The 71,656-nt window shown below is 48.0% G+C and overlaps 1 protein-coding gene across 7 annotated transcripts; it reads right to left on the minus strand.

Annotated features, from left to right (window-relative positions):
* Positions 1 to 570: 570 nt before the first annotated feature.
* FOXN2 (forkhead box N2) lies at positions 571 to 34,854 on the minus strand. 7 transcript variants are annotated; one of them, XR_008824938.1, is made up of 8 exons: positions 34,728 to 34,830; positions 32,595 to 32,742; positions 20,699 to 21,249; positions 14,282 to 14,406; positions 9,997 to 10,061; positions 5,752 to 5,820; positions 4,140 to 5,309; positions 571 to 2,868 (listed from the first exon to the last, which is right to left on the minus strand). XR_008824938.1 is itself a non-coding variant. In XM_056357286.1 (7 exons), exons 3-7 carry the CDS (start codon positions 21,233 to 21,235, stop codon positions 4,792 to 4,794), a joined length of 1,311 nt encoding a protein of 436 aa, XP_056213261.1. In that variant the 5' UTR covers positions 21,236 to 21,249; positions 32,595 to 32,742; positions 34,728 to 34,831; the 3' UTR covers positions 571 to 4,791. The 7 variants fall into 7 exon arrangements, 5 of the variants coding, with proteins under 5 accessions (XP_056213261.1, XP_056213257.1, XP_056213259.1 ...); XR_008824937.1 differs by having other exon boundaries at positions 571 to 3,617; XM_056357286.1 differs by having other exon boundaries at positions 571 to 5,309; positions 9,997 to 10,058; positions 34,728 to 34,831.
* Positions 34,855 to 71,656: the final 36,802 nt, after the last annotated feature.

The raw sequence follows: 71,656 nt of genomic DNA on the forward strand, positions 1-71,656 counted from the left end.
GTCCCGTATCACGCCGTTGATCTTCGAGTATCATACAAGCAACTTGGCCGCCACAATATGGATACAGAACTGTAAATAATTACAGTTAATGAAATAATTTCATCAGAAAAAGATTAATTTCTGTTTAAACAAATGCTTTTGCACAGGAGGGCAAAAGGTACACAGTAGTACTTCAGCAATTTCCAAGATGTCAAAACATTCCCTGAGTTCCAGGTTAAAGGGTGAAATCTTGCCTTTGTTAGATGCTCTTCCAACATTATGGGCCAGCTATGGGTGAACCTGACTGCAAGCAAATCCTGCTGTGGGTTGGCAGGGTATTTTACACGACCTCCACATGCATGCAGCCACCTTACCCAGCCTACGGTGAATTACACATTTGGCTTTTTACCCTAGTCCAGTCTCATGGGAGAGCTTTAAATGGGAAGGTGGAGCACTCAGAGCATCACCTGAGACCAGAACCAGGGTCTGTAGATAAAGAGAGAACACAGCGCTTTCTGTTTGCAATGCTGTTTATTTTAGAAAAGCCCCTTTGATCATCTGAATGAAAAATGTGGGCAGAAAAGTCACAAATGTTATAAAACAAAGTTTATTCTGCAATATTTTGTCATAATGAATTGCATCTCTTTGGTAAAAATAAAATTTATAAACATTTTAATTAACAGAGATTAGCATACAAAAAACTAAACTTCTGTAAATAGTCTTTAAAACAGGTAAAGGACTAAACCGGAGGAAAACGGGTTAGAATTGGTCACCTACTGGCAAAATTATTCTAAACAAACCCAAGGACATTGCTTATGCTACATTAGAAACAAGCTAATGGGAACGGTTTTAAAACAACTCTGGTTCATTTGATCAGAAAGCATTCTTACAATTCATTTTTAAATAAATAATAGTTACAATGAATTGGCAATTATAAAATGTTTTATATCACTATATGGCAGTAACATAATACTTTTAATTATGCACTTTTTAGTTTGAAGAAATGTACACTTATAAAACAGACTTGATAATGGCACTGGCAGTTAGGTGTGAAGAATGTGCTTTAAGATATAATGGCAGGTGCAACATTTAAAATAGTCTACCTTTTCTTTTCAATAAATATTTTGACTACACCATTATTAACATGTACGAGTGTACTTTGCTTTAACCAAAGCTTGTACTTACTTTTCAGGCTGATGAAAATTTGCAAACCGTATAACTTCCACTTTACAGTCGGATTTTAAAACGTTTGATGTGACTTTCACAAAAGCAGTAATTTAGTATTGGAATCTGAAAGGCCAATACAGGTTTGTAGAGTGTTCACACCAGATTTATCCTGAACAGAGCAGCCTCCCTTATACACGACTCTCATACACTTCTTCACTGTATTTAAAGACTTGAATGTGGTTCATTAATACTTTTCTTGCCAAAATATATCCGAGTCAATCATTGGCATGAACATTTTACATATGTCACTAAAAAAACAAAACAAAACAAACAAAAAAAAACAACCAAACCAAAAAAACCCCAAACCCAACAATCAAAATAACTTTTAATTATACTCCATTTATACTATATACACCAGGGTCTCTAACTGAGGTGGCAAACCCAAACCCGATGCTAGATATGTAAGCGAAAGGAAGGGCAGCTCTTCTCCCACTACCAAGAGGGGTGCTCTGCAACTGAGATGAAGCCTTTGCCTGCCCAAACGTACGGGCAGAGGCATGGGACGACGTGCTAGAACAGGTCCAGGAGCACTGCTCGTCTGCCTTCTCCTTTGGAAGGAGAGAGAGAAGACGGCAAAGCATGAAGGTGCTCTGCGTCCTGGGGAAAGGCTGCCATTACTTCCCCCCTTCCACAATTCCAGTTCTCCCAGGCTAAAAGCTGTAAGGATGGATGCAGCTTTCACCACTAACTTCAGATTAGTATGGTTTTATTGCTTGTTGCATATGGTAATTAAATGCAGTGTTAGCATCCCAACCCCATCCCTTCCGAAATTCTGAAGTAGTCATCACCAACTTCAGGGTTAACAGCAGCACAGCCACACTCCTAGTAAGTATTAACCTTCTCAAATGTCATCTGAGGCAAAAAAATAATTCAGAACCAAACCAAACCAAACCATGGAGCACTTTCCAGACTACTTGGACCTCGATCCAGCTTTCACTGGAAGCTACAGAGAAGCTGCAGCCACCTTCAGCGGGAGCCCAATAGCACCCCTCTTCAACAGCATGCAAATGAAATCATGGCACCGAGCAAAATCCCAGGCTGCTAACACTATTTCTGTGTAGCCGAATCCTCGTTTTCACATTGACACAAACTCCACTCTTGGCAGTTTTCCATCAAGGTACAAAAGCAAACCCGTGAGCAAAAAGCAGTTCCACCAAGCATTCGTACCTCCACACTCCAAAATCCTAAGAACCACTGCGCTGGTACTTCATTTTCTTTGAAATCGCGAGTTTTACCCCTGCTATCCATCAGTAACACATCCGATAACAGTTTTAATTGGCTAATGCACCACTTGTGACATCCAGAAGACATACACGTCTGCACACGTGCTGCCCTGTTACGGGTGTAGGCTAATGGGTGCTCACACAAAGCAGGGATGCAGCAGAGTATTCTTCTTCCCTTTCAAGAAATAAATAATTTTTTAAACTGAAGTAACTGGGGGAAAAAAAAAACAACCAAGCAAAAAACCCCAACACAACACTTTTTCTCCTAGTGTTTGTGCTTTAAAAAAAACCCATAAGGTTGGCTTTAAATTCCCAAACACAAACCACCTCAAAATATTTCAGGCTTGATCCAACAGCCATCGAGCCAGCGGGAGCACCACCGTTGTCTTCAAGAGGCACTGGAAGAGGCCCTCAGAGCAACAGACCTTCGGCAGCACGGCTGTGTTGGTATTTGAAACAGACAGTTTATGGAAGTATTCATGAAGAGACTGACAAAGAAGAAAAAAAAACCAAGGAAAAAAAAAACACAAGAAAAAAAAAACCCAACTCAAACCCCCACACTGATCTAAGAAAGGCCTCCACATAGCCAGAGAAATACCCTGTTAGGGAAAGGTGAACTTTTGGCTGGATCCAGCACTGTTTTCAATAACCAAAACAGTGGACATTGGTTTCCTAGGTGGCTCTGCTCCTAATTTTCGACCAGCTTGCCCGACGCCTGCTGGAAGCAATAGCTTCACGTGGTAGTGAGAACATTTATGGCACATCATGCTGCCTTTCAGAAACAGGAAAGATGACCTTTGATAGTTGTATCAATTCTGCAACATACTTAAGGCATCCTTATAACGAACAGTACTGTTAAAACCCACTCCAACAGAACTGCTTACCCATTTTTGAACAGAAACTAAAAAAAGTGGCATCATCTACAGGAACATGTAAGCAATAACCACTGATTTTAAAAGGAAAAAAAAAATTGGAGGAAAAAAGTTTCACCATACCACTAAAACATTTTTGGCTGAAGGATGTCTGGGAACTATAAAGAGGTTCTTTTATTGCAAAAATGAATTGTGAAGGAGTTTCTTCCCCGAACAGAGAGGTCCTCCCGAGCTACGCTGTACACTCAAAGGCTACGCGAGGTACCCCGCAGGCGGCAGGAGGCTGGCAGGGGTCACACGCACAAGGCACAGTCATCTGGGAAACAAAAGGTGTGGACAGCCCATGTGACAAAACCAGTGAGCACTGGGGGGAAGGGGCAAAAACCCCCAAAGCAATTCAGGGTTCACCGATCCAAAAGGAAGCTATTCTATTTGGGGATTCGGGGTAAGATGTGCCCTTTTCAGCAGCTTTTCACCACCTGAAGCCTCCACCTCCTCCAGGTGGTCACCACCATCAACTGTTGGGTTCTTTTTCCCCCTCCCCGCATCGGGATAGGGGGGCAGAAGGGTGGATGTGGCAGGATTACGCATTTAACAGTGGTGGTAACGTGAGGACAACATCAAACTTGGTGAGTGGCAGCTTTCACTGCCAGCTACACCCAAGGCATGCGTATGCATGCGGGCACCTGCACGGGAAGGACACACACATGCGCTCCCCCAAGAAAAAAGCCCCCAGAAAAGGATAAAAAAAACCCCACCTGTTTTCCTTCAGGAATCTGACCACACAACAGATTTGGGGGAAGGAGCGAAAAAAAAGAAACCTGCAGATGGTACCCACCTGAGCCACCCTTTGTCCCCACTCTTCCAGGGGGCACTGAGCATCTGGCTGGAAGCAGCTCCTGAGGCGCTACAGGTTTTCAGCTGCTGTGTCACACGGGCTGAAAACTGCAGCCACCTGGAGTTGCTTCACAAGCGTTTCCACTGGGACCTGTCTCAGAAGAGCCAACAGAGGACAAGCAGGAGAAGCCAACTGAGGCCAGGGCCTTTTTTTCCCCCTTTCTTTCTTTTTTCTCCTCCTTTTCAGTCTTTTACATGGAAGTCAGAGCCCTTAGACAGGGCAAGGTTCACCTCTACAGATGGAGCCAGCAGAGATGTAAATATGATCCACAATGTGCATCTGAACAGACATATCTCTGGGAGGAAAAAATAAAATTGACTATTAAAAAGAAAAAAAAATTAAAAGTGATCATTAAGAAGTATGCTTTCAGGTTTTCACAAGTCATGCATCTCTTCTAATTTGAGAAGATTAAATATTTTTTTTTCTTTTTAGGCAGTGATTTAAAAATAAATGGCTAAATTATAGTTAGCGCCAAAAATAAAAAAGCAATGAGTCCTCTTATGGCTTTGATCTCCCTTGTGAAGGGTAAAAGTAGAAGAGTATTGCCACAATTAAAAAAAATATATGTATATATTCAACACTGACAAACACACTATTTTTTCCTTTGCTTGTGACACTGGGACTTTGCAGTACTTATTAAGGAACTCAAGCATGTTTGGATGCCAGCAAGGTGGAGCAGAGACCCTGCCGCTTCCTTCAGCTCCTCATCGATCTCTTGACATAACTCCTTGAGTGCTTTGTTGTTAGGCTGACTTTCCTCAGAGGTATCTCCGCAAGGTTGCGAGGCATAGCCACTGTCTCCAAGAGGATCATCTTCGTAGTCAACGTCTGTATCCACTTCGCTGTGAAACCCTTCGCTGCCATCGCTGCCGTCATGGCTGCTCTTGGAGATGAAGTCGTACACCTCGTCAAGGGAGGACAAGGAAGACACGCTGGACCGGGACGCACAGCGCTGGGAGCCCATGCTGCTGGCACTGTAGTTGTGATCCTCCTTCGGATCGATATTGGTGGCCGCGGAATCGTTTTCCTGCAGGTTCATGGAACTGGGAGGATTGAACGCACTGCCGTAACTCCTCTTCTTCGGTGTCTTCAGAGGCTGAGGTTTCTCACCTATTAAAAACAAGGATCGTCAGCAAATATTCCGAGAAGGTCCCCTGCAGAACGAGCGCACGGTGGCTGGCTGGCTGCAAATTTGGGAGCTGCAATACCGTGTGCACATTTACTGTCACCCACAGTGACAATGGTCTTCAGCTAATCAAAACTAGAGCTGGAGAAACAGAGAAGCAGCTAGGAAACTCTTCTTCCCATCCAGCACAAAGAGGGCAGGAGAAGAACTTTGCAGAAAAAACATAAACTTGGGGGGGCGGGGTGTGGGCGCACAGGGAGAAGGTGGTTCTGTCAAACTCTGTAATGTTTGCAGAAAGAATAATCGAATCAGAATCGCTTCTTGACTGCTCTTCTTGACTAGACCATACCCGTTTCTCGAAACTTTATAGGGAAAACATTTAGCTACTGGGCAGAGAAGAAAAAAAAAAAAAAGGCTCATGCTTACAGTCCAGCATCCCTTGTTGAATGGAAGTATTTAACAGCATCATTGCAGTAGCAGCATCAATATCGCATTCTGTGAAGCAGAAAGAGCAAAATGTTAGATCTCAGGTAAGCCTGAACAAAATGAGGTCCTAAGCACATATGAAGAACATATATCTGCATATACTGGCCTACAATAAAGAACAGGGTGGGGAAAAAAATAGCACGAATTCAGACAGAGTGTGACTCTGACACAGCGCGGTTATAGGGCAGTCTCATGACTTAACTATGACACTCAGATGCTGAATACTCACGCTGCACTTACCAAAGCTGAAGCCAAGAATCAGCGACATTAATTAGACATTCATACAATGATGCTGTTGCTACACTTATCAACAAGTGGCTTTGTTTGTACTGGTTGGGAGAGAAGGATTACGCATACGGCACGGCAAAGCATCTCAGCGGCTTTGTGCCCCGCTTATGCGAATGTGCAAGGCTGAGAGCGACCGTGCCCGTTCACACAGCACTGATTCAGCACACCTCTCTCCTCCAGCAATATTATTCATACTAACAGCAAGTCAAAAGGAAAAAAATCGAGGAGATGAGGGGGGAAAGGGCACTGAACTGCTCGATCTAGAAAGCACAGGGATCTAAATAATAAATAGGCACTTAACAAGATTTAGCTGAACCCAGGCGCTTCCAGCTACGGTGACAAGCGCTGCTATAGAACGGCATCTTCTGCCGCCCGGAGTGGTTTGCTTGCATCTCAGAAAGGGCACCCCGAGGATATCATGGCAGAGAGTGGCATTTGTAACCAGAATGAGGGGAAAAGCAAAAAAATACTAGCACACCCTTCCCACTCATTTCTGGACACGCACATGCATTTTAAAACAAGAGGAAATCCAAGGTCTTCCTTCGCTCACTTCAGAGATGGATGATGAATACTCCGTATACAGGACAGAAATATGTAAGAAAATATGTAAGAAAAATATAACGAGGCAAAAGAGGTGCAAAGAGAAGGTGAGCTCACACAAGAGCTTTGGTGCCTCAGAGCAAAAGCCCACACCCACAGCGTCCATATGTACATATGAGCAGTGAGTGGAGAAGCAGGGCTGGACAACAACGTACTGGTGGGTACCAGCACCGAGCTGAATGGGCCCCCGTCCTGTGGAACTGGTGCCGGCTGGGAACTGCTGATGTGAGACATCAGCAACATCATTTTTGATGGCGTTTGTTTCCTCCCCCCTCCCCCCCCGCCGTTATATGCATTAACTGTATTACTGAATCTGAGAGGAGGGTTAGTTTTGGCAAGGGATCTGCCAAATTGTCAGTTTGGCTTCTTTACCTTACATGACTGTCCCTAACTCCTGGCCAAGGAGGAATTTGAAGAGTGTGACAACTTGGGAATGTTGTACCAACGTGAAAAGGGGACTGAGCTGCTGTTCCCAATGCAGGTCTATCCCATTGCACTCATGGATTATTTTTTTAATTCTGTTTCGTCTTTCTTTGGCAGCAATAGAGCCCCTGAATTTGCAAGTCACATGTATCCAGCTGACAAAAATAAATTAAAAATAAGCATGAAGAGTTCCTTTCCTCCACCACTGTAATCAGAAAGTGAAATATTCCCACTCTTGACTTACTATGACAGACATTTTATTTTAATATCTGATGTTGTATATGAGCACCACCTTGTAACAATGACAAGCAATTGGAGGCATTAATGCAACACAGAATTACTATCTGCAAGGAACATTTCTGTGTCTTAGTACCCCCAAAGCAAAAGGAGAGACGCTTCTGCAGTGACATCAGTACTCTGCATCACCACTGATGTGCTTTGGCTTCGTTTGTGATTGCTCTCCACGCTAGAGCAGCATTTCCCAAATTTGTGCTTCCCCAGCAGAATGGCTGAGGAAGCACATTATTACAAGGAATTCTTGCATCTGCACAACAGCCGCCCTGTGCGACCCCGGGAACATTCATGGCTTGCCTCTGATGCCAGGGAGATGCTGAACAGGTTCACTGAGATGCAGAAATTAAACGGCAGCAGACACATGTCATTATTTCGGCACCTCCGGTGTAGCAAACTGGAATAGCTACCATCGGACTGGCAATCTCCAAACCTGTCATAGGACACACCAGCGAAATCACTAAGAGGAGGGGGATTTCTTGTATTCTCTACCAAGCCCTGAGAATCCCAGATCTATCCAGCCAAGGATGCTTCCTTGCCACCTGGGTACCACCACAAAACCTCCACCTGGATGCGTGGTGATTATCACCTGTGGACCAGGCAGCTGTCTGGTCTCTAAAATACCCTGGCTGCCTAATCGATGTTTCTGGCTTATGGCTGAAAACTAAAAGCAACTTTCCCACCCCAAAGCCTACTGCGCCAGCAAAACCAGAGCACCACGCTGCTCACCTCCTGCTTCGCTGGTGGCCCTTTTGAAAGAGTTTTAACACTCCTCTGCAACAAATCAACACATACTCACTTTTTCATAGAATTAGCCCTTTAAAAGTTGAGCACCATTTTTACCACTTAAAAAAAAAAAATTACTACTATTTTGTGACAAGGACAAGCCTTCAACGTATTAAGCTTTAGCAGTGAGGTGGAAGATGTGCTCAACAGGCTTCTGCAAAGGAAACGCTGTGACACCCAGCATGCTGCTTCACGCCCTCCTGGTGCCAAGGCCCACTAAAATGTTTTAAAATGAAGAAAACTTTTTAAAGAGTACATATGGGCAAATCAAGTAACCATCTTCTGTTCAACAGCTGTTGCTACTTCTATTTGCATTTGGACTGTCAACGAAAACCAGATTTCCATCTTAATTTTTTTTTTTTTTTTTTTTTAATCTGAATCTGGCTGGGTTGTTTTCCTCATGGAAAGCAAAAGTAGAAATCCCTAGGACAGAACTGTGGCTAAGTCCTTGTTACTCTAACACTCATTAAAACCTGTAAGAGTAGGTAGATCCCAGCGGGCTAAGGAAGGGGACACCAGAAAGACAAGCAATGCTGCCCTTCAGCCGGGATTCCCAGAAAATAAAACAGCAAAAAACCAGCCCCCCAACCGAGTTCTCTCTCAGCAGCAGTACCGCCTCGGGTTTGCCTGTGCCACAAAAGCACCGGCGTAGCTATGCTGACGTCCCAGCTCTGTCCGCATGCTGCTGCCGGTGCCCAGCCCCCGCCCCGGGCAGGTGCCCTAACGCTGGTGCCAGCCACCGCAGGGACCACGGGAGGGACAGGCACCTTCTGAAACGTCACCAACGGGCAGCTGTTTCGCTTGCTCGACAGGGAAACGTGTCGTGCCGCTGAGCGCCTGCCATGGCAAGAAGAGTTCGGTCATCCACAGCAATACCCTGCGGCGTGACCCGGTCCCAGCCAACCTTTCTCCACCAAGTGTTGGTGACTATGGTTAAAATAACATTTATACAACATAAAAGCTTTTGGTTGCGGACAGGACTTGTTTTCTCCTGCACCTACTTCATTACTGGTGCAGGAAACACGGACATAAATTCGGTTGAGGAGCAGCACTGCAGCCTACAGCATCAAGACCTGTACTCAGAGTCCATATGTTAAACCCATCCTCTTCCCCTCTCCCAAGAGCTGCAATATTTAAGGTGATGCCTTAAACTAAACAGACATCATGAGGCTATTCTGTTAAGTGGGTTAATAGGCAGGAAAACCTCAGTTCTGGGTAACTACAGCGGCAGTAACACCAGCTTGTGCCCAACTTTTTGGCAAGCGAGTGAAAAGCACCACGCAGCCGCGAGGTACTCACTGAAGGATATTTGTTGTTCCATCTTGCTCCGCTGCAAATCCACCCACCTGTATCAAACAACCATCTTTAAGGGGCTTCTGTGGCCACATCCCTCAGGTTTTACCCATTAGAATTTGCTACCTTTTCTTCTCAGTTCTTGCTAACCAATAAAACTCGCGCAGACATACGTAGCTTCCAGATTTGTTTTCCACTGAACTATTCATTCTTTAAGTAGGTCATATTTGGGAGTGATGTGTCTGCTAAATACTTTGCTGGCAGAACAAGACGGCCCCATTACATATTGAAATTCATCTTAGAGATTTAAACTTAGTACGCAAGTGGCTAATATAATAAGCATGCGTTCTACTACATCAGGTTTTTTCATCATCTAGCAGAGCATTCACAGCAGGTCCATACCCATCATCAGCTGGGCTTCAGTACGTGCTTGCGACTAAAACTAGGGGAGCAGCGCAAAAGAAAATTATTTCATTTAAAAAAATATTAAACTTAAAAGCTTACCTTTGAGAGATCGACCATGGTTCTGCTGAAGGACTGAAGTTAGGTAGTGAGGGGACGCTGACCTACTGAAAAGAAATTCAACAGGTCAAAGCCATGCCCTAATTAGCCAAATGATTTCTACAAAGCATAGTAGGCACAATGCTACGATCACAGAAAGGTGAAAACAAACACAACCCCATCACCACAGTTCAATGCACGAGCAATTTCTATTGTGATCAGTAGAAGGCTTGACCCAATGGTCGACGGTTTGTGTAAGCCATCATCAGCACTTGCAAAACACCTCCAAACACGCACACACTAAGCAAAAGTCTTGCTGGCAAGAGATACCGGCTTCTATAGATTTTATGTACCTGCCTAAAGGCTGGATTTTAAACAGAGATGTGTATTTTCTAGTAAGCCAAACCTACAAGTGAACAAAACATTAGCTTCTACAGGGATGCTTGAAGCCTATGAGCAAGAGAATGGGTAAGGACCAGTTGTGTCCCTCTGCTCTTTGAAATGGTGGTGGGAGATCAATAAAAACAAAAGGCAGTGTCGTGCAAAAAACTGGGGAAGAGCCAAAAACTAAAGCAAACCAAAATATCTGCTGATTTAAAAGTTATCTGAAGCTGGGCTGTCATGGTGATGCCGTCTGTTTATTTGCACCCAGCAAAGTCTTGCTTAATACCTTACAGTATAAAGGGCACGTTGAAGCTTTTATATGATTTTCTGCTACACACCCAGTCCTAATTATTCATTTCATTATAAATATACCAGCAAACAGTTGGGAATAGATAAAACAGAAATAGTACACAACTATTAAAATTGCATGAAACATGGCAATGTGCATCTTTTACAGTATCACTGGAAGAATTCACAGAGTGATGAGCAGAATTTTCAAGCCCAACCTGTAACAGCAACCTCATGGGATTAATGGGGTGATTTCTACGATTAAGGCATGTTTAATATTTATCACATCTAGGCAGCACTATTTTGCAAAATAAGGCACAGCCACAAATCCCTCCAAAATCACAAAGCTGCTAAGTGCTTAACTTTTTTCTTTTTTAATTACTTGTCTAGATCATTAATTAAAACCCAAACAATGACTTTGATTTTTAAAATACCTTCTTTAAACTAACATCTTCATTATGTTCAGTTTTGAAGAAAATGTTTTTCACTGCTCCCTGGCCAGTGCTGTGGCTGCACATATCCCAACAACCCTGAGTTCAGCTACTCTGCGCAGCTGTTAATGAGGGATGCTCGGTTCATACTCTTGCTGCTCCGACTTGCCATCATATTATCCAAACCCAGTTGGCCACTGGTAACAGCTCCAAAGGTTGGTATAGTGCAGGAGGGAAAAAATCAAAGCAAGGTGGCTTGAAATACATCATCGAGCTCTGTAAGGAGCTCTGGCAGCACTGCAGCCTGCCCGGCGCCGGTAGCCAAAGCTACTGAAAAGGGGAGTAATATTTAAGCATCTCCCAATGTGGTAACCAAAGGGAAAAAGATCCAGCGCAGCCGAGCACAAAAAGCTCACTGCCTGGTATGTTTTCTTGTAGGGGTGATGGAGTGCAAAGGGAGCAGATCCAAAAACAGGGGGGAGGGAAATTAAAAAAAAAAAAAAAAAAAGAAAAAAAAATTTTTAAAAAAGTCCCAAGGGAAGCAATGGACCCATCCCAACGTGGCTGGCTCTGCAGATAAACCAGACACAGAGTTGCTGAACAACTTCATCCTTTTGCCTGAGCTCAGATCCTTCAAGAATCACACCCACATAGAGCTTTCCTAGAACCAATCAAGGCTTAGTAGGCTTAGTATTGATTAAGACCAGCTATGCATCTGCATAATACACTTGCAAGATGAGGACCCTGGCCATCCCGAGAGCCCAGGGATCTAATACACGTAGTACCGGAAAGAGAAGGCAGCCGAGGGCCTCGCACTGCCTTGTTGAACAAGCTGTGCAGAAATAAAACGCACCGGTGACGCCAATCATCTGCGATAAAACAAATTTCAGTGTAACTAGACACAGATTACAGTTTGGAAAGCTTCTGCTCAACGTAACACCTTAAATTTCATTTTTAAATCCTGCTGAATGATAGGTATATTCCCCGCAAACAGGCTGTAACCCTCCCACAGACAAATTCAGAGGCTCTCACAGCACAATTCCAGCATCACCCTGGAGATGGATCTGGGCAGCCCTTCCAGCCTCTCTCCAGCTGCACCTCCGGGCACACACGGCAGCCCCTTGGGGGCCCTTCCCCAAAATTCAGCCAGAATTTCAATCTAATCCAAGATTTTTTAAACATGAAAGGGAAAAAAAAAATTAAGTCTGTTTTTCAGCATATGACTGAAAGCCGTACAAATGTTTTTTTATTATTAAAGGAAAATAAACCGGCTTTCATTAGGGAGAATTTCAGCAGTGCTTTTATTTTGTTGTCCTTACAAATACCAGCGCTGCACAACCCTTCACATATTGAAGTCAGTGGGAATTTTGCCATGTGGCTTCATTAAGATCAGGATTTCCTTCTAATTGTGATTGTTGGCAAGTGTGACTAGTTCTTCAGTGAAGGAAAAAAAGAGTTACCAAACCCAACAGCTTCAAATTAAAGCCCTGATCTTGCAAGTACTTCAGCGTTCAGATAAAACCTCTCATTCCCAACACCTAATTTGAGTACGTTGTATTTATACAACCTGGGCAAATCACACCTCAGTGCTTGTATCGTTGGACTAATCTTGAAGACCTTGGAGATATTAAAAGCTTAACTGGTCAAGGCTCTGAAGGACCTGCCCTAGGCTGAGGCTGTCGTGATCCTCTGCCCCTCTGGCTGGGTAGACAACATCTAGAGGTTTCTTCCCATCTGTATTACTCACTAAATTTTGAAGTTTGACAGTCATTAACATAGCTTTCAAGGACCAAACCTTCACTCAAGTTGTACCAGATAACAGAAGTCCATGCCCTTACGTAGAAACATTGAAGCCTGTAAAAGCACCAGCATCTACAGTCCCATGACAGTAGTTTTAATCATCTTTGACCCTGTAAAAGCCACTCATACGTTCCAATTTGACTATTTCTTAATACTTAAATGCTTCAGGGTTATTTCAGTAGTGCTCCCGTTCCAGAAGAGAGCTGGAAAACAGAACACTTCTGCCTAACTCGTTGAAACCTAAGATGACCCTTCACAGCTCAAGACGTCTGGAAGGTCAGAGACCAGTTAGTTACACCTTCTGGGTTACTGGAAGGTCAGAGACCACTGTTGCATCTTGTGGGTTACAAGCCCAACTGGAGAAACTCATGCCACTCAAATCTTCACCACTGCCAGACGGCCGAGGCTTGCACGGGGGTGCCAGCTCCCAGGGTCAACGTCCCGTTGGACCCTTAGAAACATCTGCTCAACGTTATCAGTTCTACATCCTGCTCCGGTCATCCCAGTTCCTCCTGTTTATTAAGGAAACTCCTCGCAGTAAGGTTAAGGCACAGGGCAATGTGCAGACCGTAATTATCTCTTATCTCACCCAGCTTCTTTGCTGAACTAGACAAACCGGACGCTGCCTACCTAAGAACTGAGCTCACCAACAGCAACGCGTTCCTCTCTGCTGTCTGTCCTCCTCCTCCTCCCCGTCCTGCCCCTGCAGGCTGACCCAGCTGCTGTTCCTCTACTGAGAGCACATGACGTTGACTTCAAATTCTCCAAAATCTGTTGCCTAATCTTAAAATGTGTCAGATGAGGAAGCCCTGATTTCAGAAGCCTTGCACGCTCCACCTCAGAGTGTGTTTATGGTAAAGGCTGTTCTTCCCATCGCTGCTGCAAAATGCTTTTTGAGAAAACACCTTTCTCTCAGACCAGCCTCTCTAAGCACTTCAGGTTGTAGAAAACTTGTTTTTGACAACCGCATAGAATATATACATTTTATATCCAGACAAGTGACTTACAGGAGAAGACACACACCTCCTCCCACGCTAGCAGCACTGGGCAACCTAGACCAGTCCCGGTGAACCGTGCTTGAAGCAGAATTTTGCTCCAGCTCCTGGGACCACCTGCCTTCCCCTCCAGAGAAATGGAGCTCACCAGTAAACACCCAGCACAGCCCTGACCACCTTCTTTTAAACACTCCCCCAGTTACAAAGATGACTCGGACATGAAGCCCAGATCTGCTGCCCGAGCCCATCGCATCTCCCCGCCTTGCCTAAGCCCCACTCTGGTTCCTCTCGCGGGTGGCAGCTGGTAACAACACATCAGTATCTGCGTGGACATCTCTGCTAGGTGAGCAATGAACCACACACCCTGCTCGGACGAGAACATTCACCTACCTTGGTGGTGACGCTGGTGGAGTATAAAATGCAAGCGCTGAGGGAAAAGGCTGCTTTTTCAGGGCTTGCACGAGGTTAGGCTTATATTCTGGGTCAACGCACCATAACGAACCCTTTCCATTCACCTGCAAGAAAGAAGGACTACAAATTAGAAAGCCCAGGGGCCAGGCTGTAAAGTCGTTTCTAATTTAATATTCCCAAGACGCAGCACAGTGCAATGATGTAGGCATCCCCCACTGTACAGCTGGTGTACATCAGCCTCGGGCAGCTCCATCACCTGTGGATGCTCCCGACCCGAGCGTACAGTCCCAACACCATGGTTACACGGTATGGAAGCACCCCTCTTGCAGCTTGGGATAGCATCTCCAAAGCTCCTCTTCTAAAACCTCTGTTTCCATTCATGTTTGTCCACTGAAAGCTGTAAAACTTATTTTAACGTGTGGTAAACACGGCTGTGAGTTTAAGGATCCATCCAGGCGACAGGGAACTGACAGGCAGCCTTTTCATTAACAGGTTTCTCAGCAAGAAACCAAAGCACCTTTCCCGTCACGTAGATGTGGCCACACGTGCGTTTAACTCGACATTGTCCTGCAAAAACATCTTGCCAGATGCCCAGCTACAAAATGGAATATTCCCACTTTTTCAAAATCTGAAAACCTAATTAATGTATTTTTGATGCACCTAACAATGCAAGCACCACCTTGCTAGTCATTCTTGATACTAAATTTTATAAGCCGAAAGTGAAGCTCCTCTCAAGGGTTTCTTCACGTATTTACTACATAAAGAAATCACCTGCTTTTTGAGCCTGCTAGCTCTTGCAACATAAGGAGGAAAATTAAATAGGAAAAGTTAAAACAATCCTATAATCACTGACCTAACAGATCAGCTAACAATCCTACAGGCAGTGGCACCAGGGTTTTTTGGGGGAAAACAGGTGTTACAGGAGTGGTCGTGGTCACAGCAGAAGGATGGGGCAGCTCTGCACCTGAACAGGAAGATCTTTCTAGGGGGTTTTAGGGGGAAAAGTCTCAGAGCAGAAACCCAAGCTTTGTGGATGTAGTGGGTTTGTGTGGCAAGGTTTTGGTAGCGGGGGGGGTGCAGGGGTGGCTTCTGTGAGAAGCTGCCAGAAGCTTCCCTGATGCCCGATGGAGCCAATGCCAGCGGGCTCCAAGATGGACCCGCCGCTGGCCAAGGTCGAGCCCATCGGTGATGGTGGCAGCACCTCTGGGATAACGTATTTCAGAAGCGGGGGGGCAGGGAACACTGTGTGACAGTTTGCAGTGGAAGAGAGGAGTGAGACTGTGAGAGCAGCAGCCCTGCAGCCCCCCAGCTGGGGCAGGAGGAGGCTGGGGGGCTCCAGGCACCGGAGCAGAGTCCCCGGCAGCCTGTGGGGAGCCCCCGGCGGGGCAGGCTGTGCCCCCAGCCCACGGGAGAGCAGACCCCCACCTGCAGCCCATGGGGGACCCCACGGCCCAGGGCAGGGGGATGCCCGCAGGGGGCTGTGACCTGTGGGGACCCCACACTGGGGCAGGGGGGTGCCCGCAGGGGGCTGTGACCCATGGACAGCCCTCGCTGGAGCAGGGGCAGAGTGTGAGGAGCCCTGTCCCTGCGGAGGAAGGAGCAGAGACACGTGATGACCTGACTGCAGCCCCCATTCCCTGTCCCCCTGTGCCGCTGGAGGGGAGGAGGGCGAGAAATCGGGAGTGAAGTTCAGCCCGGGAGGAAGGGAGGGTTGGGGGGAAGGTGTTTTTATCTGTATTCAACGATAACAAATTAAACTCATTTGCCCAAGTCAAGTCTGGTTTGCCAGTGATGCTAACTGCTGAGTGATCTCTCCCTGTCCGTGTCTCAACCCACGAGCCTTTCGCTCTATTTCCCCTCCTCCGTCCAGTCTGAGGACAGTGACAGAGTGGCTTTGGTGGGCACCCGGCATCCAGCCAGCGTGAGACCACCGTGCTGGAGCCCCTCCCGCGAGCCCCCAAGGCCAGCCAGCCTCCTCCTGCCAGCACCAAGGGGGTATTAACACCATGTTACGGACGGATACTCCGTGACTGACTTAAGCCTGAATAAGGACCCGCAAAGTGTTGAAGTCTGCGGTCCTGTTTAAGTCCCGGGGCTTTCCCTGAGAAGAGGAAATACTTCGCTCTCAATAGTGAAAAATCCAATCAGGGAGAGCTCCAGCTGAGCAGCAGAGATGCTGCTCTGCAATTTTAGTTGAAGCCACCGCCTTTCATAAAGATCTCCGAGCTGCAGCATCTCTGAGTTTATTTTTTTTAACTTGAATCTTTCTTATACTCTTTCCGTGCTCAAACTGAGCACAGCCTGTAGGACGCCCATCACAAAGCTCACCTTTAATTAAACAGCCGTGGTGGCTGGCAGCTGATTTAGCCAGCTAGGTACTAACACGGAGTATCCTCCCCACTGGCTTTATTCACCATTTCAATGACAGACTAACACCGTGATCCCTTTCCTGCACTTCTCCCAGACCCTTTTCTCCAGCATCCCAAGTCTGGCTCACTTTATCATATCCCCCCCACCCCCCCTTCGGTAGCTTTGAGGCTGTCGCCCTCAGGGAGCAGCAGGAACTCCCCTGACCAGCAACCCACTGCTCTACACTGGTTTATCTGCTACTTTAGGTGACCACTTCCATTTGATACCTAATCCAGTTCAGCTGGGGCCGGCAGCCAGGATGGGCTTAGTTTCCCTCTTTCATCTTCCCAGCCACGCTCTCCCACGGCTTGTGCCCTGACAACACAACACAAGGGTTTGGGTGGATATTGCAACAGCGAGCTGAAACAGGGCGCACCCTGAAGCCATGCAGACACCAATGCAAGAGGCAATAAACAGGGTGACTTCTTCTTTGGGTAGTTAGCTTGGGTTAGATGTGAGACCACGTTTCCACCCACCATTACCTGTACTAAAAGCAGGCATTGAGCCAAAGAGATGATGCCCGCAGGGCTGCTGGTGTGCACCGTTTTCACTCCCGTCTGCTGCTTAGCAAAGACACCCCGTGGAAATCCAGCACAGGTCTGAAGTTAAGCATCATGCTTTAGGGGCAAAGCCATGCACAGCTGGAGCTGGAAATCCCATCGAACACAGACACATCCCGCCTTAAAACAAACCAGCGGTCTAACCACTGGCTTCACATCTTCAGGGGCACCAGGGCCACAGCAGGTACACTGGGAGCCAAGCAGGCGTCCCAGGGACTGGCTCCCGCATCCTCCCCTTGCTGTGCATCAGCTCCAGCTCCCAGCCACCACTACCAGAGAACCACTGGAGATCTCGTCTGGATGCTGCAGACAGGAGCTCAACTGCAACTCTGATAAGAAAGGGCATTCCAGCTCGTAAAACCTATCACCTGGGGTAGACCTTGACAAACCACTTAGATACAGCAGCACCACAGTACGTGCGTGCAGAAAGGCTGATGTATATTTTAGCAGAGATGTGACGTACATACATCCTGTTTCCATGGCATGAGAAGTTCCTTCTCTCAGCTGCAGTGCTGGCTCATACCTCCGGGCAGCTACTTTCCCTTCAGCTCATTAAAAAAACCCAACCCACCCCCAAACGCAAGGCACACTATTTTTCTAGCCATCCAAGCAAAGCCAGCCTCCCCCCAGTCTCCGCTGAACACTGTCCTAGAGCCCCGAACACCCCCAGCCCGCTGCGCCAGGCGGGGGGACGGTGGTGGGGTGGCTGATGTGAATACACACGCAAAGAGAACGACCACCCGTGGCCACGGCTGCGACACGCTGGGGAGCAGGGGGGTGCCAACAGCTCTGCAGAGCGAGGAAGCTGGTGCTGCGGGGTCACCCGCACGTGCCTCGGATGTTTTGCCGGGATCTGCTCCAGCAGGGTCTGGCGGATTAACATCCAGGAGCAACCAGCACGCATGCACCTGCAGCATCTCCTCCAGGTTAGCACCAGCGCCGTGAATCCAGTTCATGTGTCCCCAGACCGCCCTGCAGCGCCAGCTCATGTGGGAAAAATCAGGGGATTCACTTAGGACTGCACTCCCAGTCCAAACCCAAACATCAGCTCTATGGCCAACGTGAGGACGGACTCTTCCTACTTTTTCTGCCAGACCTCCAAGGGATGATTTCATAGCAGCCAGCCGGCAGCAGCAGGCAGGAGGTGTCAGAAAGCAGCCTGCCCCGGGATGGGGGGGCGCAGACCCTCCCCTGCCGGCAGACGGCTGCACCCTCCCCAGACGGCAGCCCAGAATCGTTTGAAAGGCTTTAAAACCCTTTTTACCCCGATGTTACTAAATAAACCGCGCTCCTCTGACGCAATGTTCCACGGCCTCTCCGCTTCCACGGAGGCAGAAGCAAGCTGGCTGCACGCTCCCTCCAGGACACAATTAAATGCCGTTAACAAGGAAAGGGAAGAAAACACAAAATGATCTTGCCCTCACAGCGAAGCACCCAGAGGCATGGCTGGCGCTTGGTCACAGGCAACGTGATCAGTCAAACGAGCTTGTACCGTTGCCTGCTCCAAGCCACGCACCACAGATGTATCTTGCCGGAAGAATTTGGAGCGGTACCCTCATGACATCCTTTTCTAAGCAGGGCAGAGGGTAAAAATTTACCTACCGTTTGTTGGAAATGGGGAAGCTTCAGCAAAGTTTCAGGAGGGGCTTTTGGGGGGTGTTTTTTTAAGGTAAATACTGTTTCTTTTCTTAAGAATTAGACAGCTGCGCAGGCTCTGGAGCCCTGGGAAAATGCTGCCAGAGCACATCAGCATCACCTTACTGGTAGTGGTGGTAGCTATTCTGCATTTTGGTTTTCCGTTGTAGGAAAACATGTAGCAGCAAGCCACCCTTTGAGCCCGCCAGTGCTGGTGGAGGACTGGGCAGTCCCAAGCTCCTGCCACCCAGATGCCAAGACATGAGGTTTGACCGGTAACTCCTAAACCACGCAGCTCTCCAGGCGCAAAACAACCGAGCTTTACAAGGCCGATCCACAGACTCGTACACCAATTCAGATTTCCCCTCCCTGCCCTAATTCTTCTGCAACTCGTGTCTCCCTTCCCGGACAGAGCCCCCCAGTTCTCTAAGGGCACCTTGGCCACCTGCGGCAGCACGCGGTCGCTGCTCACATCCACGTCCTTCCCAAAGGCACAGCTTCCAGCATCTCAGTCTCTCCAGCAGAGCACCTGGAGTCACATTAAAAGCCCGTCCTAACTATGGGGCAGTTACCGGACCTACCACACAGCAGCAAAAAGTCATGGTTGTTGTTTTTTTTTGTTTCAAGGCAAAGCTGCTGCTGGGAAAAACACCGCCCTAACGATTTCCTGTAAAAGCAGGGATACTGAGAAGTGGTGATGATCAGCCATACCGGTACAAGGCAGTCCTCCCCGATGCACACCCAGCTCCAGGACCCCTATCTACAGCGAGAGGCTGTCAAGCACGCCAGGCATTGCATGCATGTCTGATAACAAGCCTGTTACCACTTAGGCTGACCTCCCAGCACACAGGTCCGGGCTTTGTTTGTTGACTTTTGGTATGTGGTTTGTTGGTTTATTTAAGTCAGAGCTGGCTCTTTGAGGAATGGGATGGGAAACGAGAAAGGGAGGAAGGAAGTCACCAGTAAAATCAAACGAGCCAGAAGCAGAAAGAATTTGTACAGAAAAGAGCATCCTTGACTTTAAGAAGCGAAGCTTGTGTCTGTGCCATGCAGAGACACACACTGTTATGTCAGAGGTTACAGCAGTACAGTACAGTAAACGCAAGAATTAAGATGGTTGTTGGGAAGCTGGAGCTGTGCTGAGTGTAAAAGAAGATCGCAAGTCAAAGAGGCGGTTTAATATGCCAGACAGCTTTTAGGCTGCGCAACGCTCAGCCACGGACATACAGCGTGCCTGCAAGCAAGGGTGCCTTGCAGAAGATCAGATCTGCCCCCAAACAGGCAATACCCTGCTCGCCAAGTGGGGAAGCTGCTCGGCATCCCACGGTCTCTTCTGCTTCCCTGTGCAATCCTAGCTGTGGCTGTGCTGGAAGAGCAAGGGAGGAGGAACACATCCCGAAATTTCAGTATTGGAACATAGAGCTACCACCAGTTTAAGAAGCTTCAGCAAAAAAGGCATCCGAAGGCAGATGTCTGTAATTTCAGGCTGGGTATTGCAGACTAACAAAATTATAAGTAAATGGAAACGGGGTCCTTCGCAATAGCACGTTAGCCAGCTTTGGAAAGGACACACCACAGCTAGCTCTGCCCAGGTCAGCACCACCTAACAACCCCGAGGGACTTGCATCCTGCGATTCGTCAGAAGCGGCGTTCCCAAACCATCTCCAGCTGCAAATCAAGTGTTAGAGGACACGGAGGGGGAAAAAACCCCACCCAAAGAGTCTTTGAGAACAGTTTTCTCCATTCCCCCTGGATTTCAAACGTGATCCCCCTCCCTCCCTCCAGGTCTCACCTTGCCATGGCTTCTTTCCACCTTTCGGAAACACTTGTTCAAGGAGAGGTTGTGTCGGACTGAGTTCTTCCAGCCAGTGGGTGCCGTGGCAAAGTAGGGGAAGCGCTCCAGGATCCAGCTGTAGATTTCTTTGACTGGCAAGCTCTTGTTGGGGGAATGCTCGATGGCCATGTAAATGAGCAGGCTGAAAGAGTAAGGGGGTTTGGAAGTGGAGGATTTTTTTTCAGGGTTCTGGTAGCAGGACGGCGAGAAGGATGGCACGCTGTCGCCCTCAATGTCGTACAAGGGGCTAACGATCGGAAGACCTTCACTTCCGAGGCTGAAGTTTGTTAGAAGGTTAGTACTTTCATGCAGCCAGTTCAAATTTGTGAGCTCGTCGTCCGCCGAATCTCTGTCCACCACGGTGGCCTTTGGCTTGCCAGCATCCCCTGCATCGGGCAAGCTTCCCATCCCGTGGCACTGCCGTAGTCCCGCGGCTTTTTCTGCTCCTGGCGTTTCAGCTTTCTTATCCGGAGTCATTCCAGTGACTGGACCCATTTAGCTTTATTGGTCTGCAACAAAGGAGACAGTCAGAAAGCAATGCAAACCTGCAGAGCCACGTTCAGTGGGAGCCCACCAAACCCAAAGGCAGGGCTGTACTGTCCCTGCGCTGCGCAAGAACACTGCGGCCACTGGTGAGAGGCAGGGTCCAGCACCAGCCCCTCCATCATCTCATGTGTTAACTCCCCTCGGTTTATAACCAGAACTCAAGGTAAGCACTTGGAAACTGCCGTACCTATCTTGAAATGCCAGTGTGGACACAGAAATAATAGCTGTTTTGATGCCAACACCTGATATCTGAAAAAGACCTTAACAGGTAGGATCTAATCTGCTCAGCTCTCACATTAACTCCTTAGTTATACTCATTATATTGTAAATTGTATATTGTAAATTTAGAAGCGTTTGCCTTTGGTGCCCAAAGAGTCAAAAATAAGTTGTGAAACTTAAATCAGCGTAAAGTGAATTTGTGGTCTCAGCAGAGATGAAGTCTTTACAACCCCCTGCAAGTCGCAATCATTCCCAAGTACTGCCACCCGTTTCTACCAGGGAAATATCTGGCCAACATATCAGTCCATCAGCTGGGTCCCGTGGAGCTGCCCGGGTCCAAAAGACCTTCTTTTTCCCCTCCTGCAAGGGCTTGCTGCCCTAACCTGGGTTCCGCTTCCTTTCAACAAGAAGGGACCATCCGCTGGGGTGGCAGCTCAGACCACTGTTGCAGAAATAACGTCTGACCACTTGGGGGTTTTTTCCCTAGGTGAGAAAAAAACCAAATCAATCATAAAATGATTATCTATAAAAAACTGCCACCCAGAATGCAGAGTCTCACAGGCTACCCATGCTCTAGAGGCATTACGCTAGCAAAAACCATGCTGCTTGTAGAGCTTTACCTAGGCTCATGTAGCGAACTATCTTATGGCAACAGCTGTTTTTTCCTGCTGATGTGACCACGTTCGAGCCTCGCTGTGCCCGCAGCTTGGGCTAACACAGCTGTGCCAGAAGTACAGACCAACAAAACCACTCTGCAGATGCGGTGTGGGTACATATATATACACACAACCCTATATACCGGGGCTACAACAGCCCGCTATAAATGTTTAAGCATTGCAACCACGGATGCAGTTCACCAACAAAGCTGATGTTCATATATACTACTAAAAAAAAAAAAAAAAAAAAAAAGGGTGGGGGGTAAAAAAGAGAAAAAACCCAACCTAGTTCCCTGTCCCAGTACACGCTACCATTCTGGTTTCACGCTCCAGCTCCTACCGCAAGAGCTGAATTGCAAGACCAGGGCAGTTTCCCTATCCCACCTCACCCGACAGCTCTATGCAGGTACTGCATGTTCTCTTACAACAGTTTTTACTAAACGCACGGCTTTGTGCATGTGCATCTCCTCCTACGAAGCGAGGGCAAGGAGCCGGCACAGCCTGGCTGGCCACCTACAGAAGCACAGCACCAGCTGGCTCCGGCCCCACCGCCTCACCGTGCCCGTGCCGCTGCACTGCCCGACCTGCCGGGTGATGCTTTTGCACAGCCTCCTTATTTTGGAGGAGGGACGCAGCGTGTGCGACGGAGGCATGGCGTGGCAAGGCAGAAAAGCAATGGGATACACCCAGTTTACACTCCCCAACAGGATCCAGAGCCCTGCCAGCCCCTGCCTGGTGCTGTGCAGGCATGGGGTGCAGAATTTGTGCCTCCCTCAGGAAATGCACCAAGTTTCCCATCAGCAATTTCTTCTTTCTTCATCTGCTCAGGGGCTTTTGTACCAGCTATTGCAAAGCCAGTTTGACAGTAACACCTGCACCTATGCTTACCAGTACTGGTGCTGGAAACCATCCCCAAATTTTCTATTTAAGTGCAGGGATGGGTGTGAGTAACTACCAGCTCAGTCATTAAAAAAAAAAAAATAAATTAAAGCAAAGCAGACTGCTCAAATAGCTGGTCAAAAATAGCTTTGCTCTCCCTACAATTTACTTCTCCCCCAAAGCATCAGAGCAGATTTATATTGGCAGTCAGTGATGGCTGGCTTTAAACACAGCAATATATACATATGCTTATGTCACTTTTGCAATCCTTTAAATTCAAAAACAAACAAAGAGCTAGGGATAAGATCCACACCGTGAGGCAAACCCCAATCCTACTGCAATGTGAGTTGCACCGCTTCCCTTGTAACGATTAGCTCTACCTCCTCGTTCAGCGCCTCTTTCGCCAGCTACATACTAGCTTACACCTCTCAGCTGTGTACTAATAATTTTAGCACTCGGTTCATGTTGCACGACATAGCCCTTTGCAAACCTTCAGGCCGCACAGTAGATCAAGAACACACACACACACATGCAAGTTTCAGGTCACTATATTTATTCCTTTGAGTGAAATGGGGCAATAAAGTCTGTTTTACAACACAAATCTGGCCTGGGCACGCTCACAGTCTTCTCAAACACGTGGAGGGAAGAAAAACACATTTAACGCATTAAACTGGCACTTCAAATCAGGTAGGCTTTGTGGTGTCAATGCACTATTTGTTCGCAGGCTATTATGTGTTAGCAGAGAATCATTAGAATAATAAATACCCTACTTCAAAAAAGAAATTATTTGCAAGCAATATACTTAGAGTAAGTAACATTGGCTAGTGCCACATTTCTCTTTGCAGATGCATCACAAAACCCCACGTCTGACATTACCTCCTTAGTGCCTAGTTCACCACCTGGCACATCTTCTACACGAACACATCAGCAGAAATTAAAATATTTTTTCTAGAAAGCTATAAAGGCCATTATTAGATTGTTCTCATCTAATAAATAAGGAAAAAAAATTAAAACCACAGCTCCATAACTATTGCAGTTTTCAAAGGGTGTTCTCCAGTGGTCTCAACGGAATGGTGCATCAAGGATAACTCAAATGTAGAAACAGCAGAGTATGCAACAGCGAGAGTTATTTCCATGACGCAATACTTAACTGCATTGCGATGGCAGTGACGAGATCGGTAACGTCGAGGACCACCAACAGGTCATTCTGGCAGTGCCTTTCTGGAGACAGCCAGTGGTCCCCGACAGCATCACCTCGGCCCCAGCCATGGAACGTGCTTTACGCCACGCTAGCCTGCCCTCGCTTTGCTTGGTCTCAGGATATTGTAACCTCTACGTCCAGTTTGCTCTGGAGTTAGTCTGAAGAAGAAACCAACATTGGCAGCACTCCTACCGCAAAGCCATCAGAGCTTACCCTGCCCCTGGACAAAGCTCAACCACCACAACTCCAAGGGGTACCCCCCAGCTGAGCTCATTAACAGGCAGATTAATGTTTGTCTCACCCCTCAAGCACCCAAGGGCCATGAGGACCACAGGACCTCCTCACCTCTCAAGGACCCAAGGGCCACGTGGACCACCGGGACTCCGCACCTCTCAAGCACCCAAGGGCCATGTGGAGCACAGGACCTCCTCACCCCTCAAGCACCCGAGGACCCCGTGGAGCACAGGACCATCTAACAATTCAGCTGAGTGAGCACTGCTTTCTGCCTGTCGCAGCCTGGTAGCGAGCAGTGCCACTGGAGCGTGTCTGAAGGCACACCAATGGTCAGCTCACGTCATTCACACAGACCCTTAATGACATCCAAAATTCACAACTTGTTTTTCTCCATGTGTGCTCTGCTTGGCCATAAGCAGACCGGACCGTGAGCACACAGGCTCCGAGCTGTCGTTGTCAGGATTACCAGATCCAATATTTGAGGTTTAATATTTTATATAAGGGGTCAGGCGACTCACCAAAGCTGTCGTTGCTGTAAGCTCAGCAGGGTTTTGTGGGCAGGGATGACCCAGTGTGAAAGCCACAGTAAGAGCAAGGAGAGCAGGGTGAGAAGAGCACAGCAGCAGCTCTGCAGTGCAGATGTCGTGATAAAACTTTATACACTTGGACCCTCAATATTTTTTCCTGACGTTTCTCACTATTATGGGCTGGGGGGGCTGATGCAACAAGGCTAGAGGACCTGCTCTCCACGGTGCTCCCAGGCAAGCCATGTTAGCAGCACCGTTGTGAAACAGGGAGGGCGGGGAAAGGGAAACCTGCCGGGATGGCCGGGCAGAGAGCGCACGTGAGCGTTGCAAAGCCGCTTGACGACTTTGGACAGAGAGCGCTGAAGCTCACGTAGACAGTGTAGTCCTTGATCCCCAAAGACTTGCCAAAGTTCTGGCTCCCAGATCCCAGTGAATTGTAGGGACCTTTTCACCTGCACATTTTAAAAAGTTTCCTAGAGGAAACATGTCTATCTCAAGGGCTTGAAACTCCATTACAATAAAATACATTACAAGAAAATAAAATAAAATTTATTTTCCACTCCTTTATTCCCTTACCACCAACTTCCCCACCGCTTCAGCCCCTCCAAGGGCAGCAAAAGCCTTGCAAGAAACCCACTTCCAAAGGACAGCTGCTGAGACATGCTCCCCATCCCTGTCCTACGGCTCTCGCCAAGCCACATCGCACCAAGGAGGGTGGCAGACGCATTAACCCACCTCGCTAACCGCCCGGCACGCTGTAAGCCCGGAGACACGCTGCCGTTCCCACCGGGACAGCCCCAGCCCACCAGGATGGCAGGCCACCTCCAGCCAGGCAAAGGCAGGAATGAGGGGCTTTAAGCACACCTCTGAAAAATGTGCAACGGTTTACGCTCCGTCCCATGTGCTTTGCCGTACCAGTAAGTACACATAACGCAGCAGGCTGCTGTTAATTAGGATTAACGCTTGCCATGGCAAGTGGAGCGTCACGCACGCGAACCCTAAAGGGACCGGGGTATCCACCACCTGTAAGCGCCTTCAAAAGAAACGCCAACCAAAACACCTACTCCTCAAACGCAAAGTATCGCCGTGGAGGTGCATGCTATTTTGCATGTTAATTACAGAGAGAGGACCATGATTCTAGGGTAAGAAGATTAAAAGGCTGCGAAGTCAACCCAAGCTGCTCAAATAAAAAAGTTTGGGTGCATCAGGAAAGAGGTGAGAGAGACAACCTGCTTCCCAGCAGCCCTGTCGTTTTTGGCATCAGCCAAGAGCATGCAGAAAACCAGGAGAGGACCTCCCCGCTACTGAACGCCAGTCCTGCACCCAGCGCCCCCCGAAGTCCTGCTGCCCTGGCCACTGGTGACCCACACGGCACAGCCCCGGCTCCGCGGGGCTGCATGAGGCTGCAGCTGTGTTCCCGCAGGATTCTCTGGAGGAGAATCAGCGGCACAAGACGATATTTTTTGCAATCTTCTTTCAAATTCAGTGAAGAGCTCGGTTCGGGCAAGGTTACGGGGACTGGAAGGTCCTCAGCCTAGCAGGGCACACCTGGGGTTAGACGCCCCGTATACATCCGCGGCTCTGACTTCATTCTGGTGGACAGCCCCGGGCACCGCCATGCTCTGCCACAGCGGCGAAGGCTTTGATGCGAGAGCATTTTTGGAGGACAAAGCTGCTTTAACATAGGCCAATCGTTCAACAAATCCGGAAGCCCGCTCGGGCACCCCGCAGGGAAGCACGCTTTTTTGGTGGCAGCCCTTCTCCAAGCAGCCTCAGCCCCAGCAGAGTCCAGGCGCACGGGGCAGAGCCGCAGCAGATCACTCTGTCCCACAACAGGTGACCTTCTCCAGACGCAGCAGCGGGGCAGGTAAAAGCACACAGATGCTGGTTTAGTACAAAGGCCACCCCACCTGGCCTCAGCACCCCAGCAAGAAAGAATTTAGCCTTTTTGTTAAAAGATGCCACAGCCTCGTCCATGCCAAGCTAGCGTGCGAGCAGAGCTGCTGTTGGACCCTTCGTTACTCTCCGGTGCCGTCGGATGAAAGGTGCCATGCGGCACCTGCACAGCGTTAGTTCCCTAGGTTAGGACAACCTTCTCCACCACTAAACGTGCCTGCTTATTTCTGTAGGACCAGCCGAGCAACTAGGTCACCTCTGCTAGCAGTGGGAAGACCCAGAACCTGCTAAAGCGCAGTAAAATTTCCCTCCAGCTTTAAAAAAAATATTTTTTTTAAAAAAAGTAAATAAAAGAAATTACATTAAAAATACCTTACCATGCATTGTCTAAGCCTTAGGAGCGAGAATAAGATTTTAATCCCAGAGAAGAGGTTTTTAGCCATATCATGCTTACGTCAATGACAGCAGCCCTGCAGCCACCCTCTGCAGCAAGCTCAGGGTGCGCAGCCCTGGGTGCAGAGCCGGGGCATCCGCTGCTCCATACACAGCTCCTGTGCTAACACAAACAGGCTCTGGGAGAGTATTTAAAAAGACGAGTACGTGCTTTTGCATGCAAGCAGCTATACCAATAGTCAACTCTTCCATGGATTTTTTCATATTCCCTTGCATTTACAGGAAGCTATTGACACCGAGGCTTGTCCTGACTTAAATACACCAATGTATGCATTCTGCTCTTGAAACAACCCAAGAAATAAGACAAATACGTGACTGTCACTGCTCACCTGCACAAGTTTGGGATAAACTTCGAAGCCAGCCAGCACACAGCACAGGACCAGCTACAAGTTTTTGCATGTTAGAGGGGAGAGCAATAAAAAATAGTATTTGGCACAACTTGTGTAAAACGCATCAATAAAAAGCACTGCATCTGCTCGACCGGGAGCATTAAGAGCACGACACCAGACCATTTTCCCCTGCAATAATTTAACCGTCTCCCCCAGCACTCCTCTCCTTTGTCTGGGGCTGCCCTGCTCCATCCCCTGCCCACCTCGCAGGAGCGCTCGGCGGGCAGAAGGTCAGCTGAAATCCCCACCCCCGGCCCTGCCAAAGGCCTATATTTGATTACAACACTATATGATGTCACGTATCCAAGACAACTAAAGGCATTACGGTCTCCCGAGGACAAAACCGCCTCTCGGCCATAGATTTCGGCAAGCCGGGACCTGTTGTCTGCAGAGGAGACACAGGCAGCTGCACCCCCACGACAAAAGGCACCCAGAGATGCTCCTGGAGGCACCACCCATGGCAGGAAGGGCACTTCCAGCTCCTCATGCCTTGCAAAGGGGGGGAAATTGTTTAAAAACCCATTAAAAAGGCGGTTATCAGCTTCTCAAAGCCAGCCTGAAAAAAAAATCTAATTTAAACAAATGAAAGAACCAAAGAAGAGGACAAGCCATAAGCTCAGGGGTTTCGTCTTAACCTTGGCACGGGTGGGCTCAAAGGAGAAGAGGCTCTCCAGGTATCTGCTGAAACACTTCCAAGCCGCTCTCACTTTAATGCCCCTTTATTCTCCTGCATCCTGTGACACAATTAAAGGAGGGGGTGGGGGGGAGGGGGGGGGAAACAACAAACAGTTAACAAAAATCAGTGAAAAGTTCCAGTATTAGGAAAATTAAGAAAGGCTGCAAAATTTAAAAAGGGAAGGGGTTAAACCCTCGCCATAGCCCAGGGAAGGGCAGGGAGTAAAAGAAAGAGATTTCACCTAACTTACATGAAAAAAAAAATTTCATTCTTTTAAGTACACATCTACACACAAGTGGGTTTGTGACTGAAATAAATATCTGCAATGAAAATGATATGTAAACCCAGCCATGCCCTGACCCCGCGCACAGCCCTGAGCCTCTGGGCCATTTATCCCAGCGCTGCCTGCAGGGACTTTGCGATGGTGAAGCCTTTCCAAAGGCTGCAGTCACTGCTGGACACGGTTCCCTGTGCCTCAGATTTAAAACATGCACATGAAAACAGTCTAACAGAGAAACTGGGAAGCAGGGGGGGGGAAAAAAAAGAAAACAAATAAACAAGAAACAAACAGCAGTGAAATCTAAACTATTAAGAAAAGCCCTTGGTGTCCCAGAAAGGGGGGCGGGGGGAGAAGGGCTTCTACGAAAAATACTTTACTGCCAATAATAGCTTTTCAAAAGATGCCTTCGGGTCACGTTCCTTAAATTCAGTACACTGCCTATTAAATGGACTAAAATGCAAAAAAATGTAAGCCATTGATATATTCACAAGTGAGCCGTTTGAGCAAATGCCTTGCAAAATAATTCTGATGTGAATTCCCTTCCCAGGGTAACCCTTCCACGTGTCCTTCTACCATCCCCTCGAAACAGAGGTGAACAGAGATACCTTTCAGCTGGTGTCAGTACCAATTTACCAACACCAGAAAACATAATGCTATCTTTTCCATCCAGCTTTTCTGCCTTCTTCAGCCTCGCAGTACCAGAACTCCCCATTTTCAGCTGAAAACCAACAATTTGAAGCTTCGCCCCAAGTCACCCACCACAAGCTGCCACCCACTGCTGTCTCCCAGCTCCCGAAGCACAAGTTCTCCTCCAGAGCCTCAGGCACGGCACAGCGATGCTCTTCACCGCGCTGACCGCCCTGGGCAACTTACTCTTAGTTTTACTCCACAACTGTTGAACTTGGCTTTCTGTTTCACAATCAGTTGGTATTAGAATTATCCCTCTGCTCGTAATGGTTGTGGCATCAGATTATCTTCTCTCCTCTATGGTGAGCCCATACTGGAGCAACTGGCCCAAGCAGGGCTCTTGTACAGAAAAACGGCCCCGTGGAGTCCCACAGGGCTGGATGCTGAGGTACGCCTCCAGGTACCAGTGTCTCTAGATACAAGGCAGGCACCCACGCTGGCAAAACCAGACCGTCAGAGGAGACAACGCCATCCGATTCTTCTCACATGGCACGGTCAAAAGCCCAAAACCACACTAACTCCTACCTTTGACTACTCAGCATCCCTAAACCAAACCAACCTGGCTGATAACCACTCTGGTGACGGTCCTCACAGACCGGCGGATGAGGGACGAGGGATGGCTGGTGCCCGGCAGCAAGCCTCCCAGCTCCCACTCACTCCGCTCTACTTTGTGTAAGTTTTCCAGCCACTGAGCTCTCTCCACACCCAGTAATTCGCTTTTAGGCAACCACATACTTGCCCCAAATCTAAGCACGATGCAATCCAGTGAGAGTGTTACAAAGGAAACGAGCAGGGGACCGCACGTGAACTGGGAAACTAAAAGCAGCTACAAACTGCAAGATAGGAAGGCGCTGAAACTAAACTGAGAGAAGAAACAAAGCCTGAGCACAGTATCAAGCCATCAGAAGGACTTTGGGAACACATCCAGTCACACATCGCGACATCCACAGTCACAACGCGATGGCAGTTTGTACGATGCGCACTGGTGGGACGCCCGGATGCGAAAGCAAAATAACACGAGAATCCAGCAGCGTCACCCAGGTACCGCCAGCGCTTCACAGGCTGAAAACACGGTCCCGCCGATGCAGTGCGAGGTACCCACCAGTGCCGGTCCAAGGCACATGGAGGCGTGTGGGGCTGAGGAGGTGTCGCAGAGAGCAGGTTTGTCGCTGGCCGGAGGGGACAGCCAACACCCGTCCCTACGTGCCATGGCTGGAGGATCTCAGCCCAGTGCTGCGTTTGAAGGAAATCCTGTAAGGATTTTCTGCCGGCAGGAACTGGGTGAAAACATTCCCAGTTTGTAATCTAATCCTTACAGAGGGTGCAGGAGAGCAGGGCTGGGGGTGGATTTCTGCAGCAGCCAGTTTAATGGAGCCCCTAAGATACCCTAACCCTTGAGGGGAAAAGTAGGGAGCTCCGAGTCTCATTTGAACAGAACAGAAAAAACACTGGAACACGTTAGGGGAAAAAGAAAAAAAGTCAAAATCCACATTGTTGACTTTTGGTATGAGTCTTCTTATCTGCACAGATCCCAGGCTTCTCTGAAGATGGCCCTGGCACGCGAGGAGCCATGCGGTGACGGGGTATTCCCACCCCGGGCACGGCAGCTGGGTTGCCGGTTGCCCCCCAGGCAGACCTGCAGGCACTCGGCACTGAGGAGCCCTCAGCCGCGCTCTCCGAAGGCGAGTGCGACCAACCCTCATGCTGCCACAGCCGTAACGTTCTACAGGGAGGAGGCCGAGTACCTGGGGTCACAAAGACGCTGGCTGGCGTCAGGCAGGACTCCTTCCGTACGACACGATCTATTCCCGGAGCACGGGCGAGCTGTCTCCCGCCTGCTGACTTTGACTGTATTGTGCCAGTACCCCAGAGCATCACCGTGTGCTTTTACCCAGCATGGCGAGGATGGGATGGAGAGCTCATCGTCACGCAGCGTGCACGAAGTCAGAAGCCACATGGAACGTGACAGGGAAAGAATAAATACCAATCATACAAAGGTCCAGCCAGAAAAAAAGCGAAGCGGCATTTCAGGGTTTTCTTGTTTTACGTGTGTCTCCTCTGGGAGCCAAGGAAGCTGCTGGAGCCGGGAAGAGACACGCCATGTGCGCCCTCACCGACCCTCTCGGTGGCTGCGCCGGGATGCGGACAGGGCTCGCAGCCTGCAAGCGTGCGCTTGCTGAGAGACGAAGCCGCGTGCTGATGTGAGTCACCGAACGCCGCTGACAGCAGCGCCGCGGTGCAGGAAGTTGCCCAACACCATTTCAGCTGCCGAGCGGCCAGGCACACGCGCCGGGATGAGCCGCTCGCCGCCTCCATCTACTTCCCTCCAGAAAGTTACAATCAACGCAGTGGCACCGATATCTGAGCTTACACACCACACACCTCATTAACAGGAGGGGAGGGAACAGCAACAGCCACAACAAGAAAACTCGCGGAGCAAAAATGGAACAAACCAGACAGAATTTCCACCTGGGCTAAAAGGTATGCACCCATACCGCTGACAGCCTCCACCTAACGAGGACTAAAAGCTGCTTGTTACCGATTTACAGCCAGCAGAGGAAAGCTGCGTTCCCCCCAGCTCATTCGGCACCGCAGTGGTGCCTTAAGGCCACCCCGTTGAAGGAAACATCGTAAGGGGCGCACAGCAGCAGTGGCTGCGGACACGCCACCCCCCCTCCCAGCTCCCCTATGCTGTCACCCCGCCGGCTACAATCCTGCTGCCCGGTTTGCTCCGATGTGGTAACATGAACCTGCATTTGGAAAAAGTCTTCTGAGCGCCTGGGGTATTTCATAAATAGCAGCTGCTTTCAAGCACAGTGACGAGAAGCCAAGGAGCAATGATGGGGGAGGCAGGTGGGATTATAACCCCGGTGAAACCAGCATAAAAACATCCACTGTTCTTATGGGAACCAACATTTCCACCCAAGAGCTGCACCGCTTCCTCACCAGTTTCAACTCAATCCGTACACAGCATCCTCAGGCACCAAACCACCTCGTTCACCGAAAGAGCGTGCCTTTGCTCAACGTGTCACCTTTTCACATCTACTGCACCGAGTGTGCAGCACCTGTGGTTAACAAAGACGGTAAAAATCAGCTTGGTGTGCCCCTAAGCCTCGGTCTTCTCTCCCAGGCACTACACTCGCTCGTCAGACAGGCCTTCTCCTCGTCCAACGGGACCATCACACATCCCTGCGTCTGCTCCGTCACTTACTGGACTGGCACGTCCCGACACTGAGATAGCTGCTGGCCATGCTGGTGCCTTCCATCCCGAGCTCCGCAGAGGACACGGGAAGGCTCCTCAAGCAGAAAACCTGTGGCGGTCGGAGCCGCTGAGGTGGCACGGTCCTTGCTTGGTGTCCCTTTTGGATAAAAAAAAATAATCTTACTTCTGGGCTGAGCAATCCCTGTGGAGCTCCTTCAGCACAGCCTCGACAGCAGCACCCAAAGTGGGTCACAACTCCATCCTCTGGTCACCACGCTGCCGACAAAGACATCCGCTGGGTTTTATTCCAGCTGGGAACGCACACCTGAAGCAATGACACGGGGTCGGTGCCTCCAGCTCCCCCGGGGCAGCGCAGCACCCCCAGCACGCTCAGCAAGCCGGAGCACCCTGCATGGTGGCACCGCTCGGTTTATGGGCACATTTAAAAAATACATAAAAAAAGATTAAGCACAGAGAAATGCTCTACACATATTTTAGGCAACTCATACAAAGTGAGGATTACCTTCTCTTCCCTGTCTCTACAAAACCCAAGTTTTCTGCAGCTGGAGACGAGCCCCCCCCCCCAGATGCCGAACCGCTGCAGCGGCACGCGGCTGAGCTCGGGAATAACATAGTCTGGCGCTAAGTTCATTAGCCCAATCTCTGTGCCGTGCTAATTGCCACTATATAGTTTTCAGTTCAGAGCTGATGTGTCCAACTACCTTCTGCAGAGCTTGGGAAACATGAGTTGGCACCTGCTAAGATAAAAAAAACACAAAAAAACCCAAGAGAAAAAAAAACCCACGCAAACAACTGCAAACTAGTCCAAGTTTTCTGCCATAAGGCAACACCGGCTTCACCGGCTTCATTTTTCTTGCACAGATGTAGCACGACACCAGCTTCTCGGAGCGGAAAAAAGACCCCAAACCAAGAAACAGAGGAGAAGTTAAACGATTCACACGGCAACATACTGCAACGCAACCGTTTCCAAAGCCCATCTAAACGCAAGTCCACCACTACCAACATTTGGAGAGTGTGCGCGTGTCCATATGTAGTATGTTACATACGAAATTGTCTTGATTTCACGGTTAGCCACACAGCTAACCTAGTCACCTCCGCAGCGTTCCAGTCCAGCCCAGTCCAGCAGTTCCCGCGTTACACCGTGCCCGCGGCCGGCGCCCAGGCGGGAAGGTGAGTCCCCTGGCCCCGCTCAAGGTTACTCCTCATGTTCTGCTTTTACTCTTTGTCCTCGCTCCTCTTTGTGCGGGCCTTGTCCCAATCCCAAATCTTGACGAACAAAAGCCAGTTGCCGCTCCCAGTGAAACTGGGAGAGCCAGGGTGGTTGCGTGCGGGGCGCGGAAGCGGGGCGGCGGGGCAGGGGGCTGCTGCTGCCCCACCAGCCCCCCGCTCCCCTGCCCCACTCCACCAAAAAAACCCGTAAAAGCCAAAAACCACACACAGGGCCACACGCAGACCCCCTCACCCCCCCAGCCCTGCTCGGGGGTGCTCCCAGTGGTTCCCCAGAACATACGGGACCCCCCACCAGGCGTCAGCCGCTCCCCTCTCACCTCTGCAGACCCGCACACCCGTGGGGGCTTCCCCCGGCTGGGGGCACTGGGGGGCCCCGGGAATAAGGCCCGGGGGTGGTTACTGACTTAAATAAAGGGTTGGGGGGTCCGGCCGTGCCGCGCTGGGGAGCGCAGGCCTGCGCTGCCGCGGGAGGTCACCCGCGCAAATCCCGCGGAGCCGTCGGGGGAGGAGCTGGGGGGGGGCACAGCTGCCGCGTGGGGGGGTCCCCCCGCACCCTGCGCGCCCACCGCCCCACGAGGGTCAGGAGGAAGCGCCGCGTTGTCCCCCGGAGGGGGGGGGGTCGCTTTTCTACCTCCACACGTGGGGGCAGCACCCCCGACGGGGGGGAACCCCCCCAGCCCCCTCCCAACACCAGCGGGACGCGCCGCCCCGCTCGCCGCGCTTTCCCCTTCCCTTCTCCAACCCTCCCGGCGCCTTAAAAACAAAAAGCCCCCACCCTCAAAGCGGCCGAAAAGGGCGAAAAGTAAAGAAAATAAAAAGGGGGGAGCAGTAAAAACAAGCGTGGGGATAAAAGGGAGGGCGGGGGGGGGGGGAAGCGGCGGCTCCACTCACCGCGGTCATGAAGCCGTGCGGCCGGCAGCGCGGACACAATATGGCAGCGGGGGGATGTGTCAGGGAGCAGCTGCTCCCTGCGCAGCGGCGGCAGCACCGCCCTCCCCGCCTCCCCATGGCAACCGGGAACATCCCCATCCCCCCGCATCCCCACCCCCCCACGCTGCTACCGCCTTCCCGTACCGCCCCGGTGGCCCCGGGGGGGCGGCGGGGGCCACCGGGGCGGTACGGGAAGGCGAGGGGCTTCCCACCCCCCGCATCCCTCCCCGCGCATCCCCGCTGGCTAAAAAAAGTTTCCACCCCCCCCTTTCATTTCAAGCATCACCCCTCCTTTTACTTTCGCTTCCCTTTCCCCCCTCCACACCCCCCCCCCCCCCCGGCCTCTGCTTTTTTACCTCTTTACCCCCTTTTTGCCATTTGCCCCCAGTCATTAAACCTTTGATTATTTCCCCTCCGCCCCCCCCCCTTAAAACTGAAGCCGCCGCCGTGTTTTGCTCTGCCTGGTAGCACGTTGTGTTCCACTCGTGCCTTGAGCGTTCGGCTTTTCAAGGGCGAGAACTTCGCTGTTTGCTCAGCAGGGTTTTACACTTGGAGTTTTATAGCGTAATAAAGAAGTGGCTGGCAAAGAGAAATTTGGGGTCGAGGCCCATCTGGCGAAAAAAAAGTTTTTTTCCCCCTCCCGAGGGTTCCTCCGAAACAGCTTTTGCCTGCCTCCTGATGCATTGCAGCGATTGATCAGGGAGGATGGGACCGTCTTTCGAGGAAATTGCCCCGCTCCACATCAGCAGGAGCCAGTTATCAGGATATTTTTTTATTCGACATAATTTCAGAGAACAACCTCTTGGGTTTTTGTGAGTGTTTTGGGTTTTTTTCCCCCCAAGTGAGGATGCCCAGCGTCACAGTGAGCAGAACGTTCTCCCAAGATGAGAGGATTGAATCCTGCCGCAGCGGCCAGGCTCAGCCGCGCACGCAGGGGCTCCTGCCGGAGTGCACGACCCACTTCAGAAACAGGGTCTGACTGCAATTTTCACCAGAATACATTGCTCCCGACAACTTTCATTTTGCTCCTACCTAATTCCTGCTGATGGGATACGCTACGATTCGTTCAACCTTTGCTTTTTACAGCCTCATAAGTTAGCCAGGGCCTTCCCACCCTCCCAGTTGACAAGAAAAGCACGCTCGGATTAATTATGCATTACTAAAGCCATCTAATGCTGAAAGCACCCTCCATTCCTAAATCACTAAAAATAGACCTGCCTCTGCTGGGACCAGCGGCGCTTTGCCTGTAAGAGGCTCTTTTCCCTAAATTCCCACCCCTCCGCCTCCCAGACAGCGTGCACCGCAGCTTGCCCGCCTGGCTACCACAGCTCGGCCGCCTGGGGGGGGCTGGGGGTGCCTGTGGGAATCGGGGGGAGTTGCTTTGCCTTTTGCCCGGCTGGGCAGAGACCTGGGAGAGAGATGTTTGAATCCAGGATCCCTTCGGCTTCAGCGTGTCGCATGAAAGGCTTGGTGCGGGCCACCGAGGGCAGTATCTATTCCCATCCCTTATTGCATTTACACCCTGGCCTTGGAAGTGGAGCTGCTCACAGGTTGTTTCTGCCTACCCCCCCCAAGCTCAGCCTGAGCTCAGGAGGAACCTACACCCTTTCAGTGGAAGAAAAACAAAGACACCCCCCAAAAAAAAAGCACTAAAAAGATAAAGCCTGAAAGTGCCCTGAAGTTGCCACCCCATCACGGAAATAAAAAACAATAATAAAACTTGGCCTTTGAACTGACATTTTATTTAAACCAGGGTGTAGCGCAACACTTCAAATGAAATAAAATGTTTCTACACCTCCTGAAAAATGTTGTCGCGCCTCTATCTTCCTCTGTCCTCTCTACTCCTCAGCATGCCCACATTAGGATTTTTTTGGCTTTAAACCATACTACATTGTTTAAATCTAGCAACCCTGTATCAATAAAGGCAGTAACCAGGATCTGAGGTTTTCTGGAGCACCTTCTGCATCACTCCCTTTCTCCAGCGCCAGGCTCCATCACCTTCACTCGCGCTGCCTGAGAAGTCGCCGGTGGCTGCAGCAGTGCGTTTGGGGACAGGGGACTAAAGAAAGCCCAGCACAACCCCTAGAAAGGCTTCAGCTTTCCGCCTCATGCCATGCTTGTCTCGCTAACGCGCCACAGGCAGAGCTACATCTTCCAGGTGTGCGTGTACAGTCACAGCTCCGCAGCAGCTCCTCCGCGCAGTGTTGGAGGACCCAGAGCTGGCCCGGCTCGGTTGGGGTGCAGAGAATTTTAGATGGGCATCGCCAGGTCGGTACCAGGTACAGGGCAGGCACATGCCACAGGTACATGATTCAGCATCCTGAGCGTTACAGAGATGCTGGGGGCTTCGCTCTTCAAGGGTGGTCGCTTTCGCGCCAGCCCCCAGCAGCCCCACAAAAACCAGTGCCAATTTTCTTCGTAGGAGCTGGTGCAGCCCCGTGTTTTGGGTTTGGTGGGACGACAACGTCGACAGCACACCGATGGGTTTGGTTGTGGCAGGGTGATGGTTATGCCAAGCCAAGGACCTTTCGGTATCTCTGGCCCTGCCAGTGAGAGGGCTGGGGGGGGCACAAGAAGTAGGGAGGGGACACGGCCAGGACAGCTGACCCGGACTGGCCACAGGTATATCCCATACCATACGGCATCATGCTCAGTATATAAGCTGGGGGAAGAAGGAAGGGGGGGATGTTTGGAGCGATGGCGTTTGCCTTCCCCAGCCCCATTAGGCGTGCTGGAGCCTGGCTGCCCTGGGGGTGGCTGAGCACTGCCGTGGGACCTGGTGAGCAAATCCCTTGTTTTGCTTTGCTCGCGTGCGCAGCTTTTGCTTTATCTATTAAACTGTCTTTACCTCGACCCACGAGTTTTCTCACTTTTACCCTTCCAATCCTCTCCACTGGGGAGGGAGCAAGCAAGTGGCCACGTGGGGCTCGGTTGCTGGCTGGGGTTAAACCACGACAGCATCCTTTGTGGACAGGCAGGGACAGCCCTCCACCGCAGGCCTTTTTAATCATAGACTCATAAAATCATTTAGGGTTTTTGGGTCATCATGGGAGCACTCACACCCCTCCTGATGTTTGCCTGCCGTGCCTGTCCCTGCCTGTGCTGACTCCTGACTAGGACCTCAGACAGCATCAGGATGCCTTCACTTAGCGCTCAGGCAGCTGCCAGATGATCGAGGAACCTGTGTTTGCCTCTGGTGGCCGCACCAAGTTTGATCCCTGCTTCCCTACCATGACCCACTTTGCTTGTTAAATCTTGCGAGCGCTCTGTGAGAGCAAGAGGGAGCAGGTGGTGGAGGCCTGGGAGCAATGGTGTCAGAGCCGAGGCCACTGGCGTCATCCTGCCACACGTCTGCTCACCCCTGAGAAGCTGAAGAGCCACGGCGTGGAGGGTGCCCTGCCAGGCTGCTTTGTTCAAAACCCCTGAAAGCTGCTTGCTCCCAAATTCGGGATTGAAGGCATGAAACCATTCTTTCCTGCAATTTAACCTGTCCCACACTGGAGGCCTTGGTCTCCCTCTTGCTCCATCTCAGCTTCCTACCACACGCAGGACAAGCACCAGAGCTACTGAAGGAAACCCACAGCAAAGCGGCCACCGAGCAAAGCAGGCCTCATCTGATAACCGTGACAAGGACATGGAGCTATTTCCCAACACAGACCTTTACAATAGGTGGGGCAGACGTTAGTCACGGCACTGCACTGCGGGTGTCCACACAGCACCCCAGGGTGTGCGCAGCACCTCCTGCAGCCCCCTAAGGCAGGGGGCGGGGGGAAGGTGGGCTACAGAGGTGCAGGCAGGTGCTGAGGAGGTGCATCCTCCACCCTGCCCTTGTCACCTGCTGCTTAGAACCAAGACAGACTCAGCAGAGGCCGCTGGTGCCTGCTGGCCCAGCTCCAGGGCTGTCCTTCCAGGGACTGCCCACTCAGGGACACGCCGTGCCCGCTCTGCCCGGGCAGCTCTCGGCACCGCAGCCCTCCGTCCCGGCTCCCGCACGGTTCCTGCTGCGGGCTGGCTGTCCCCTTCCCTGCGGGGCACGGCCACGGCTCCAGGAGGTTTGTGCTTGCCCCAGGTGGTACAATGCAAGCAAATAAAGTGAAAGAGGAAGCGGTGTTGGTTTTTCTTTTCTACTCTGGACAGAAATTAGGCCTTTCTACCTCTCCCGTGTCAGGGTCAACATCCTTAGACCTCCTCTCTTACTTCAAAGCGCAGTGTTGATGGTGGGTGGCATCTATATGTGCATCCTGGGATAGGGCTTTCCCTGGGTGAGGATCATCTCGATGTGGCAGGGAGAGCTCATGTAGGGGTTGATCCTGAGCATTTTGGGAGCCTTGTTGACCTGGATGTGCTCAATGACAGGGGACAGTCACCCAAACCTGTTTGGAGGAGGGCAGACCCCCTGGGCAGGTGAAGCCTGCCTGCCAGCAGCTGCCATCTGCCCCTCCCGAGAGGCACAGTGGGGACGCTCCCAGGGCTGTACTGGCCAGACCAACCCGTGCCACCCAGCGCCTTGGCAGCACCTCTGCACCCAAGCTGTCATCTAAAGCACAAGGCACCATCAGTGCTCACAGGTGCAACCAAAGAGCGTGGAGAGAGGGTAAGGGCAAGAAGGGGCTGCTAAAAAGCAGAGGGGCAAGTGCCGGAGGTGTGGTGGCGCAGACGTGTGGTACGAGAGCCACGAGCCCCAGTTACTGCGGCAGGATTTCGGTGTGAAGGGTCAGCCAGGCCTCCTAGCGCCTCAGCGCTCTGCATCGTGAAACCACAGGCCCTTTGATCCTGTGACCTACAGCTGGTGTATCACCCTGCAGAAAGCCGGCATAAGAAGCGTTGGTCAGGTTAATCCACCCAGGCACAGTGCTGTCTCCTCCAGAAGAGCAAAACACGGTGCCGTTCACGGGCTCTGGCTAACCTCTGTTTCTGCTCAGGGATGCCACAAGAGAAGTGCTGGTCCAGCACTGGTTGGACACCTGCTCCTTCTAGGACTCCTTGTTGCAAGCGGCATCTCTGATTTGCATTGGCAGCTCATTTGAAGAATTAACTTCAAAGGGACTTCCTATTTCTCCAGGTTGGTGTGCCTGCCTACTCAGCTCCCACACCGTGGCTTTCTGCTTGTGGGTTTTGCCTGGGAGAGTCTCCCACTTTGCTCTCTCCTACCACCAGCCTACTCTGGCATTTGATCTCTTCCCTCGCCCCAGGCAAAGCCACGAGGGTTACCGTGCGCTGCGTGATTTGTAGCATTTCTTCTCCCACCATCCTGCCACCCGCCACGTTTGCTCTCTCTTTCATCTCTTGCTACATCCTAAATGGGATTCGGTGCTGAGGTTCTTGTTCTCCTCACAGCTGTGTACAGACAGGTCCAAAGCACCTTGGTTTAAGGGCTGAACACACTCCCTGCTGTTTTCTTTCCCTCTTCACAGCTCCTCCTAAGACTCCTGTCTCCTGAGACCCACTCTTCTGCACTGAATATCTCTGCAGTATAGATCCAGAGCTCAGACAAGCAGGTAACCACCACGGAAGTCTTAGAGGCAATATCAGCTGGCAAATTAATAATTAGGTGCTTTCCCAACCATGCAACCACTGATTGGGAAGGTGTTCGGTGCTGATTGCAGCGTGCCTCCCACACCACGTATTGCATGTCTAAGAACTGAAACACATGTGTTGAATCAGCATCGAAACATTAAGACTCTACAATGGTGGATATCCAAAACGATTTGCAAAGCTAAGAAGTTCTCTTTATCAGAAAGAGTTTCAGATTATTCCTACTGTGGGAAACTCTTTGGGTGGGAATACTAATCATACTCGCCTCTGGTTGTGCGGTATAGCCGATGCTAGCTCGGTAAATGATGTAAGACCAAACCCGCCTGAGATGGTTCTGCCAAAACAAAATAGCGAATGCATTGCCAGTTCAGCTATGTCACTTGAGGGTGACTTTTTTTTCAGACTTCTCAATGATACAGCTGGAAAATACAAAAAGACCAGGCCGATGCAGCCTGGTTTGTAAGCTTATGCAGAAGTACCTACCCAAGAGCAGATGGATCAGCCATGGAGTAAAGCAAACATGGTCTTCCTTAGCCATGTGTCTGGATTATATATTTAGCGCCGTCATCTATTTACTCTTAAGCAGGAGGAAGTTTATCTGTAGCCTTGCTACCCTCAAGAATGGATGAGGAATAAACCCAGCATTTTTACTATTGGAAAGAATCTTGCGTTTTTAAGAGGTAACTTGCCTCCCTCCCTTCACGGGTAATGCAAATACGTTACAGAAAATAGTAGCAATTTCCTAAATAAGACCAAGTCAATTCTTTCTGTTGTGCACAAACAAAAAGATTCATGCCTTTTAGTAGATAGCCCACTATGTAATCTGCCAGGCTGAATTACCCAGAGATACTTTGTTTTGAAAGGAGTGCAGAAATCCTGCAGTTTTAATTGCCAATAAATCAGCATGACCTCCACTCCCTGACACTTTTTTTTTTTACAATGATCTTTTCAAGCAGAAAATGAAGAGACTGATTTTTACAGTGTGTGCATACTGCCTTTGGAGAGATAAGAGCAATGACACACAGGCAGGTTCCTCCATTAAAAGCTATCCTAGATAATGAAGGACTCAATCAATGGTGTGTTCTGTTTGCTTTCTGCTTATTTTCACCTTGTGTTATGGTGCTCTCTTTTTGTTATGATTAGGAGACTACTTGCTTGTTTAACAATTGCCTTTTAACTTGTTGTGTCTCTGCGTTCCGCAGCACTTAAAATGATTTTACTTGTAGTTTATTTTCATACCGATGCTCAGAATTTCAAGGTAAATGGCAATAGTTCAAGTTCTGATCTGAGGTTAAATAGCTGACTAAGGACTTGGCAGTTGAAAGAGCGCTTGAGCATGTTTTAAAGAAACTGTTTTGATTTCAATGTAAAAACGGTGCTTCTCAATAACAAAGGTTTTGTGGCTTTGCACTGTTATTCCAAAGCAAAGGTATGATTTAAAGCCTAAGGAAAAACCTGAAAGCTACCCCCTCATCTTACTGCACATTATAAGCTTTACTTCTCATATCAGCTTTTACTTAGCCTACCTTTAATCCAGATATCTTCAAGCATTTATGAGTGTTCAGCTTCAAAACACTGGCTGAGGTGGCTGGTTATTATAATCTCCTCTAATAGATAGGTGGGATGATCCAGGGAGGGGCTGGGAGGGGAACAGCATCTCATCACTGCAGAGGTGGGCTGGGGTTCACCGTCTCAGAAATGATCCCCAGAGAGATTCGCTTCCGTCCTGCCATCATTGCTTTGGCTGAATTAGGAACAGCACAGAAGAGCTCTGGCTCTGCCGTTGGATGCCCTGTGACGCACCTTACAGGGGCCGGTGAGCCTGAGGCGATGCCACCCTGCTGGGCAGCCCGACAGCGAGAGGCACGCACGAGCTTCCCGAGGCTGTTGCTGGCAGGACAGCTTAACGGGATGCTCGGGAACATCCCCTTTTGCACAGGAGGTTTACAAATCCAAGCGCACCTAGGACAAGGATGGCACTGCTCAGCCCACCAGCTCCTCTAGCCTACCTGTGTGCTGCAAAGGCAAGCGAACAGACACTGCCCACCCCTGGGGGAAGAAAGGACCACAACACGCAGCTTACCTCTCGCAGCTTTTGGCACTGGATGAGTTGGTTTTTGGACCAGAGGCAACAGGAATGGCAGTGACACGGGCTCTGATGGCAGCGAGGGCATAGCTCAGGCGTGCGTGCATAGCTCGCTGGCTCTCCTGCCTCTCCACCATTGCCCCTAACCCGTAATCCAAGGGATTCCGGACAGGACAGAAAATATTGTACATGGAACTGGCGCTTCATTCTTACTGAGTTCAAAGTGTTTGCAAAAATATATAAAGGAGAAAGAAAAGAAATCAAGGCAAGAAGTGGGTCTATGGAGAGGACAGGCAGAAGTCCTGATTTCTTATAGCTAGTTCTTATATATATTATACACGAGGCTCTTTGTGCAACGCTTGCATTTCAAGAGATTGCCATAGAGTTCTGCCATCACCGGTATCGAAGCGTTGACTCAGGCAGTTCAAGCTATCAGTTCCAGAGACTTCAGGATATGATAAGAGCCCGTCGGGAGAGCAGTGCCGAGCTCCCGATCCTCACTGTGTAGGGCCCATGTGGTTTGAGACTCCAGGTGCATTGATAACCATGGGTCTGCAGCCTGGTCCTGCAGGGTTCTGTGTCTGAGTCGCTCTCCAACCCTGCACAAAGTTGCTCGGTAAGAGAAACCCAAGATAGGTGTTTTTTGTACGAGGCAAATAGCAACGGCTGCTTTTGTACCTGCGAACCGATTCGCAATGAACTTTTCAAGGAAGCTAAGAAATGTCGCTCTCACATGGATGATATCCCAGCACCAAGCTGGAAAACTCCCAGCCTGTTCCAGTCAAGGATTTCAGGCAGGCTCCCTGGCTGGAAATATTAGAAAGATAATGGTCAAAGACCTTGTGGCTGGTTTCTGTGCTGCCTCTGACCGCCAAGACCACGTTTTTGCTGAACTTTCTGTTTGAGCTAATGAACACTGAAATCCTTATCACCATGCATCTGGGGGCTGGCGTGGCTCCTGCCAGTTGTTTCAGAGTGGCTGATGTGTAGAAATGAAACGAAGGCATACCAAGCAGATAAAAGTATCAACCTGTGACCTTGCTATCGCTCAGTACAAAAGGCATGGGAGAGAAGGGTGATTGAAATGGTCTTTATTCTGCAGAGAAATAATACTCTTTCACCCTGTCATTGCCTGGGCAGGATGAGCTGGTCTGAAGCATCAACTGTGTTGAAACTCCCAGCTATGGCATAGAATGTTTCTCTGCAGTGCATTGACACTGAGTATAACCTCCTGGGTCAGAGCAGGAGATGGATGAGGCCTTGGAAAATACGCTGGACTCAGATGTCCTGTTGATTACGGTGTTATTTGGAGAGAAGAAAGCCTTTTCAACACCAGCTGGTGCATTTCTCTTTGGCATTCAGGAAGGTGCCTTCCAGCTGATTAAGACCGGCATAATGATCACGCAGCATTTTGTTTCGTTGATATATTCATGTAGTCATTGCGGCCAGCAAACCGTATGCCACTAATGGTCCTGGTTGAGTACAGGAAACCTTTTCTCTCGACGCCAGTCTTTTTAGGCACATTCACAATACCTATCGCTCATGGATTGTCAAGGTTTTAATCCACTTCACTATCAAAGCACCAACAGCTGGCTTGCCAACAGTAAACCTGTTGATCATGGATCTGCTGGGTATCTGAGGTAGTCGAGCTAATAATGACGTCCTTTGGGACTGGTGGTGTAGCCCTCTACACAGGCTAATATACCCTGCTGGGGAACACCCCTTGTGATGCTTGAGTGGCATCTCCAGCTCTTCAGCTGGGTAGTTGTGGCACCTGATGCAGCTCGGGCAGGGCTGGCGGGTCCCAGTGCAGCACAGCAGTGTGCAGCGTAGCACCTCTTAGACACATATCACCATGGCATCCAAGTGTGAGCGGCAGATGGAAGCTCCCCAGGGATGTTTCCAAATGTGAATGGGAATTTACAAACTGTAAAAAAGCAGCTAAAATAGTGGATGGGCTGAACGTGGAAAGGACACAAAGCAATTCTGTGCCGGGCCATGTGTGTCTGTGCACGTATGTCTAGAAAATGTCCTGATCCCCATCTAAGGCTGGTTCTAGTCAGAGACCAAAGAACAGGAGCAAAATAAAGTTACCGAACTTCACTCTGCACCTTTATTTCAACTGGAAACCCTGATAAAATAAGAGGCTTCAAAGTTCGACCACAGCAAAGTGACACTTGGAAAGAGAGGTTCTTTGGACCCCTGAATGTCAAAGCCAGGGTTGGCTTTGGCTCCAGCTGTGCCGTGCATGCTGCTGTTGTGCATCTCACTCCTCATCCCCCCTCCTGATGGTCCATCCTCCTCCATCTGCCCCTGCTGCTTCTGCATCTCCGATCTTTCATCCTCATCCATCTTCCCTCCTGCAGCTGCTTCTTCAGTCTTATTCCCCGTGCAGCCACACAGGGACAATTTCAGCCCATCTCACATAGTCCTCCTCCCTCTCCTTCCCCAGGTTATTATTGTTGGCTGCCTTTTGGGGCAGACAAAATGTTGGTGAGCAGTCAAAGACAGCCCTGAAACCCCTTGTTTTGTTTACTGAGCCCAGCCTGTGTTGAACATGCAATGGAGAGAATCAGCAGAAAAAGTTGTTAAGAGTTTCAGTTGTGAGCCTGGCGTTGCCCTAAGCTTCGGCTGGAGCTGTTCAGTGCAGGGATGAGACCACAGAGTTCATTAAAACATCAGGAATTAGCAATGTATATTCCTCGCATTCTGTTACTGACTTGTCATTTGTACTTTTGAAAAATGAAGTGTTTTGTCTTTGTATGAATCTGGCAGGGTGGGGAGGAGTGAATTAGAGCTCATTACTGCAAATACATCTGGTAACTGGGATATGGCCGGTGAGGGGCCTCCAAGCCCACATCCATTGTGAGAGAGGGGACAGGGTAGGAGGAGACGTGGACTCTCCTCCAGTGCATACGCTGTAGGCAAAGCCAGTTTTTAAGAGGCTGGTTCACACAGAGTTGGTGCTGAGGAGGAAGACCCCGCACCATGTCTCGCTGAGCTTGCTGTGCAGATCTGCCCCTTGCCAGAAGGCATTTCCTCCCGTCTGATCGTCAGTGTCTTCAGAAAAAATAGTTTCACGACAAATGTTGTATCTACAACCTTGGGAAAAAGCTGGGGGTTATGACCAGGATTGCATTTGCTTTATCTAGCGTAAGGCTAGAGTTCAGCCAGTGAAGCTGCCCGCCAGCTTGTGCAGAGCTGGTGGTGGGTCCTCCTCGCCTGGGTCTGCCGGAGGGGTGTTTCTGCACTCTGGCTTTCACGGGCTCCAACAGCCTTGATGTCCTGATCTTTCTTTCACCCGTAAAAACCCAAATAATTCAGAATTGTCTAAAACTTAAAGCTATGCAGGAAAGGAAGATTTTCTCTACCTCCCACTAGACCCAAGGTGTGAGATGATCCAAGGTGGAATTAACATTCCTTCAATCTCACTGCTGCCAAGTAGCAGACTTCCCTGAAATGACTGTAATCAAAACACTTGTCACCGAACATTACACTTAGCAAGCTATTTCCACATTTGCATGTAGCATTGGTTATCGCTCAGTAGCAGTTTACAACTCCTTAATCACTGTGAGAAGTTTTCTCTATATGCCACCCAAAATATCAAAGCTGATGTCCCTGAGCTGGACTGTCCTACATATTCAGGGCTATCCTCACATAAGGCTTTCAGAAACACTACGAGTGACTGACTGCATTCCACCTCTAAACTTTTTTCGTTTTTTTGAAGTTTAGATTATTGTACGTGTGTATATATATATTTATTTATATACGTGTACACACATGTATTTTATATGTGAATATATGTGCATATATTTGTACATATATACAATTTAACTGTAGGATTATGTCTAAATATTGAATATAAATCTACTTTGTTATAGGTGTGCATGGAGCCCAGCAAAAGAGGGGGCTGCATTCAGGTCAGAGCATCTGGAGGTACAACAAGGTAAAGAAGAGTAGTAAGAAATGGCTGTGCTCAATCCCAGTAATCCTCATTTGAGTAAATGTTCCAGGATTTCGCTGGGCATCTGCTTGGTTTAGGATGACGGAATTTGCCCCAGAGTAATTTCTTTCCTTTCTGGAGCCTGTGAGAATGTCTGCAGTTGGGTGCACAAAGTCAAAAGCGCCTCCTGTATACCTGCTCCCCATGTGTGACAGGGACTGCCTCTGCCAGCGCGACCGGGGGGCTTCTCTGCCCCTTCCAAGGAGGCAGAAGGGACCAGAGGGAAGTTCAAACTCCAGCACCTTTTCTCCCCATCAGCCTGAGCCTCAGCTCCCAGCATGGTTACTGGAGAACCTTTTAGAGGTCTTTTTCCCCTGTCACAGGAGCAGTTACTACAAAACCCATCATAACTCATCTGCAGAGAAGTGACCACCATCCCGCTCCCGCTCCGCAGAGCACCTGCACTAGCACCAGCAATCCTGATGGCAAACCTGCGGGCTCCGACTGTTCCGTGTGTTGCTTCCCATGTCCTTTCTCCTTCAGTCTTTTCAAAGTCATTCCAGATTTACAGCAGCGTAACTTAGATCAAGATCAGGCTCTGAGGCATGCACCTATTCACTTCCATAGATCACTACACTTTATCACCAGGACTCTTTTAGATTCATATTATTTGGAGAGTTAGCTAGAAATCAGTAGTTTGGTACTGCAGGCCACTGGAGGGGCTGTGCCCTGGGCAAGGAGAGGAGGACTTTCTCTGATGGTGCTTGTTGAGTTTCCCAAAAGATAAATGCTTCTGACAGGCACATCTGTGCAACAGCTGGCAGGGATCGCTGCCTGGACCTGATTCCAGCTGTCCAGGGGACTCATACTTTCTGGCATCTGCATGGGGATAGCCTCTGCCATAGCTGAGGATCCATCTTTCTCTATTTAATACATACATAAAGGATGTTGCATTAATAAAACTGTGTTGTTGGCCTTCCTCCAGGAAAGCCCGAGGCCTCCAGCCATCTCAGCTGCCTTGGCCAAAACCTGGGGGTGGAGGAAAACTTCCAGCCCACACGGAGAGCACACGCTCCTCCCGAGAGAGTCAGTGGGGAGACGGGAACCTGATGAGAAACAAAATAAAATGCAAATCATCGTTAATGTCTCACGTTACATTGATATACTTGACATCAGTTCTGGCTCTGACCACCTCGGTGCACAAGAGAGAGAAACCTCAGACAAACTCAGCTGACTGGCAGAAATGCAAGTTTTAATTGATTAATTATCATGATGAACAAAACCTGCATTTAATTCTCTCTGAACTGATGTCTTCCTCAGATCAGATTTGATCTGGAAGCGCAGAACAGGATCATCAAGCAGACCAAACGAAGGTTGTTCCGCCGGCACCGCTGAGGCGGGGTGACACCATGCTGTTGTTCTCCCTCTCTTTACCGCAACTTGGGCTTGGGAGTTCCAATGGATCGGGATGAAGCATAGAAACTGCTACCCCTTACTTAAGGGTTCATTTGATTATTCTAGGAACCCATGAAAGGTAAGTTAGACAAACCAAGTTTATTTTGTGTAACTTCTAGCATAAAGAAACATTGCACATGAATAAAATGATAATGAAATGTAGGGTTAGGCGTTTCTGTAGATCTTTATTGTTAAGATCTATAAGTACCCCCCACCACCAATAAGTAATTTTGCTCTGTTAACTTTGAAAGATCACTAAATAATTAAGATGACAAATTTACTTAGTGTTTAAGCAAAAAGTCAGTCAGATAAAGTTAAAAATTATTTTTGTTATTATTCACTTTTCCTATGCCCAAAGGTTTGAGCCACCAGTAAGGCAATCCATCCAAATCAGTCACCAGCAAACCACTTCATGTTGCCCAGGATCCACACGAGAAGGCGGAAGCACTGTTGGCCCAAACGCTGCTGTTTTGAAGACTCAATCATTACGCGCGGAAACGCATTAACTTGTCCTCTGCAGAGGCAGGACTTCAGCCAGGGGTAAGCTCTGCCTGTGAACCACCATTCAGAGGCTACGTCTTGCTCCTGAAAGCCACCGATGAGGTGCCAAGGTGGCCACACTCACTCCAACCAAGGATCGTTCTGTACCCAGGGCAGAGCAGGAGCAGCACAAGTGTGCGTGGCCCTTCTGCCCCCTAATGTTCTCCCAGCCTCTGCTTAGGTTCAGCTCAGGGGCTTCCTGAGCCTGGTGCACTTTGTCTTGCGGTAATCAAAGGGTCTCTCCTCCAAGCACTTTCCCATCTTCCCTTTGAACCCATAAAAACATCTTACATCCAAACACCATCCTTTAAGAAAGACTTCCTAGGGTCCATCACTTTAACAGAGCACCACCTCCTTTTGTCCTGAACTTGGTTACTTTTCTACCTGTGTGTAATTCCGTAGCATTTGAGTAAAGGTCACCCTGTCCATTGTACGAAATTCCAGCATCATTTTTTTTAAAGATCATATCTATGTGACAAACGCTAGCCAGTTCCCCAGTTACACTGAAAACAAAGTACTCTGAATGATCTGAACCAAACTTTAGCTTTTTAACAAAGGGAAGCGAGGATGAATTGCCCAAGAGAAGGCGGCAGGTGGCCATGCCAGGAAGCAGCTTGGTGATGGGAGATGTGACCCCCCACTGTGGGTCCACGAGTAGATGGGGACATTCAACCAGCAAGTGAGGAGCAGCCAGGGACAGGAACGGGGCACACGGGGCCCCCGGGAACAAGGCAACGGGTGCACTCAGGGCCCTGGCAGCCAACAGCAAAGACCAGACACGCTGCTTAGGGGGTTTTGGCTCGTTTTCCAGTTCCAGGAGGAAGGAGGTTGTGGCAGGAAAGTAGGAATTAATCTTCTGGCTCGATCTCAAAGTCCAGTCTGTTCAGCAGTTCTGATGCAGACTAGTATTGGATGCTTCCCAGGGTGTAGAAAAATCTGCATTTCTCATCCCAACACCAGGAGTTAAACACTGGCTTCCAGGAGGCCATTCAAGAGCTTTTTCAACTTTATTCTCATTTGGTTTAGCAATAACAATAGTAACGCTGGATATTCTTGATCGCGCCTGCTCCCTTTTGAAAACCAGAGGCAATAGGAGAGCGGAACTGGAAATGATTCATGTGGCTAAAATCTGCAGAACAGAGGTAAACTGTTGGCTGAGCCAACACAGGCTTGTACAGATAACTTCAGAGTTTTTTGGGTAGGAAAACCTCTTCATCTGAGAAAGAGAAAGACCCTCCAAAAGGCATTGCCAACCCCTTTTTAACTTCCTGATCACATAGCTGTGTTTACACCACCCATGTTATTTATTGGCCGTGTGCTTGACAAGCGGTTACCATGAGGAATACTAATTCAAGGTGGCAGAAAATTTCAGGAAGAGAAGCATTACATTTTTCAATTAATACTATTTGCAGCCTTACCTGGACACAGTGGGTTGCTTCTATGGAGATCTGTACAGTAAACAATTTACTTTGCCTACACATCTGTTTAATTGTTTCAAAAACGCAAAAGAAATACTTCTGTTTTGTTTTCTACTAAATCCAAACAGTATTTTCGTAAGCTAATCAATAGCATCGCCCCTTTGTACACTTGTTTACTTTCTGATTTCTGTGTCAGCTTTATATGAGGTGGAAGGGGAATAATATCGCTTGCTCTGACCCCGCAGGCAGTTTCCAAAGAAATGTATAGATACCGCTCGGTGAGAATAAAGCCAATTAGCTATTAAGCTGGCCTCTACTGTTCTGCCAGGAACATTTTTATTACCATACCAAATATTTCTGATTCTCAAGTCAGTTGTAGCTGTATTCATTGATTTTCACAGCTTCCCAAAAGCGAGTGCCACAGCAGTCAGGGCTGAAAGCTGCTGGGAGCCAGTGGCTGCTTAAGGATGGCTCCAATTTGGGGAAGCAGGAGATAAATTTGCTGGTCAAATGGCCAGTGTTACAGAGATTTCGGAAGCTTGGATCAAAGCCCTGTCCACCCTGCATCACCCCCTCAAACTGGGATCATCACAGAATAGATTGATAAGGACACAGAAAAATTGATCCACAGTACGCCATAAAAACCTATTGGCACGTGCGAGGACACGTGTGATGTGGTATTTCACAAAATTGCAGCTATGCACGACAGCAGACTCCTCTGCCTTATGTAATCATTGTATTGGCATTTGCTGCAACCTACTTGCAAGAGTGTATTTTGAATTTTCAAAGCATGGCTAAGTTAGCAGGCATTGTATGAGTCAACACTGAGCTGCCAAATTGCACGTGAGTGATGTTCTATCATACATGAATATTGGCACTACGCAACAACGTGAAAAAAATTTTCAAGGTTTAAATTAAATGCATTTTAATTAAAATTAATTATGGCAATGATCTCAAACTGGATGCAATTGCAGCTGATGTCTTTGTTTAAACAATTAGATGAAAGTTCAGAGAACAGCCCTGAGTTTTTAACCATTGGAGTTGCGCCTTTGACTGTTTTTACAATCAGATTTTCAGGTTCTCATGAAGTCCCTAATGTTATGTTGTTGCTGATTGTACAGAAATACTTATTTGTCTGGTTTTTTATTTATTTATTACTCCCTATAATAAAAAAGCAAAGCATCTGCTAAGAAGCGGGCAGATGAGCTGTAAGCATTTACACCTACCCAGGCTCTTGCTGGCCAGTTCCACGCCAGGTCTGTGCACACTAGCGTTGTAGCGCCTGGCTTTGGGACACATCACCTCCCAGCGTCACAAGCGCGCACCCCTGCCGTACACAAGGGGACTGGGTCAGCGCCTCGCACTCTGCCACACCAAGCCACCCAGATGCCCAGGAAGAAACCCCGCAGCCAGCAAGGTGGCTGATGAGCATCGTTCCTCCTTGGCACTCAAGCTACCATCGGCTGGGCAGCTGAGCCCCCAGCCCTTCCCTGGGGCTAAGCACCTCCACTGTCCCTTTCTGAAAACACAGAAACTGTGTTTCTGGGAGCGAACAACAGCGCTCCGGCTGGGTACGGGTGAGCCAGCCTGCAGGTCTCAATTTCTGACTGGGCAAGAAAGGGAAATTTTTTCTGCTGATGTAACTAGTTCAGCTCCGCTGAGCTCATCAGGACTTGTGTTTGCACCAGCCACACATCTGTCTCCCAGCTTCCTTTGCTTACTCCTTCCACGGATGATAGAATTAAACAAAGAGTCCAGAATGTCACTCCAAGAGACTGTTTTGATGCGAGGATGGGCAGGGCAGAATCACTTGCATGTGACAAATCAGGCATAATGTCAACACCCTTGACACGTACCAGGCCTGCTCCCAGCCCCCAGCGTGGTGGTGGATGACAGCATCGCTGTGCCAGCGCAGCCCCACCGACAGCAGCACTGCTGTAAGTGCGGTGGTGAAAGGACGGGCTGGTAAGCAAAGGAAAACAAGGCTGACCTTGCTGTGAGTTAGCTGGGCCCCCCATCCTCAGGGAATATCGCGCACGCAAATCCAGGGTGCTGAATTGGATGGCAAATGAAAGCTTTGTGGCTGGACTCAGCAGAAACACAATTTAGTCATCGGTATAAATTAGCTTCATTTTGTTTATCCAGAAAACACCAGGCTGATGCAAGTCCCATGGTTTTGCCATGTGGATCTGCTTTCTGGTTACCATGGGGGGCACATCCTCCGTCACATTTCTTCTGAATTTTCCTGCTCTTTTCCTGTGTCTGGTACAACATCGTGCCAGCTGCCAGTGTTTAATGAGTTACAAGAAACCGAAAAGGGTAAGCTTTTCCCATGAGAATTAAACCAAAACAAAGCAGAGGATCATTTAGGAACTTTATGAAGTACAAGGGAGGCCAGCAGGACTCCTGAAACACCTCTGTAGCAGTGTTTCATTAAGTTTTATAACGAAAACAAGGCTTAATGTTTAATCGCATTTAAAGTAATGCTGCAGACTTCAGGCAGCCAAATTTTCCTGCCAGTTATGGGACCGTACAGCAGCTCCACCTAGCCATCTTCAGGCTGCGCAGGTGAAGGCTTCCAGCCATGCCCAAAGGCACACTTTGAAGCCACCTTCAGTGGAGCACGTGCACTGGACACCAGGGCTTGGTGGGAGCCTGCTTGGAGCAGCATCCCCCTGTTTTGAAGTTTCTTGGGATGACTAACGCAGCGAAGAGTTCAATGGGAACCTCAGCCTAATTAAAGGCTGAGAGCAAATCCTTGTCTTTGATCTGGAGCAGGTCCCAGGCAGATGTGAGCATGCAGCTGCCGTGAAACATGGGGGCTAGATGAGCACAGAGGCAGAAGGGCAGCGGGACCGCCTGCCTTGGTGGCAGACCGTGCCAGATTAAAGTGTGGGTGACACTGCAGACCGAGAGCTTGTCTTTCTCATTACTAGGCAGAACTTCAGGCTGAAAGGCTAAAACCTGCCCCAGCGATCACACTGAGAACAGATACCCCACGGTGTAACATGCCACTCAGTGCTCTCACCACGAGCACTTTGCTGTTTGCCCCAGAGCCTCTGCCCACTCCAAGCCACCCCCCGCTCAGGGTGACGGAGCAGATGCAGTGCCCGGCTCCTGCAATGAGCTACAAGTACAGGAAAATGCTCTCCCACTGGCGGAGCAGTGCTGGCAAAACAGCCTCTGACACATGCACAGCTCACCACAGCGGCAGAGTCTTTTTACTCTTTTAATTACATTGATTGGGGGATTTTAGCTCTCTAGGAAGAAGATTAGTCTTATCATTATAGGGCCTCTCTCTCCTGTGGTCTTCGTTGACAAAATCCCACCAACAAAAAATTCTATGCAGTAGCCTTTAGTCACTCCTGGGTCCCTGTCTTAAGATGTGGATGCAAATGTACTGTTTGTATTAACTGAAGGAAGTTGATCTTTCTGCTCCCAGCAGTATTAAACAGCTCCTCACACATCCTCTTACTCATATTAACTTCTCCCCAGCTTTAAATATGTTTTCCCAGTTGCTAATCCAAACCTTACTCTCATTTATGATAATACAGATGTAAAATCTGTATCAATCAACAGAAGCCAATTCAGATATTAATCTTGAAAGCAGGATTTAAGCCATGACCACAGAAGCAAGTGCACTTGTTTATCACCACTGTGGTTACTCGTAACATTGCGGTAGCTTGAAAAATACAGGATTCTTTTAAGTAAATTCTTTTGGCATTTGCAAAGATGTGTGTTAATGTAGATAGCACGTTTTCAACAAATACAACCATGCATTCTCAGTAATGACTGTAATAGTGAAACTGTTTTTCATGTTTTTACTGACGTGATAATTGGTTTGAACATTGCAAAGTATGGGACATGAGAAATTGCTGTTGTTATATTCTAAAAAAGCTCTTCCTTCTGTTTCCATAACACAAGGGAAAGTCATAATTAATGTAATTTGCAAAGATGTTATTACATTAGTTGTGCCTCACAAATCAAACAAGGCAAACAACTGGTTGAAAGTGTTCTTGATATCCATCACACATTTTGTGCAATGAAAGCAATACTTCTGTAGCTGCCAGTTAAAAAAGCCTTAATCACCTCCCGTAGCGGCACTTGGTAATAAAGCTGGAGGAAGGAGTTGGATTGGATTCCCTGTGAGAAAGGCGAGCAAGGAGAATGATGACAAAATTGATTTTTTAAAAAAAAATTAACAGCCACTTGGAGGGGATAGATTTGGAATAAGGATATCCCAACATCTAATTTGACATGGGGTTTTATAACGATCTTGACGGCAAGGTGAAAATGTTAAACAAAGGAGCCAACTTCACCCATGCTGTGCCTCCGGAGGTGCAGCGCCCGATGCCTTTATTTTCCAAGAGTCACATCTTGCAGACTTTGAGCTAGATGGATCTGTCCTTGCATTTTGAGCAGATTCAGCCCGCACAGACAAGGCAGAGCTGCCAACTTCCACCCGGTCAGCTTGGCTGTCTCGCAACCAGCTCACCCAGGTTCAGCACACACTTCCAGGTGCTATCCTCATTCCTGTTTTGGTTTTGAGGATTTTTCCTTCCAGTAGTAATTTGCTCCCCTTAATACTAAAGTCAGAGCTCACACGTTTCTCCAGCAGTCAGTGGCTGCAGACTGGAGTGCAGATCCTAGCCGGTGAGGGGTGGCAAGCCTTCAGCACAGACAGTACTGCCAGGCTGGCTTGCTGCTGGTTTCTTACATTTTTTTTCCTGAAACCTTCAAATGACAAGGCTAGGACTAACCAAAACCCACGTCTCTTGTAGTGGTGGGATGGAAGAGTGAGTCACTTCAACTTGACAACGGTGGGGAGGAAGGCCGGAGCACAAGCTGCATCCTCATCCTGCACCCAGGTGAGTCGTCAGAGTTTCCCCAAGCCACGTGCAAACAACGCTGTCCCTGCAACTGGCATTTCCCGTGGCTGTGGGGAAGGAGCCGATATGGGAACCCCACCTGGCCAGCAGCTCTTGGCTGCTACCAGCACTGATGAAACACACAGTAGCCGAGGGGAGGAAAGTGGTTTAACATTTAGTAATCAGGGAGGCACCAAATGTACCAGACAGAAAGAAAGAAAATACCTTATTTGTGAAAAAATTCTGGGTAGGGGCTGCTTCAGGGGTCTTTTTTTCACCACCCCTTTCCTACAGAGGTAAGGCGCAGACACGGGACTGGGATGAAGACAGACAATTCCTGCACTTTACCCACCTGCACAACAGCAAAACTACTGATGTGTTTTCTCCTCTAGATGAGACCAAGTTTCTAAGAAGAGATTACATCTTTTATTAAAGCAACCACCCATGTGGGAAGAAAATTATCCATCGCTTTCGGTACACAAGCCCTTCTTCTAGTTACGAGGAGGACTTTACAGTAAGATACTTGAAGCACACCCATGAACGCAAACCAGCTGCGCTTGGCAACAGGGCAGTCATGCCCAGCCCCAGGTGTCTGCATGAGGGACTTGCCTGCCTGCCCCTTGCCGTCGCTCCAGCTCACAAACCTCACAAACCCAGTACTCAAGCGCCCGGTTTTTAATAACACACCACTCCCAGAGGCAACCTGAGTGCACATTATCAGCTACTGCTGCAGCGGTAACGGGATCTCCGAGGCTTTAGGGATTCAGGAAAGCTTTGTGGCAGTTTCTCAATTAACTGCCCTAAAAGAAGAAACGGAATGTGCTAATTATATACTCAAACTTGAATGCCAGACCTAGGAATTTTCCATGCAGGTACCTTGGTTGCATCCTCAAAAGACAGCAACTGGCCCACTTCATGAGCGCAAGCAGTACGTGTTGGGAAAGGAGGCCAGAGGCATCATCAGTGCTCTGTTTTAGACACGCAGAGAAATATTATTATCAATACGTCTCTCAAATATCCAAAAATGCACTGTGCCTTGTTACTGAGACACTAAACCCAAACTTTAAATGGTTTTGATGTTCTGCTTGTTCAAATATTTCAGAAATGGGGGGCCGCATGTCCTTGATACTGCACATAAACTATTCGCAACAATCTGACTAAAGCCACATTGCTGACAGAAACTCTTTAGCTGTTTCTTTGAACTTGTAAAGCTGCAGGAATGTTTTATGAGTGCAAGAGGAGCATGGCTGGAGAGGCAGGGCAGAGGATGCAGCCTCTGTGATATTTCCTTGGTCACCATTTATCTGTGTGATGCTGGATGCTGATATATTGGTCAAAGATAACCTCAGCCGAGTGATTTTCATGGAAAATGTTTTGAATGTTTGAATATTTTACCTGCTTCTGTGGCACTTACTTCAAACAGGGCAATTTATGCATTGAGTCAACCCTATGCTTTTAGTCTAACATCCAGCACCAACAGAGTTTCATAGCAGAAGGGCTGGTGGCACATACTCAAAGCCTGAAAACGGGCAAGGAGGGAACGTCCTGTCCAAAAGAAGCTTTCTTCTAAATCCGGACTAATGGCAATTGCCTCACGTCTAATTTACAGCTCATCTGATGTAATGGGGGATATTCTCATTGTTCCCGTAAGCAATCTAACATCTGCTCAGCTCCTGCGTGCACCAAGTCTTGTTGCGGCGAGTGCTGCGGCCCTTGGTGCAGAAACACCTCCTTCACTGCCTTACATCCACAGCTTTCAGTGCTTCGTGGGATCCCAGTTAGGGAGGTGGGTAAATGAATGAAGACAGAGAGCGCTTTCGGTCCAGGTATTTTTCCGGGCAGGGTGTGCACCTGTACGCAGTTATCATGGGCTGCAGTCTACCGAAAAGCCCATGTGGCTCTCGGCATCTCCCATCGGTACAGGGCCACGGCAGGAGCAGGCACTGCAGAGTTGCACTAAGGGACACAAAGGAGCAAAGGAACTTGACCTGCCTCTTACATCTGCGATGCAAATGTTCTTTGCTTGATGTGTAATGGAAAGGGGAGCCTGTTTCTCTTGCTGCTGCTGTGAGCGGTGTGAGCAAACGCCATTAGAGCACGGAGCAAAATATCTGGAAGGCAGTAGGGGCTATAGATAATCACCTCTTGCATGTGAAAGCAAACTGCCAGTCCACACTGCCTGCAAGGACGGGGCTGCTGAGGCATCTAGGAAAGCATTATCTACTCCACAGCAATAATCAGCATTTTGTTTCACTTTATTTTTAGCTTGGGTCCTCCTCTTCCTCCCCACATACGAGCCCTTCAGCTCAAGGCAAAGGTCCAAGAACAATAGCGTTTTGAGCCAAGGACTAAGCTCACAATCGAAAATCCAGAGCCTAGATATGACAGGCTGCTCTATTTACTAACATAGAGCATATCAAACCAAACCAAACCAAAATAACCTACTTCAATATTTTTGCTTCATACAGCAAGGAAAGCAAGTCTCCCTTGCACTCAGCTCTGATCTGCTGCCACCAGGAATACCCTGAGAAGTCAGATGAAATTTATATAAAACACTGAAACCCTTGTGTTTATGTTCTCGCTATAAATTTGAACCTCAAATGGGAATGTGATTTGAATTTAAACACTTAAAGCTGTGGCCTTAACAGTAGGCACTTTTGTATATTCATGCTCCTGCCACTGTCCTCAGTCTCCCATGGTCTTGAATGACGTGTTGTTTTTAGACAATTTGCTTCTTGTCTGCAGAAGAGCAGTTTGGCCCTATCCCTTCCATTGTCTTTTATGTCCAGCGAGGAAAAGGGGGAGGAGAGAAAAAAAAGAGAGAGACAGATTTCAATCAAAAGCACTACATTGATAAGGGATTAATAACAGCCTGCCTTGTGATCAGCTGAAACCTAACAATCAGCCTGAACACCTTATATTTGATTAGCAAAAATGATCACTTCCAAGCACTGCACGTAGAGCTGACTACCCGCGTCGCCTCCAGCAGCAGCAGCTCCCAGCGGTGCTGGTTGCTGGTGCATTGGCACTCTGGCAGACCCTGCTTCGGCCAACTCATTTTAAGGACAAGAATCTGATGAGCTAATTGAGTAACATAAGAACGGTGTTTAACGGCCACAGTTAATGCCGAAGACACAAACAGCTCTTTCCTAAGCGCATGCAAGAGAACTGCTGATGGAGAACTAAACAGGCAAAAGCGGGCAGCCTGGTGAGCACCGAGGGCTGGTGCTGTATTTCAGCCGTTCCAGCAGGTTTTGAATGCTCGAAGTTTTCAGGGCCAGACACCCCACTGCTGTGAAGGAGCCAAGGGACACCAGACGGAGCAGCGAGCAGCAGATATGGGGCAGGCAGGTGCTGCAGGGGGGTGGTTTGGGGGCAGGCTTGAGGGTGTACAAGGCAGGTGGGAGGCAAAGCCCCTGGTATGCTTTGCTGTTTCTCGGGGTACCCAAACCATCCCTCGCTGGAGAAGCACCACTGTCACACGCAGGGAAGCCGCTGTCGCTATGAGTGTGAGGCTCAGAGACTCTGAAGAGAATAAATTGTCGTGGAAGCTCATGTCATCCATCAGGATGGATCCACCTGTGTCTCTGGGGATGTGTGATTCACTCCATGAATTAACTCCATAGCAATCCCATTCCCACGGCTGCAGATGACTGGTGCTGTACCCAAAACAGCCAGCCATTCTTTATCCTAGTCTTCACAGAGGTGATTCAGCATTCCAGTTACTTACTGTCACCACGTGCTGTTACATTACTTCTCATTCATATTTTTACAACCATGTGTAGATCTGATCTGGGACAGTGCCAGGAAGCCACTGAAGAAAAGAAATACCTTTTGTGTGGCTGAAAGAGGCTTGACACTTCAGGAGCTGTAGGTTAGGTGCAAATGAACACACAAACCAGGTCATGCAACTGGAAAACAAATGCAAGCTCGGAGAGCGCTAGCAGGAGTACAAACATCCCAGATCCAAGGCTGTGCTGTCCCTGGTAATTCACGGGGTCTAGGGATGTTGAGCAGGGTGGCCACTAGCACAGGGCTTGTTTTCTCTCACCTGGCTTAGTCCCCCCAGCAACGTGAGACCTCTGTACTGATGAAAACTTCCCACCGGTTTCAGCCTTCCCTCAAAATCCATCTAAACACTCCTCTTGCCAATTCTGTTGCTGTAAGTTTCCATCGCCTCTCCCAGCCCCTTCCTTTCAGAGCAGAGGAGGTCCCATCCCCTGCCTAAATCAGCCCTGCCACTGCTTATTCTTGTGAGCCGTGACACCGCCAGGACCCGCCTGACTGTGCACAGAAATGCCCGTGGGTAGGTATGGGTGACACAGTGGGTGACACAGCCATTTTCATAGCACTGGGTCATACCCTGGGGCAGGAGTCCTACAGCCAGATTCCCCAACTCATCCTAGAGTGACTCCTCTTTTCTGTTGAAAGATTTTCACCTCCTGCCTCTGGGAAATGAAGTAGAAGAACTAACGCATTTGATTCTTCAATCAGGCTGAATTTGTTAAATACAACGCAATGGATTGAAGAGGTTCCCGAGAATGGCTGAACTCCTGACACGTGTGAGTTTGTCAGGCTCTCGTTTGCAGTTGTCTCGCAGTCAGTGAGTAATCCGCACACACAGCTTCTTGCCCAAGTGCCTCCAAAGGACCCCCCCGACTGCTGCGCTTTAACGTTGCATTTTTTGCTGGATAATTTGGCCACATACAATGCCGAAGTGCATGCTGTGTTACAGAAGATGATAGTCTATATTTTGCCCATGTTATTTGTTAAGCTCAGGACGTCACAAAGCAGTGCCGACCATTCTTAAGCGGAGCACGGTCACGTTTTCCACCCCACACCAGGCTCAGGCTGCCCTTAGCGGCAGCTCACCTTTTGAACGAGGAGAAACGGCGATATCCTGATGCCACGGCTCAAGCCCATGAAGAGCCCAACGGGACTTTTTAAAAATGACATCACAGATGTTTTACCAAGCTCCTGTTCACCATCTGCTCCAAGCGACACCACCAGTTTTCCTTTTGAAAGGTCAAACCCGGCGTCAGCGGGAAGATGGATGCCGCTTTCACGTGCTTAGCTACAGCTGCGCCGGGCTTGGTTACGCCGGAATATGCACACAGCGGCCACAACGGGCTGGCTTCTCCTTATGGAAATCAGCCATCTGCCAGAAGGCAGCCCGGCAGAGCCGGCAGCCAGAGCAAGCGCAGCCGAGCCAAGGCAGCCTTGTGAAACAGCGGGAAATAAAGGTACGAGCTCTTGTCCGGCAGGAGGGGGCACAGCTTCGTGCCATGCTCTCAGTGCTAGCCTTGTCTCTTTGAAGGTATTTCGTCTGCCGGGCTCGTACAAATATACCTGTCAGGGTGATCATTCCATATGGGAAAGAGAGACGCAGTCTTCTAAGTATGTGTTAATCACACTTTATGTTACGGGAGGCAGTAAACACTTTGTGCTATATTTAATCAGGTATTGCAAAACAAGACATACTCACACCTTCAGACTGTATTGTAGTATTTGTTCTGACACTAACTCCCCTTCTCACATGAGGTGTTTTAACTGTATCTGTATAAATATACCCATTTCATAGCATGACAGTGTATACTGGCAGCATGTCCTATTATTAAGGCTACATTCCAACCTCATCTATAACCACTCACTTCACTGGTTCCTAAGCATTGACAAAATAGTTCCACTCAGACAGCAATTTTTTATATTTAACCTCTTCTTAGCAGCAGGATGGTGGTTTTTTTTTTTTAAGTTCATAGTAGAAGTTTTTAAAAAGCCTTGAAAGCCTTAAAAAAGGCTGAAGAAACATTGCTATAGAGAGAGAGAATAAGTGTGTTCCAAGCAATAGCTTCTGCTCACTGTAGGATATGTAATATGGTTAAGTCGTGATATCATGATTTATTATACTTTTATATAGTTCATATATTTCAAACAAAAGGGACAGAAATATAAAAGCAGCCTGGAGTGAATATTTAGGTATGAACTCCATAAGACTCAGTACAAGGGAGTTTTGGCTAACAGAGCTCCTGGGGATGGGGCACAGAGGGAGTATCAGGCAAGCAGTGCCTGGGGTAACAGCAGCAGGATGCTCCTGCGAGAGCCAGCATCGTCCAGCCCTTGGTGTCCCACTAATTATGACGTGCCCCAGCTGCCCAGCAGCCTCAGCACCGCTGGCGTTACACTCGAGAAGGCAGACTGCCCACAGATGTCACAGCGCCTTTCACTCATAACTGTTATGAAGTTTTCCAAGACCCTTTGCAGTTCAGCTGAGAAGTGAAGGGGGATGCCTCGAGGAAGCTCAGACACCTCGGTGCAGCTATTCATCTGCCACTGCGGACGCATGTCCATCAGAGCATGCAGCTCCTTTCCAAACCAAGCCAGCCAGCAACTCCCAACATGACGCATTTTCTTCTGCTCTTCAAAATCATTTTGCTTGTCAATAAATTCTGAAATAATCTGTATATCTTAAAGCAGAAATATCTGTGGGCTTCAGGGGAAATGGCAGTGAGGACGACTGGAAGAAGCCTGAGGAAATTCTAAAGAGGCCAGTGTGAGGATCCTCACTTACTTCGATGGGAAGAAAATTAAAGCCTTCCAAACTGAGGAAGATAAGACACTTTGCACATACCTATGTCTTTAGTCAGGACCTTGGGTGGAAGCAGCATAGAATGTGGTCTCTGTTATTCTCACAACATTCACTGTCATACAGCGCTCGGTTGTGCTCAGGTTATTTCTCATGGGCTGAGGCTGCTGTGGAGCTTTTCACACAAAAAGAAGACTGCAAGATCTCAAGCCCAAGGACACCTCCCCAAATGTTTCAAGATGTTCCTTGACTTCTGCGTTTGAGGATAACGACTGCCACTGTCATATTTTCTGGGACTCTGATAATTTTTAAGATATTGCAATTGTGTAGCTTTATATTCTCATTTTATTTTTCAGTGTATAAGGAGCAGAGAGATCCAATTCATGTCCATGAGCAGGGGGTTCTGGCATATAACTCCCTTCAAGACCGAGTGGAGAATCAAGGCTACTATAAGCTAAGAGTTAATATAAGTACCATAAGCTAAGGCAGATCTGTCTAAACAAACCTCAAGAAACAAAGCAAGCCCAACAGAAAACAATGCCCAATAATGTAGTCGGTAATGGCTTTGTCTGTACATTTTCCCAGCTCTGGAACAGGCTGGGGATTTACTACCTCACTTTGGGAGATGGACTACACAGCTCAAATGAAGCAGTAATGGAGCATTAACAGAATTAGTGCACTGAAAGTGCTTTGTAGGCTGGAGTTAGACATTTTCATCCGGGATGATGGGATCACTTTCCTACAGTAATTAGTGGAGCAGCTGACATTAACTCCGTAAGTGACCTGTTTGTTGCCACCACTGTGAATCAAAATCAGATTAGCAGCCCCCCTACAGGTGTGGCGTGCAGTATGGAGGTTAAAAGCACACAAAATACTTTGCTGATTCAAAATGAACCAAACTGCATCAAAAGGATTACATAGTATTTGGATCAGCCACACGCAGCGAGGATTTAGGAGAGATCATATAGCCCTGGGGAAGGGAGGTGAAGTGTCGATACAACAAACAGTTCTTGCTAAGTATGGAAATACTTATTCCCAATTCCTCAGGAAATTTACAGTCATCATGGGTTGCACATATGTGCTGTGTTCAAAAGCAACAGATGAAAATAAATAAAAAAAGATTGGCTTGAATAAATAAAAAAACCAGAAAACTCCAATGCAGGGGGAGGGTTGCTATAAAAATGCACTTTGGGACACCACCAGAAGAACTGCCATCTCTCACAATTATATTATGTGTCTTGCAGCATTTGGTAGTTTGAAGTGATGACTCAAAAACTCCAGTTTTGTTCTGACAGATAAGTTTTTAGCCATTATGGTTGCAGCACAAAGCTTGAAAACATGACCCAAATGCATCCAAAAGACTTCTAAAAATCCAGACAAAATAAAAAGAGCTGTAATCCGTTAAAACCAGTCTCATGATTTCTGAGCTACTCTCAAGATGCTGTGGAGGCCTAGCAAAATTTATAATACTTTTTCTAACTCTGTTGTCAGGCATAAGACCTGGCAGGGGAAACAAAACAAAACACACAGATTAAGAAGCCAACATGTTCAACATTAAGTAACATCTTCTAGAGCTGTATCCTTTCACTTTGTTCATGACTCCATCACAACTGAGTCAACTGAAAACAAGGAAAAATGAACCCAAGAAAACACCACACAATTTTTAAGACAGGTTGGTGCCCCAGGCCAGCTGAGGGCATGAGCACGGGAACAGCTCAGGAGAGAAGACCTGGTACCATCCTGGAGCAAGGAACATTGGTGTGGGCTGCCAGCACTGGCAAGAGCAGCAAGACCTGAAGGCGGTGCTGCTGCTGAGCACAGGGCAGAACCAAAGCACAGCTTCAGTGTGAGGCTTGCAGGACAAAGCTTCCTGAAACTGGGAAAGGAATAAAAAAGATGGGTATACTGGGAAGCAAGCCAACATGAAAAGGAACAGAAAAGGGAAAACAGGAGACCAGTTGGGAGAAAATAAATGGAAAATGTAATAGTGGCAAGGTAAAAAAAAATAATAATAATAATAATAAAATATATATATATATCTAAAAAGCATCTCTGACTGAACCAGACAGGGAATTTTTACAAAACACAGGCTCTTGATCTTATAATTAGAAGAACACATATTGCCCATAACAGATTTTCTGTAAGTTCTAAGTGTCTCTACAGAAGCCATAGGGCTTCAAGCACACAGATCTCAGGTTGTGTTTCTCTGAGTGCAGATTTCTCAGGTGATTTCTGGATAACTTAGGACAAGTAAAAGATGCATTGCCATAGAGAAGAATTCACTGAGATTTTCTAGTATCAGAAAAACCTGAACAACAGGCCTGTTGTAGGCTGAATTAAGCCATGTTAAATTGTGTCCAGCAAATCAATCTGTTCAAAATGCACATATAAATTAACACGGTTATTAGAAATAAAGCTCTTCCCCACCACCACTTTTTATCACAGGATGTCGTAAAGAACAATTTGTAAACGTTCATGTGACCCCATCCCACCTTACAAAATCACACTGCTGTCAAAAGAAAAACTGTGACTCTTCCTTTTGTCCCAAGACTGGTCTTGACTGCTAAAATACAACTGTCACACCTTCTGCGTCTTCAACTTTTCACCCGACGTGTGGATGAAGTGTCAGCACATACAGAGTAGGGTGCACGTAGCAGCACTGTCACTGATGCGCGGCAGAGAAGCCACACTGTGCCTGCGTGCCACTCCTCTGGCTGGCCTGAAGGAGCTCCTGAAGCAGTGGAGCTTGCAAGAAATGCTAGCAGATTCCCACATCAAGCAAAACCGCCCACGTGCAACATGCCAAAAGACCATCAGCATATCACAGACCTCACTGATGGCTGGTGGAAATGCTCAGGCTGGGGGATGGCCACAGCCCCACACACCGCGGGGCAGCGGCAGGAGTCCAGGGAAGATGAGCACAATGACAACCGGCAGTGGTGCAAGTGCTGCATGGGAGACACTTACTGATCGGTGTTAACCAGGGGGAGCCCATCCCTGTAACTTTGTAAAGCACGAGGTATGTTGGACCGGTGGAGTACCACCTATGAGGGTATATTCTAAGAGAGAGCTCGTTTAGTCTTTACTTTCTGAACAGCAATGTAGCAGCGCCGCAGTGAAGAGTGTGCTTGAGTTACCAAGGCCATCCCTCCTTCCCCAGACCAGACCTATACATGGCACTGTTTAAAATAGCCATGATCACTACTGTTACCAATCTACCTTTAAGATGAAGAAGCGCAGCAAACACCTTAAGTCTTTCAGAAAAAGTCCTGGTAAAGGCTTTGCGGCTGACCTGCAGCCAGTGCATCCTTTCAATTACTCAAAATTCTGTTTAAGCTTCATGCTAAGCAGAGGGGCAACTGTTAGCCAAACCTGCTTGCTGGACAACAGGCAATATCCTGACTTTCTTAAGGAAAACAGGTGCAGAACAGCCAGGATTGTTCACAGCAATAGGTACAATATATGGAGATACTGTCTCACCCCACAGCAGTAAGATACGGGTATGTGCGTACTGAAAGAATATATGCTTTTTTTGTGTTCATTAAGAGTTAACACTGCCGAAAACAACAAAAAAGTAAATAGCATTCGGTTGAGTGGCTGTCGGCCACTGTGCAGATTTTGTCACAGGAGCAAGTCAGTGACAGTCTGCTGCCACTGATTCAGATCAGGGAAGGGGACCTTTAGGTCTCATCTTTCAGTATGTGTTTTATTGCAAGGAAGGGCAAGCAAGACACACTAGGCAGTGCTGACTTTAAAATATAGTAGCTATCAGTGTCTTGCAGTGCCCAGGTTTGCTTGAGTGGAGGTTTTGGGGGCCCCTCGTAGGTTGCAGACCAGTTGATGGCACTACTAGTGGGCTGGAAATGCTAACCAAGCTGGGTGCCTTCCAATTTTCTCTCTCTCTCTCTCTCTCTCTCTTTTCAAATACATGCAAAACTTTGACCCTTAAGCCTTTAGCCAGTGAGCAGTGGAAGGAAGAGACTGACTTAGTTTCTAGGTAACAGTGCTATTGAAATCAACCCCAGCGCTGGGGTTGACCCATTTGGGAACTCCAGTGAGAGGAGCAGTAATAAACAGAGCCAAGAAGCTGCTGGTACACAGTGCTGTCACCAGCTCCACCGCTGCTCTTCACACCCCCTCGACTGGGCGCAAGTCCTGCCCCTGGTTCCACTGTAATAAAATTCTGGAAGTTTTTCTCATAGTACAAGAAAAATGATGATGCTGGAAGTGTGATGCTCAGCAACAGGGTGCTGACCTGTTCTCCTCAAGCTAAGAAGTATCTCAATTTGCTTGCAGATTATAAGAATGTTGCCTTGTGTACAGAGGCTAAAGAAGGTCAAAACACAGGCAGGGGCTGCTTTAGGAGGCTCGAGGAACAGGGTTATTCACCAGAGGCCAGATGCTAGGCTTGGTATGAGTTACAGTTATTCTAGCTATGCCTTTTTCCCTGGATTCTGCATCGCGTTGTTTCCCCTGCTCTGTGCTCTGAAGGATGAAAGACAGCACCACCCCCAGAAAAAGGAAAAGAATAAATGAAGCCATAGTTCACTCAGCACAGCTTTTGACATTCTCCAGACCCTTTAAGTGTAAACGTTTGTAAAAATTAAAAAAGACTGCCATACAGTCTCCAGGCAAAAGCACTGCAAAGTACCACAGATCCAAAATTCTTGAACTCTGTGGTGGCTCATAATCCTCAAGAACCATCGTCTGGTAATGGTCCTTTCCATATTTACAGCACCAGAAATTACACGCTTCCCTAGCATACTTTGTGAAAAGTAAGCCATGGCTGTAATTGCTACATATATGAGATGTGACTGTAAATAAGCAAGAATGAAACTCTAAGGAGACTGTAAATTGTACTGATTAGAGAGTCTCCACCACACATGAAGAATGAGCCATCAAAGCGTGGGAAAGCAGGAGATTTGGGGTTACTTCTAACCACTGAAGAGAAGTTGTCCACTTATATCTTGAGAAGCAAGATCAGACACTTGTTGATCCAGTGGCTGCACTATCAGTCACTCATCAGCAACATCTTCCTCTAATACCAGACGCACACAAAATTAGGGCAATGTTAAGACCATTTGTTCTAAGTGCTGAAGTAATCAACTTCGCCCAGACTGCAGACTGCTTATATCTGAAAAACAGCTGCTGAACCCCCCCAGTACTGTACCTCAGGAAACAAAAAGTCGTTAGAACTAATACTTTTAAAAATAGTGAGTGTGATTATCATCCATATCCTGACACTGCTGTATGATATTGGCGTGTTCAGGTAAACCCACGGCTTGTATTGAGTTAAGCCACCTCAGTCTGGTAATTTTGAGGTCAGCTGTTTCTGCAGATGAAAAGTTGGCTGGGAACAGGTTTTCCATCTGCATTATTTTGACAACCAAACCACTGAGACGTAATTTAAGTTGTGTTAATAGCATAGGGTGTTGCAGGTGACCTGTCCACAAAGCCCCTAATGCACAATTTACTGCTGTGTTTAAACTTAAAATTTTGTCGGGTTTTTAATGTAATTTCCTTTAAGAAAACTACATGAGAAGGCAGACCATAAGCTGATATCACTGTACATAGCTGTATTGGAGGAAATGAGGAAAAGTCAGAACATAGCAGCTGTAAATCTGATTCTGCAATCTTAAAAGTACAAAACTGTTTCATGTTAATTTAAAATAGTGATACATAAAATGTGAACTGGAGGAGAAAATCATTATCATGAAGATGAACTAGAATATCCCGGGGGGGAAGGAAAAATAAAAGCTTTTATCTATAAAATGCTTTTTAGAATGAGCCTCTATGATGTCAGAAATCCTTGTGTTAACTGTCATTCAACCGAACGCATTGGTTTTTTGCTTTGCCTTTCATGATTTCCATCTAGTATTTACTGAAACAGACGGAGAAGACTGGAGGTGATCTATAAAGACTCTCAGCCCAATGCCTCCTGTAGACATGAGTTTGCAGGAGAGCAGGAAAAACTTCCTAGCCATCCAAGATGCATTAAGTATCTTCATTCAAACCAGCAACGTTCTTGGTGAGGGTGGGAAGGTGATGGCAGATTTTGGAGGCTGTGATCCTTTACGCACATCGGTTGGTTTGTTGTTTTTCTTTCTAGTACATGCAGAAGGAAATATCTGTTCTGAAACACAACCGTTCACATTATAAAGCCCTCTCTGCCTTTGCTTATTCAAGCATAGACATTTTCTGGCACATTTTCTTTCTCAGTAGCTGCCCAGTACCTGCTTTAGAAGTAACCAAATCCCCTCTCACATTTCTGAGTAGGGAAAATAATTCCCCTCTCACATTTTTAAGTAGGGAAAATAATCACAAGGAGACACGGAAATGGTTTGCTATGTTTCTTTAGCTCCAGCCCTTGAAATCCATAGGTCTCCATACACACCAAGCTGCACAGAAGGGTCAGTCAGCTGACAGAAATCTGCTCAGCTGCACTGGAGAAGAGAGATTTTAAGCCAATGTGCAGAAGCTGATGCTCTGGCAGAGCAGGGTGGGTGATAGTAGTAGGGGAAAGGAGGTGACATTCTGTGTCTTCTGTGAGATTTGGGGCTTGGTTTCATGTGTGATGCCACTTTGGACCATTAATATTTGCTTCATAAGGCAAAACAAGAGAGGGGAAGAGTAAAAGTAGGGTACAGGTTAATTCATAGTTTCCCAAATGCCTGGTGCAAGGCCATGTTTGAGAAGCTGGAAATTAGCTTCACATCGATTCTTGCAGTTTTCAAAAACCCTTAAGCATGTCTCAATACAATATTCCTGCAGCACTCACATTTGTTAATTTTTCCATAATTCAGAGTAGGCAACTAGAATAAATGGCAATAAATTCACCTTAAGTAAAATTCTTCAGTATAAAAATTTTTATTGTGTCTTGAAATTACAAGAAGTCTAGGAATTTCAGCTTTGTGGACTTAAAGCTGCTGATACTTCTTGATCCATTAGCCAAGATCTCTCAGCAGTCCCCAGATCTGTCCAATAAAGATAGAAAAAAGGCATTTTAGAACAGTCCATCATCTTCACCAGGATCTGATCTGCTGGTGTGGAATAAAAGGAAAGAAATGTTAACGCTGCTATGGAGCGCAGGAGCATTACAGAAATTGAAGATAAAGTTTAGGATTGCATACAGAATAAAGCAAGAGTTCCTAATGTGTGCACGCGTCTTCCTCACAGCTCAAAAGCCTTTGGATGAGGTGCACAGACACGCTTTTGAATTTCTAAATCCATATAATCATTTAGGCTATTTTCCTGCTATGAAAGGATGGGTAGGAGTGTCTAGACACTAAGAGGCCAAGCCTATTGATGCTGGCGGGATCTATCCCCATGGAGCCGTCAGCTCTATAGAGCCCTGCAGCTGCATGCTCCGGCTCTCCAGCTGTGCTGTGCAGTAGCAGGCTGCCAGTGCTCCTACCCAAAACAAAGCAGAGCTATTATATCGTTATGAAAACTAAACTGGGGGGGGGGGGGAATCACCTCTTCAGGTTCCCAGCATAATGCAGCGGACCTTCTCCAAAAACATTCCAGAGAACATATTCAGAAAATTATGGATAAAAAAACCCCAACATTAAATAACCTTTAGCCATGTCCCAGTTTCCATGTATGTGTAGGCACATATAAAGCAGGGGAGATTCTGCTTCTGAGCATTGTGGGGGGAAAAACCAACATGCACCTCAAGCACCATTTCACTGAGAAGAGCTGGGGCTGAAGCACCTCTCTTTCCTCTCTCCCAGTGTGAATTAATGTGGTGGGGAAGTGCCACAGGCAGGTACACCTGGCATCCTTTTCTCTGCACCTTGCTAAGAAAGACTGAAGAATCAGAAGGCACTGGCCAGGAGCAGGAAAAGCGGAGTACCCAGTGATGGCCTTCTCACATGGATGCTAGGTATGGAGGATGAAGGATTCCAGACCAGGGCACTTGCAGGCAAATTCCTGCTCCCTCGGCTTCCTCTCACCTTCCTCTGCAGAAGAGAAATGGTCAGCAATAAAGAAAGGAACCAAATCTGATACCTCACCTGAGCACAAAGGGCATCTTTGCAAACTATTGCTCTTGCGGAAGAGTGAAACAGTGTCACCTGGAGATGAGTCTACATTTGCAGGACCACCAAAAGGCAAACACTGAGGCAACTCTATGATAACCCTGGAGACTGCTTTCAGAGAAAGCCATTTAACGACGAGTTCATTACAGTTGCAAGCTGAAGATGACAAACATTTTATACTCAGCGAGAATGTTGTATCGAGTGAATTCATCTTGCCTGAGATGACAATGCCATGCATAAGACACCTCCAAGAGTGGTGTTGGGAGAATATGAGAAAGTTGCTTGCGTTTTGCTGAGCTCTAGAAGGGAGCCATGACATTGAGGGCTTTACTTGGTTCCTCATTGCTGTCTCTAGTGTAAGGGAATAATGTCAGGTTTCTTAGGAACTGGTTTTTCTTAAAGGTTTCAAGACCCACAGCAATTTAGAAAAAATATTTATGGCTTATTTTTGCTAAAAACAACATCCAGCTGTAACGTCTAGCCAGTATTTATAGGTGGTGCAACTTCTATAATGAGAAGGAAAATGGGTGTTGCAGCTCTCATAACCAAGGGAAATCATGGATCTGTTGGGTTGCCATTAATTCCAGATGTGCGGACCTTATTCATTATCATTGTATTATTCAGCTGTTACTGAAGACATCTCCAGTCCAATGAGAATTTTTGGAAAATCTGTAAACATCTTTAAATTCAGAACAATACACCATTGCCTGTTGGAAACTTTTCTGTCAAAATGGAACTCTATTTCAACAGTATTTTGATAGCTGAGCAAGTGCCAGCCTACAGTGATTTTTCATGTCATTGAAAGAAAAGGATGAAATTAGGAATCAGAAGGAAGAGGGCTTAGTTTAGCCAGGCTACACTGAGTGACTGTTTAATTTGGCTTCCTTAGGTGATTCTGATCAGGTAATGTTTCTTCAGTTAATTCAAACCAAAGTGCAATGCCAAAGAAAATTTGCATTTGATTTACAGCTGAGAGAAAAGTGAAAACGTTCGAGAAGAATGCGAAAAGTCACCAGAGAAAAAATATAGGCAAAGCGATCAAACTCCTGCACTTGAGCAAATACTTGAAGATCATAGAATATTTGTAAGTAGAATTCAGTTAGCATCTCTCAGATTTCAGGTCCCAAGAGCATTTGCTGCTTTTCAAGGGCCTTATACTTGTGACTCAGAAAGTCCTCCAATACAGATCTCCAGCTCCAGCTGTTAGAGTTTATTGACTTCAAGTGAGTTTAGAGACAAAGGTTTGAATGAAGTACGGCTGGTTTCTGTTAAAGGCTGCTAATTATGAGCTATTCAGTTCTACTATTACCATTGTTGAATCTCTCCTTACAGAAAAAGCAGAAAATTCTTTCCACCGTGAATATATCCTAATTAAGAAGCCTAAATTCTGATCACCATTGACAAATGCCCACTTTCACCCAAACTCTTGCACTGTGACCTGCATAAGCCCTATTGACACATCCACTGAGTAATGATGGTGTATTGTAACTCTGCACATGTAGGCATGGTGCATCCGTTTAACATAAAAGTGCTGGATTGCAGGTGACATGCTTCAGCAGCTGTTGGCCAAATGTCCTACACTTTAAATGACAGAACATGACTAAAATTTGAGGAATCAGGGTTTTAAAGATTTTTTTCCTGTAATCTTGACTGATGGAATGGAGGAGCCTATGCAACACTCATCTGTCACCAAGTGAAGTCAGTGCTGCTGCCTACAGCAGGAGTAAGGTTGCGTCAGCTCTCAGCAGTACAGCAATGAGCTGTGATACATCAATATTACAAAGGAAACAAAGATTAGCTATTTCAACCCATTCCTCCAATTTTACATATAGTAAGATACTATTTGCTATGTAGAGGGTAATTCCCCTTAAGGACACCACGATTAAGTGGCAAATTAATTTGCTGCTTACATTCACTAGCTCTTCCAGCTGGCTTAATTCTCATCAGCCACCATAATTTATTAACAGTGAGGTGAGAAAAGACATGAATCAGCTTAACGTGCTATAAGTAGGGCATTGTCATGGCAACAAGATGCGGACTGTTTTCTACTATTTATGTGTGGTTTGTTTTGTACTCAACCTTGAGATACCGCTTGAAACAACTAGAATTAGAAACATTTTTTTTTCCAACTTTTTTCCCACTTCAGTATTTTTTAAAAAAATTATCAAAATAAGCATGTGAAAGGCTCTCAAGCATCTCTCCAGGAAAAGAGCTAGCTATGTGCTCTTCATTGAATCTTCCTAGAAACAGAAGCCTTAACTCTGATCTCCCAACCATATTCTCACATTGTCACACAACCAATTCCATGGATTAACTCCCAGTTTATACCAGTCTGAGCTCAAAATCAGACCTCCCCTGTTCTGTGCTCTACATATGACTGTTAATTGTGGGAGGGAGGGGGGAATTAAACAGTATTAATGAAA

Source organism: Falco biarmicus, chromosome 12 (genome assembly GCF_023638135.1).
Source record: "Falco biarmicus isolate bFalBia1 chromosome 12, bFalBia1.pri, whole genome shotgun sequence".
Classification (NCBI taxonomy): Eukaryota; Metazoa; Chordata; class Aves; order Falconiformes; family Falconidae; genus Falco; species Falco biarmicus.

Excerpts from the sequence above, each read along its gene's own strand:
- FOXN2 (XM_056357283.1), bottom strand. The coding sequence starts at position 21,235 with ATGGGTCCAGTCACTGGAATGACTCCGGATAAGAAAGCTGAAACGCCA. Across the intron at positions 14,407-20,698 it reads TGGAAAGAAGCCATGGCAAG|GTGAATGGAAAGGGTTCGTT; the intron begins GTGAGACCTGGA and ends TCTTTCTTGCAG. Across the intron at positions 5,821-9,996 it reads CCATGGTCGATCTCTCAAAG|AATGCGATATTGATGCTGCT; the intron begins GTAAGCTTTTAA and ends TCTGCTTCACAG.